Source organism: Malania oleifera, chromosome 4, assembly GCF_029873635.1.
Source record: "Malania oleifera isolate guangnan ecotype guangnan chromosome 4, ASM2987363v1, whole genome shotgun sequence".
Taxonomy (NCBI): Eukaryota; Viridiplantae; Streptophyta; class Magnoliopsida; order Santalales; family Ximeniaceae; genus Malania; species Malania oleifera.
This window is the reverse complement of record NC_080420.1, coordinates 25,160,957-25,230,453: the sequence shown is the minus strand read 5'-3', so window position 1 is coordinate 25,230,453 and position 69,497 is coordinate 25,160,957. Positions and strand designations below refer to the sequence as shown.

Below are 69,497 nucleotides of genomic sequence, written 5' to 3'. Positions count from 1 at the left end.
TTAATAAAACATTTATTTAATAGATTGTTTAAATTTGACTATTCCATCTAGGGATGGCGGCTTTGTTATCTACAGTGACGCTTTTAAAAAGGGGTTTGACTGTGTTCTAATGCAGTAGACCAAAGCAGTTGCTTACGCTTCACGTCAACTCAAAGAGTACGAACAGAATTACCCGACGCATGATATGGAATTAACAATAGTAGTATTTGCATGGAAAATTTGGAGACACTACCTATACGGTGAAAGGTGTAAGATTTTTACTGACCATAAAAGTCTTAAATACTTTTTCACCCAGAAGGAGCTGAACATGAGACAGCACAGGTGGCTTGAGTTGATTAAAGACTACGACTGTCTTATTAGCTATCACCCAGGGAAGGCTAATGTGATAGCCGATGCCCTGAGTCGGAAGTTAGTTGATGTGTCAGTCTCTGCAATAGGAGTTCAGCGTCAGATCAGTACTTGGAAAGGTTGAGCTTGGAGATAGTGGAAGGAAATCATTAGGCTATCCTTGTCGGCTTGATGGTACAACCGACTTTGTAGAAGAGGATTCGAGTAGCGCAGAAGGGGGATCCTGAGTTGGTTGAGGTTATGCATGGAGTTCAAAAGGGGTTGAAGCTAGATTTCAGTATCTCTAGCGATGGGATATTGAGATTTCGCAGCAGAGTTTGTGTACCGAATGATGCCAGGATTAAACGGGTCATTCTGGAGGAGGCACACCGTTCACTCTACACTATACATCCTGGTTGTACAAAGATGTACCAAAATTTGAGGGAATCTTTCTAGTGGTCCAACATGAAAAGGGAGATTGCCTATTTTGTAGAGCAGTGTCTAACATGTGAGCGGATCAAAGCAGAGCATCAGAGGCCCGTAGGACCACTTCAGCCACTTGCCATTCCTGAGTGGAAGTGGGAGCACGTCTCGATGGACTTTGTGACGGGATTACCTACAGCGGTGCATGGGCAAAATGCTATATGGGTTATAGTAGATCGGCTGACGAAGACTACACAATTCATTCCAATCAGAGTCAGCTATTCTCTGAATAGGCTGGTAGAGTTATATGTGCAGGAGATTGTACGACTCCATGGTGTCCCTATTTCTATTATTTCACATCGAGATCCACGTTTTACATCTCGATTTTGGAAGAGTCTACAGGATGCCTTGGGATTACAACTGACCTTTAGTACATCTTTTCACTCGCAGACGGATGGACAGTTTGAGAGGACTATTCAGACATTAGAATTCTTATAAGGAGGGGATAATGTAGAGACCCAAACCTGTAAATAAGAAAAGGGGGTTTTCTAGTAAGGTTTGTCGACGAAGGCAGAAGGTTCGTCAACGAAGTTCCTTCAGTACCTCGTCAACGAAATTCAGAGCGTCATCAACGAGGGAATACCGAGCGGGCCAAAGTATTTTCTAAGCAGGCTTGTCGACGAAGGTATGGCTTCGTCGACGAACTTCGTGGCTAGCTCATCAACGAAAGCGCCACCTCATTGATGAGTTTGACTCGGTCAAAGGCCCTATAAATATCGTTTTGAGTTGCTTAAGGACTAAGATATCCCAAAAACTCTCTCTATCTCTCTCTCTCTCTCTCTCTCTCTCTTCGATCCTTCATCGTTTGTTGTCGATTTCTACAAACGAACGTTCCTGCTTGGATCATTGGAGGAAACTCTATAGTTCTATCGGATTGGATCGTTATTTTGAAGATTTTTGGATTTTCTCAAAAATCAAGGTAAGGATCTGATTCCATTTCTGATTAGGTAGTTGTATAATAGTTAAGATTATAGAGAAGTAATGTTCTGTGGTTTTTAGGTTTCGGGGATCCAAGGTCGTTGTTTTGGACCAACCCACTCGTGTTTCTATCTCTGAGTTTAAGGTAAGGGGAATTTGTTTACAACAGTTCTTTTTGTAAAACTAAACAGCTGAAAAGTTTGTTTACGTATGTATGAATGTTTTGACTACTTTTTACCGAATTTCACCGGGTAAAAATGTCAATTTTGCGATTTTACGATTTTTGGTAAAAATGAGGATTTTGTCGTATGATCTCCAAACTTTATAAAACTTATTTATTTGCATTATTGTTTATGTAGGAGATGCTTGAATCCCTTATTTATTCGTTAAATGATGTTTATTGTATTACATACTATATAGCGGGTTTTTGATCAAACTTTGTGTGACGTATGTATTAAAATGGTATATGGGAATATTTTATACTATATATGTGAACTATGGGAACGGGAGTTCCATGTTGTTATACTGTAAATGTGGAAAACAGGTGTCGGTTATATACCGTGCTATATACGTAAAAAGGGTAAACCGACGGAGTGTGTGCCAGTTTATACCCGATGTGATTATCTGAGTTTGTGAAAATACTGGAATTGCACAGGTTATTATCTTTTGTTATAAATTGTATATATGATAAATGGAACCATAGCTTGCTACCAAAGGAGTTGAAAGATATTCCAGTAAAAGAAGTTGAAAGATACTTCAGCAAAAAAAGTTGAAAAAAAAAAAAAAAAAAATTCAATGATGGGGTTGAAAAATATTCTAAACTCTCATATGCACGGTTCCGATGCTAGCAGTACAGTGCAACCTCACATGAGGATCAGTGTGGGTACGTAGATAGTCGGCCTGTAGGAATATTAAAACTACTGGTGAAATAATAGACCAGTTGGGGGCAGTCGGACTATATATTAGATACTTGACGGTGCCTACACGAACAGGGCATTGTCATAGCGTAAATAGGCAAAATGTCATACCAAATTGATCTTTGTTCTAATATTCATATGCATGATTTAAGTACCAAAATGTGCAAATAAATTTTATATGTTACAGACTTATAGTGTTGTAAAAATGCTTTATATGTATCGGTTTTAACTGAAGTATATGTATGTGGTCACACACTGTTGTAATATCTTCTTCCTTACTGGAAAGTGTTTCACCCCATTATACAACCTTTGTTTTCAGGTCCATCTGGACATCAATCCTTGTTGCTCAAGGGACTTGGAGAATTGTTTTTGGTTATAGCATACGTAAGTGTATTATGTGTGTATTGAACTTAGTTAGAGTATCTTTTTTTGGGTTGTAATAATAGGCTATGTTCTAAGTCTGGATAAATGTATTTGAGGATACAATAGTAAACTCTGGTATATGTCTATTAGAAATCCCGATGAATATTTATGTTTTTCCACAACATTTGCATTCCAATTATGTATAAGTTACATCTGTATGTCCCTGTTTAGGGCTGGTTGTCTATATATCTTGAACAGGTACAGGTATTTTGTATGAGTAAGTGACATCTGAGTCCGTATAAAGGGATGGGTTGTTACATCGGAGCTTTTGTTTGGTGAACAAAAAAGAAAGGAGATGAATTTTTTATTATTTTTTTCTATATATTAATTAGTTAATATTGTTAAAAATAAAAAACTATAATAAATAAAATAAAGTATTTTTAAAATATATATATATTATTTTATATGAAATTTTTTAAAAATTTTAAAATAATTAAATTATATTTTTTAAAGAGGTGACATGTGACCCGCCCGTTTATTAAACAGGCAGGTTAGGGTTGGTATGTGTGTGACCCATTTAACATGAACCCATTTATGATCCAACCCATTGGCAACCCGCTCGGACCTAGCCCGCCCGCCTGTTTTGCCACCCCTAATGCCATGATGTCAAATTCAGGACTAAGTAGTGGTTATTGGGGTGAAGCCTTAGTAACTGTTTGTCATATATTAAACAGAGTTCCTTTTAAGAGGATTAAGACTTCTCCATATGAGTTATGGAAGAAAGGAAAGCCTAATTTAAAATATTTTAAGATTTGGAGTTTTATAGCAATTGTACGGCTTTCTGAACCTAAGATAAGGAAATTAGGTGAGTGAGGAATAGAATGTGTATTCCTTGGCTATGTTGAATATAGCAAAGCTTACAGATTCTTGGTAATTGAACCAAATGGTTCTATAGGAGTTAATTTAGTGATAGAATCCAGAGATGCAGAATTCTATGAAAATAAGTTCACTTCCATACAAAAGGTTAGTGATCAAAATAAATCAGTGGAGACTTTGAAACCACTTCATACTAGTGGTAAGCCTTCTGAACCTAGTGAACCTAAGAGGAGTAAAAGGAGGAGAATAATAAAGTCTTTTGGACCAGACTTCATAATCTGCCTAGTAGAAGGTACTATAGAATTACACTATAGACAAACTATAATTTTACCAAGTGTGGAATCAAATCCTCTTACTCCTAGAGAGGCAATGAAGTCTCAATATTCTGCATTTTGGATAGAAGCTATAAACGATGAAATGGATTCTATCATGGGTAATAAAACCTGGAAATTGGCTGATTTACCTCCTTGTTCAAAACCAATAGGTTGTAAATGGATTTCCAAAAAGAAAATGAAGGTAGATGGAACAATTGACAAATTCAAAGTAAGGTTAGTAGCTAAAGACTTTACACAAAAGGAAGGCATAGACTACTTTATTATGCCTGGAAATGAATCTAAAGTATGTAAGTTGGTTAAGTCTCTTTATGGACTTAAACAAGCTCCAAAACAGTAGCATTCAGATTTGACCAAGTTATACTTTCGAATGACTTTAGGATACATGAATTTGATAAATGTGTATATAGTAAGTTCAATAGAAATAAAGGTGTAATTTTTTGCTCATATGTTGATGATATGTTAATTTTTGGTACTGATATTGAAAGTTTTGGAAGTGCTAAGAAACTTTTGTCATCTAGTTTTGATATGAAAGATGTGGGTAATGCAGATGTGATTTTGGGTATTAAAATAATTAGAAACAATGATAAATTGATTCTCATCCAATCACACTATATTGAAAAGATATTGAAAAAGTTTAATCACTATGACTGCAAATCTATTAGCACACCTTTTGATGCAAATTTGAAACTATATCCTAACACTAGTAAAGTAGTAAATCAGTTAGAATGTGCTAAAGTTATTGGTTGCTTGATGTATGATATAACTTCTACTAGACCTGATATTGCATTTGTTGTAGGTAAACTTAGTAGATATATTAGTAATCCTAGTGATATTCATTGGCATGCTATATATAGAGTGTTAAAGTATTTGAAAAATATTATGGATTATGCACACATTGTGAAGGATATCGTACTATTTTAGAAGGATTCACAAATGCCAGTTGGATCACTGATCGTAGTGATCATACATCAACCAATGGGTGGATATTCACCCTTGGTGGAGGAGCTATCTCTTGGGGTTCAAAGAAGCAAAGCCTTATAACAGATTCCACTATGGCATCAGAATTTGTGGCTTTAGCTTCTTGTAGTAAAGAGACAGAATGGCTTAAGAATTTGCTATTAGAAATTCCAATTTGGCCAAAGCCTATGTCATCTATATCTTTGCATTGTGACGATGAGGCAACTTTGCCATGGGTATATAGTAATATATATAATAGTAAATCCAGACATATTGGCCTAAGACATAGTTATGTGAGGCAGGTAATTACTGATGGTGTAATTACATTAGATTTTTTTAGATCAAGCGAAAATTTGGTTGATCCATTAACAAAAAGACTTGCAAGAGACATGGTCTGGAAAACATCAAAGCAGGACCGGCTCTTCACAATATGGGGCCCTAGGCGAATGATTTAATTAGGGATCATTAATATTTTATTTATTTTTTATTTTTATTTAAAATTAATTTCACCAAACACGATGATTTAATTAGGAGTCTTTAGTATTTTATTTAATTTTTATTTTTATTTAAAATTAACTTCACCAAACAAAATTTCATAAATAATATTAACATTATTATATTTAAAAAAAAAAATTTAGGGGCCCCAAAATTTTTGGGCCTCTAGGCAAGCACCTCATTTGCCTAAATGAAGAGCCGGCCTTGTATAGAAGGTGTCATATTACTTTCTAACATTGTAGATTACCCATGAAAATAGTTAGTGGTATAAGGTTAAGCCCCTTTGCAACATCAAAATAAGAGGTTTTATTTCAACTATAGAAAAAAAAAACACATGGAGATAAGGGGTGGCATTGCCTCAACCCTCGGGATATTTAATTGAAAGTAAAGGGTCCCTATTCACTAGGACTTCTATTGAAGCTTCAAGGTGATAGTATGCACTAACCCAATTTATCTATTTTAAGTCCATTTGTCTGAGAATGCTTAGAAGGAATGGCCAATACACATGGTCAAAGCCTTCTTAATGTTTGCAAGATTCTTTTACTCCCCTTCTTTGTGGCCTCATCCACACATTCATTCACGATGAAGGCAACATCTAAAATTTGCCCTACCCTATATAAAAACACTTTGGTTGCCTAGTGTTAATGTATTGATGTCTTGTCTAACTCCACCAACAAGGACCATAGCAAGGATTTTGTACATTGAATTGAAGAAACCAATGGGGTATAAATTATTAATGGACTTGATCAAACCTTCTTAGGAATAAGTGCTTAGAAACGTTCAAATTACTTCCCATAAGCCAAGTGTGAAATTCTTTGAGACAAGCAATAAGATCTATTTTTAAGGATTTCCAACACTCCTAGTAAATCTTCCAAGTAATTAGGTGATGGAGTCTTATCACTGTTAAATAATAAATAAAGAAAATGATGCAAAGCAGAAAACACTTCAAATCACGTTACAATATCGTTTTTCTTAAAACGTTATTTGCCTCCACCAGATCGGTACTTTTTCAGGATACAATGAAGTTCAAAATATAATTTGATATCAATTAACGTTATATACAAACGAAAAACTGATCACAAACACCCTTAGAAGAATTTGAACAAATTTTTGGAATTCTATTTCTGCAGAAAACAGAACTCACGATTGAAAAAGATATAATTTGTGAAACTTTTTGAGAGAAAGAGAATGAGAGAATGATTGAATATTTCTATATGATTTTTGGAATTAATTTTGTCTTTAAATAGACAGAATTATGCCTTTTTTCGAAAACTTACATTTGTTCAAATTTAAACAATCTGTTAAACAAGTGTTTTATTAACTGCCATTTGCAAAACAAATTTTTGGGTCTAGACCTGGTCGCACCCTGGTCGAGCCCTGGTAAACACAATCTAGAATATATTCAATTCTTTCTTCGTTTCAGTTGACCTGCTCGTACTTCCAAGGTCACCTAGTCACGCCCTGGTCTAGACATTCTGGAAAATCAATTATTTTAGAAAATATTTCAACATTCCCCCGCCAATTTTTAAAATATAGATGAAAAACAATTTATTCAAATAAGAGAAAATTTATATATAAATGAAAGTGTTCTTAGAACTTGAACTTGAACTTGGTGAATACATATCAAAGTTAATCAGGATTACATAGTAGACAAACTTTGAACTAGCAATCCTTTTTTATTTAACCAGATACATATCACACATAAATTATCAGATCTTTAGGTATTACCAAAAGCCGACGCGTGGATTGGTCTTGCATCTATATCCCAGTTTGATAAGTGCTCTAGAGATAAATCCATTTCTCATAGGAAGTGGCACCACTTCCGACACTCATATAGGTAAGTTTATCAAAGGTGCACCTGTAATTAAAGTACCTCACAGAACCTATTATAATCCTATTAAGATCTTAAGCTCAACCTTCACCTTTTCCACATTACAAGTACAAAACACTATTTTCCTTGGGATGGATTATGTGACACATATACATTTTAGTGCTTCCAGTCACTACATATGATGTACTTTGCTCATTGAACTTAAGAGCTTGAAAATTTCAAGTGTAGAGTTGAGTTTCCATCATTGGTGATTATGGGTTATGGATTTAAGTCTCGTCCCCTTTGATGCAAGGCCGGCTCTTCATTTGGGCAAATGAGGTGCTTGCCTAGGGGCCCAAAAATTTTGGGGCCCCTAAATTTTTTTTTTTTAATATAATAATGTTAATCTTATTTATGGAATTTTGTTTGGTGAAATTAATTTTAAATAAAAATAAAAATAAAATAAAATACTAAAGACTCCTAATTAAATCATCGTGTTTGGTAAAATTAATTTTAAATAAAAATAAAAAATAAACAAAATATTAATGATCCCTAATTAAATCATTCGCCTAGGGCCCCGTATTGTGAAGAGCCGATCCTGTTTCTATATGCAAACAATAAATTCATTCTTTATAAGGACTCAAACAAGAAATCAAGGTAATTTTTTCAATGTAATGAGGCAAGCATCCTTCAAAAAAGTTAACCCCTGGAAAAGCAAGCTTGTTCTTAGAAGAGGTTCGAGATGTTCTAGCAAAATCACTCCAACAACACAAATTCTCTTCCCACTTCTTACCTAGGTCTACCTTTGGGAAGAAAGATTACCTTCAAAGCCATATGGGACCTAATAACTAAAGTGTTTGAAAACAGCTAGCTTTGTGGAAAGCAATATGCCTCTTTTAAGGGAGGTTGATTGACCTTGTTAAAAAGCAGCTTGGCTATTCTACCCTCCTACTTCACGTCTTTGTTCCTCATCCCTTCCTCTTTGACAAATAAATTGGAGCAATTACATCGTCAATTCTAGTGGATGGAAACATCTCAAACAACAAATATCATTTGGCAAATACAAACATAGTTGATTAGTGGTGTTGCTCAAACAAAGTTCTTTAGTTCTTTTATCATCACTTTGCATTACAAAGTTCAAATGGTGACCAAACATCCCTTCCATTTTAGATTATTCTAACAGTTCATGGTTCCACCAAGGTAAGCTTCTTCTCATAGATTGCTGCTCTTGGCAAAATCTTAACTTTTCTATAATCCCAAACAAAGAGGCTAGATTTCCCAAACCATCTTCTTCATTGCAATTATTCTCTAAAAAGGGTGACGCCTCTCACAGTCAAACTTATTGCATGAATGGAAATTGAAAGCTGTACACGCACATTGAATTGATGTAGATAGGGTTCACTTCAGCTATTGATGTCAACAATTAACCTCTCAATACTGCAATCATACATCCTATTTAAACTGTCTTTTTCAGTTCCAACACCAGCAATTCCACCATTTAAGCTAGTTTTGTCCAGCGACCTGGCAAGACATAAGACAGCTTTTATTGACAGCTTTAAATATTGGGGCAACCTTTTCTTATTGTAAAGTGTTTCAAGTGTCACGAACTTGGGGCGTTATGGGCCTACATGACAAAACAGAATGACGCCCACCTGCCTTATGAAACTGTGAGTGAGCGAGCATAGGCAATAGCATTAATCTTTCCTGCTGCAACTCTATTTGCTGGAACCAGATTACCGTGCCTTCAATGAGCTTTTGAGTCAAAACAAAAACCAATTTTCTATAAAAATAAATAAAATGAAAACTCCAATAGAAGATTAAAGAACTAAAAAAAAAAAAAGTGAATTAGTTCCTACCCCCAGAATACTCCAACACATATCAAAATACATTTATCCAGCAGAAGTTTACAGCTTTTAGCACGTCAAGAAACAAGCAAATGCAACAATTCATTAACCACCAAATTAAAAAATATAACATCAATCTCGCCAGTACTTAGGCTCAGTGAAACTATTATACTGCTTCGGCTTCAAGAATGACAGTCTCACTCTAGCCATGCCAAATTGCATCTGCTCTTCAAAATGCCAAACCAGCTTTGTTCACTGCAGAAAGCAAATAGGCAAAAGGCAAAATCAGTAAGTTCCTTTTGATACTTGAAAAACATTAAAATAGTGTTTGATAGTATGAATTTCGCGATTCAAATTTTTGAATTTATGTAGATTTCAAAAAAACACTATACAATTTTGAACTATATTTTATCTAAATCTACACAAATCCAAAAAGCTCCCCAAACATAAGGTAAGGTAAGAGAATTCACTCTTGTTCATGTTCACTTTTTTATATTTGATTGTTCTTAATGTTTAATCAAATTAGAAAAAAAAATATTTTATATTAAGAGAATGATTAAAAAAAAAAAACAGATCTCTTTATTTTACTCTCTTTTTTGTCCCCAAAATCTCTTCTAAAAAAAAATTTAACCAACATTAGAAAAAAAAAAATTGCTAGTCATTTTAGATTAATTAATGATTGAACCTAAAGGAAGACAAACACACACACACACACACACAAACATCTGCATAATAATTTTGTAGATAAAAATATAATCTTTTAAAAGTGCGACAATATATTCCTAAAGGAAACTAAGTCAATAAAAATTGCATTAAATTACTTTTAAAAATACGTTAACATTTCAATCTTAAAAAATCAATTTGATTAAAAAAATAAATAAATATAATGGCATTATAAATGTTAAGCAAAAAGTATGTCCCAAAATAAAATAGATAAATTTATCTAACATCTTCAAAGATATTGTGAAGCATCTCACATCATTTAGATAAATAATAACCAAATAGATTTTATAAATAAAATTATAAACCTAAAACTATCCTCCAAATTATGAAATTTAAATTCATTTAAATTTAAAAAGCACATTAATTGAATATTAAGTAAACAAAAATTAACAGTTACAAAGATATTATATAGCAAATTAAAATTTTGAAATCATAACAAATTTATTGATATTTCATTAAAAGAACTCATGCATGTACAAAATAAAAAAGGAACGAAAATTGTGTATGCACTACTAGATTTTTTATGTATATAATGTCATATAACTACTAGAATTTTTCATATTTTTCATAATTTAATTAGAGCATTCATGTTGTATCGTATCTTGTATTTTTAAGGTCAGTTGTGTCTCTACGCGCATTCGCCATCATAATAATTCATGTTTATATTTGATCGTAGTTTTAAACAAAAAAATAAATTTCTATAAATAACTTTGGACACATATTTTAATATTTATAGACATAATTTTAACAATATATTATTATTTATTTTAAGAGATATGTCCAAACTTCATCAAGAACTATTAAAAAATTAAAAAAATATTTTACAGTATCATATTATCATCTACTTGCAATCACACGCCATGCACGTAACATACAAGTAGAACAAAAGATACAAACAACTAGACAAGTTATTTGTGTCACCTTTTGCTGGAATATGTGGCTCATATTGAGTGGAACGCATGCACATGGAAAGCATGGTGAAGAAAACAAAGAAGTTGAGCGAAGAAATAGTCGACAGTTACATCAACGATTTAACCTCGAGAAGAAACTGTCGACGGTTTGTCTAAAACTGTCAACGGATTCAATTTCAATAGGAAACTATTTTGGCGTAGTTTTTGAATTTTGAATTGGGAAGATCAGTAGGTAGGGAATTCGGAGGCATAACCTCTGGAGATTGTTACAGGGTATTTTAGGAACTTCCTAAGTCCTTTGTACGTGTAGGGTTAGCATATAAACAATATTATAACCCTAGTTTGAAATTGATAGTGAAAATCAACCGCTTGCTCCCGTGGTCGTAGGCACATTGCCGAACCATATAAATTCTCGTGTCATGTGACTATTTGCTTTCCTTATTATCTTTGTGTGATTGTGTTTCCGTATTATTCATTGTTGGTTGCTGCATTGCACAATCCAATTCGATTTTTTCCGCTGCGCATTCAATTTGCATAACAAATTGGTATTAGAGCTATAGGTTACAATGGCTGGGATTTCTTCTGCAAAGTTCGATATTGTCAAGTTCGACAGATCGGGAAATTTCAGACTATGGCAGGGGAGGGTTAAGGACTTGTTGGTGCAGCAAGGTATGGTGAAGGCATTATACGAAAGGCAACCGGGAGGCATGGACGACATGAGTTGGAAGGAATTAGAAGTGAAAGCTGAGGCAACTATCAGGCTTTGTTTGGCTGATGACGTGATGTATCACGTCATGGATGAGAAATCGCCGGCAACAGTTTGGTTGAAATTGAGAAACCGGTATATGTCCAAGTCATTGACAAACAAGTTGTATCTTAAGCAGAAACTGTATGGGCTTAAGATGGCAAAGGGTTCGGATCTGAATCAACACATCAACGTATTCAATTAGATCATCAGTGATCTGAAGCAAGTTGATGTGAAGTTCAAGGATGAAGACAAGGCGTTGATGCTGCTGAATTATCTACCTACGTCTCTTACGTATGAAAATCTGGTTACAACTCTTACATGGAAAAGGAAACTCTGGAGTTGGAGGATATCACGAGTGCTTTGTTGGGTTTTCATCAAAGGAAGAAAGCCACCAATGAGAAATCTCAAGGTGAAGGGCTTGTGGCGAAAGGTAACCAAGATCGTAGGAGAAACAAGTTCCAGAGTGGACCGAGTAACAATAAGGCTTATTCCAATTCCAAGAAAAGGAAGGACATACAGTGTTTTAAGTGTGGGAAAAAGAGGCACATAAAATCGAACTGTCCAGATAAGAAGAAGTGGAATGCAGAAAATAAAGAAGGGTCATCTAAATCGGCAAATGTAGTGAAAGGAGACTCGGAGAACAGTGATGGTGATATGCTTTTGATTTCATCGGGTACAGATTGTCTCACGAACTCTTGGATCTTACATTTGGCGTGCTCCTATCACATGGTACCAAACAAAGAATGGTTCACCACTTACAAGTTGGTAAATTTTGGTTTTGTTATGATGGGAAATGATGTTTCAAGAAAATTTGTCGGAATAGGGAATATCAGAATCAAAATATTTGATGGTGTTGTGACGACGTTGTGTGATGTCAGGCATATACCGGAGTTAAGGAAGAATTTGATTTCATTGAGCATTTTAGAGTGTAACGAGTTTAGTTACAAGTCTGCAAGTGGGGTAATGAAGGTAAGTAAGGATGTTCTGACAATGATGAAGGGGAAGAAGTTATCAGGGAATATCCACACTGTTAAGTACCACAATTGTAGGTGGAGTTGCAGCTGCAGAGTCTGAGTCAGATAGTACTGTTTTGTGGCATTTGCGATTAGGGCATATGGGTGAGCATGGGATGATGGAGCTTCATAAGAAAAATCTTTTGAAGAGGGTCAAATAATGCAAGCGGGAAACATAATAGGGTACAGTTCATGACAGCCACACACAAGATGGAGGGAATTCTTGACTACATTCATTCAGATGTTTGGGAGCCAGTAACGGTAGCATCACGGGGAGGACATATGTACTTCGTGAGTTTCATTGATAATTACTCATGAAAGATCTGGGTGTACTTCATGTGGCACAAGTCAGAAACGTACACCAAGTTCAAATTATGGAAAATTGTAAGTGGAAAACCAGACCGGAAAAAAGATCAAATGCTCAGGTCAGATAATGGTATTGAGTACACTGATTCGAGGTTCAAGAAGTTGTGCGAGTAGCATGGCATTAAGAGACATTTCACAGTGTACAAGACACCACAACAGAATGATGTGGCGGAAAGGGTGAACCGAACTATAACTGAAAGAGTTCGATGTCTCAAGTTGAATGCAGGGTTTGCAAAGAACTTCTGAGCAGGAGCAGTAAATATGGCGTATTTCTTGATTAACAGATCACCAAGGGCAACACTAGATGGGAAAGTTGCAGAGGTGTGGACAAGCAGCACAATAGACTACTCTGGTTTGAGAGTATTTGAATGTCCAACCTATGTGCACGTTTCTAGTAAGAAGAGATCAAAACTTGATGCAAAGTCTAGACAGCGCATCTTTCTGGGGTATGAGAAAGGGGTGAAAGGATTCAAGTTGTAGGATCCAAAAGCATACAAGGTAGTGATCAGTAGAGATGTAGTTTTCGATGAGAAAATCATGTTGCAGCATACTCAGGAAAAAGAAGAAGAAGAGAAACAAGTGTCAGAAAACTGCAGCAGCAATGAGCATGTGGTGCAGGTGGAGCTAGAGACTCAAGGTGGAGATGACAATGTGCATAACGCAGGGAGTTCTAACTCAAGAGACTAACAGAAATGCAGTATAGCTATAGACAGGCCCAGACGCACTATCAGACCACCACCCAGATATGGATTTGATGATCTAGTCTCTTATGCACTCATTACTAATAGGAGGTGTGAGTATGATTGTTGCGTATATGTGAAGAGTCTTGATGATAGTTCACCTATTTTTCTCTTGCTTTATGTGGATGGCATGTTAATTGCTACGAAAAGTATAACTAATGTTAATCAGTTGAAAACTCTGTTGAGCAAAGAGTTAGACATGTATGATTTGGATGCGGCCAAGAAGATTCTTGGGATGGAGATTCGCAGGAACAGAGCTGCAAGGAGATTGTGGTTATCTCAGAGGAGCTACGTCAAGAAGGTGTTGGAGAGGTTTAGCATGGACAATGCAAAATCGGTGAATACACTGTTGGCAAATCATTTTAGGTTGTCTACCGCTCGGTACCCAAAGACAGACGATGACGTTCGTGACATGTCAAAGGTCTCATATGCTAGCGCAGTGGGGTGTTTGATGTATGCTATGGTTTGTACAAGACCGGACCTGGCACAAGCTGTCAATGTGATGAGCAAGTTTTTTTCGAATCCGGATTGAAGGCATTGGGATGCAGTCAAGTGGATCTTCAGATACTTGAGAGGTACTACTGACTATGGTATTATGTTCAGCAAACACCAGGGTGATCCTTCAATGGTAGGAAATATGGATGCAGACTATGCAGGGAACTTGAATGACAAAAGGTCTACCACAGGATATGTATTGACCCTTGTGGGAGGACCTATTTGGTGGAGGTCCATGGTGCAATCACTTGTTGCATTATCTACTAGTGAATCGAAATATATGGCAGTGGCCAAAGCTGCCAAGGATACGTTGTAGCTTACAGGATTGGTCAAGAAGCTGGGTATTCAGCAATGTGGAGTTCAGCTGCATTGTGATAGTCGGAGTTTCATCTATTCGGCGAAGAACTAGTTGAATCGTGCAAGGACCAAGCACATAGATGTGCAGTTTCATAGGATCAGGGAATTGGTTGCTTCTTGTGAACTACTTGAGAAAGTGCACACGTATGAGAATGCAGCAGATATGTTGACAAAGTATGTTACAACGGACAAGTTCAAGCATTGCTTGGACTTGATCAACGTCTCCAGTTGCAAGATGGGAGGCGTCTCAACCTACTATCCTAGGTGGAGCTGCGGGTTATGCTTTCGTATTTCTCCTAAGGGGTGAATATTAATCAAGGTGGAGATTGTTGGAGTATGTGGCTCATATTGAGTAGAACGCATGCACAGGGAAAGCATGGTGAAGAAAACAAGGAAGCTGAACTATAGGAAGAAACAGTCAATGGTTACATTGACAAATTAACCTCGAGAAGAAACCATCAAAGGTTTGTCTATAATCGTCGACGGATTCAGTTTCAGTAGGAAACCGTTGACAGTTTTGTTCAGCGCATTTTTCGAATTTTAAATTGGGAAGATCAGTAGGTTGGGGATTCGAAGGCATAACCTCCGGGGATTGATACAAGGGTATTTTAGGAACTTACTAAGTCCTTTGTACGTGTAGGGTTAGCATATAAACAATATTGTAACCCTGGTATGAAATTGATAGTGAAAATCAGTTGCTTGCTCTCGTGGACGTAGGTACATTGCCGAACCACGTAAATTCTTGTGTCATGTGATTACTTATTTCCTTATTATCTGTGTGATTGTGTTTCCTTATTATTCATTGTTGGCTACTGCATTGCATGATCTAATTCGGTTTTTTCCGCTGCGCATTCAATTTGCACAACACCTTTGAACATGCAATATACAGATGTATACACACATACATAAGGCATATATGAACTAATCAATTGAACTCTTTTATTCTCAAATAAATTTTTAATCGAATCAAACTCTAGTTTAAAATTATCAAATCTTGAAAATCTTTTTCCCTTACATAAACTTTAATTGAATGCAACCCTCTCTCACTATTATTTAATATTAGGCAATACATATACACATGTACATGTTAAATTCATATTACCAGTTCAGGTTTGAGTTGGTTCAACCAACCTAGCAGCTTTGCCAGATTGGTTGTTGTTCTTGGTTTTAAAATCATGTATGATATCCTCTCAAAAGCTATTCTTATTTATGCTCTAAATGAGTATCTGTTTGTTGTAAACTAACACGCCCATCATATAAGTATGTTCCCACCAATGTGATATGGGAAACTATTGAAGGTAAATGCTCTACCTTAGCAGGTTAGTAGCCATCATGAATCAACTGTTGAAAGAAAGGATTGAATTCCAAAAACAATGAAAAGAACTCCACCAGAGAGCGCAACCTGCATACAAATGAAAATATCACAAAAGATGACATAACCATCTTTTTTAATAACAAAGAAACTTTTGCAAAAAGCAATGTAGGTTCAGTTAGTTACTATTTTCTCAGATATCTGTGATGCAAAGCTCTTTCCTCCCACAACAGCAGCGGAAGTACACAATGCTTGTCCTCTAGCGGAAAAGAAAAAGAAATAATAATCATACTAGGAAACATAATAAATAAAGCTCAAGGCATCAGCATCATGATAACAGATAAAAGGGCAGTATCATAAAAAACAAACAATATCATGAAACCCAGTGGGGAGTCGCTAACAGACATAATTAACCACCCTCCTAACTAGTCAACTAATCATGCAGCGTTGTCGAATGGAAATAAGGAAGCACTGATAAAGATTTCTCTAATGTTCAGGGCTTCAGATACTCCATATCTTCTATTGGACACAACCTTGAGACACACCAAAAGATTTAATGTCATGAAGCACCCTATAATCATTTAGAAGCACTCACTTATACAAGAGAGGAAGGCCCAAACCAAAGTTCACTTGGATTGGCTGTTCTATCACAAAGATCAGAAAAATATGAACACGGAAAGTTAATATTGGACAACTTTGCCGACTTAGACATCGACTTCACAACAGAGTTAATTTATGAAAGGTAATAATGTAATATACACATAAAAAGAGATTAACGACTCCAAACAACCCCAATAGAATGGCATGAATATTTGGAATTACCCCTCAAGCTCCATTACCACCCAGGAAATCCCTATAATCATACAGGAGAGGAGCCTCAACCCCCTTTACATAAAACTACAGGTGTATTTTGTCATGCTAGATGCTTGAGTAGAAAAAATTAATGAAGGGTTTAAGGAATAAACTGGCTGAACCACAGGGTTGTTTAAATGCTTAAACCTATTAAAATAAACATTTACAAAGACAAGCATATTCACATTCATACATGCATTGTGTCTGCATATATGCATGTTCATTGATGTCAAACATGAATATGAATTTTCATTCATTTTTCTTCACCTTAATTGATAAAGGTAATAATACTTTTCACATTAGGTAAAGCAGCTATGGATGGGGTCAATTGTCAAAAGAAAGAACATACGAAATGTCAGCTCCAAAAATTAGGCATATGAAGCCCAAGTAAGCACATGGTTTTAAATTGCAGTAGTGGGTAGTGTAACATAACAGTAATGGGTTTAATGGGAAGTTGGAGTAGCAGATGTTAAATAATGGGAAACAGGTGTAACAGCCATGAATTTTTTTCAAGCACACAAAACCTTGTGCATATTAGTGCATTTGCACGTTCTAAGCTTTTAACATTCAAGAGTTTTAGTGTGTTTTGGACCTTTAGTTCAACTAAGTTGTTTGGAAAGGGCAAGAAATTTAAATTTGTTTTAAACCACCATTGACAAAAAAATACGCGTGTGTATATATTTATACTTTCTCATTATTCTTATGTGTGATAAATTCTTATGTATGAATAAATTAATTTATAAAACAATATACATTATACAGTCCATTAATCTATTAGACACATAAGACATACAAATAATACAAATATAAAATAACTAGAAAAGAAAAGGTTGAAGTTGACAAATATAGAGCATAAATATCAACTTGCTAATATTATCAAAATAAAATATTTTCTGAACTTTAGTATTTTTCAAATTGTTAATTAATGCATCTCTTGTGAGTATTTTAGCAAATTTTGTACCATTATCATCATCATCATAATCTTTTTCACCCCTCTCTATTGAGAATGACTTATGAAAGTGGGAAAAAAGAAAAGTGAGAAAAAACAAGTAAAAAAAAAAAAAAAATTTGGGTGCGCAACAGTCATGGTTCATAACAGCCGCTACAGCCTTGATTTTTCTTCCCACTGATCGCGCGGTGTGTAATGGTATCGGGAACCCAAAAAATCATTATGTAACGACATTACATAATGGTTGCAGCCGTTATTTAAAACCATGATTAGACAAAAACCCACATCATTCCTCCAGGAACAACACATGTAACAGATACATAGGCATAACTCACATGATTCCACCTAGAACAACACCGAATGGATTCTCATCTGCAGCTAAACCAATGGTAGCTAGCTGAAAGAACAATTATGTTTGTTATAATAAACCAAGGAAGAAAAAGCAATTATGATCATTACCCATGTGCAGCTACATAGATTTCCTATGATAATACTCACCTGGCTTTTGTCACCCCATTCACCGAAAAAGGTAATAGAAAAGGCCTGCAAAATGTGTATGATGGTCCTAGTTAGACAACCATGCCTTCCATTGCAAAGTTTTACTTAAAATAGTTTATAATATGACCTTTAAAAAGATAGGTGAGAAGAACCGTGCAAGTACTGGCTGTCTCTGCTTTTTCAATTCATCATCATCCTGGAGTAACACAAAATGATAATCTTCAAAATGGCTGCGCATGACATATCCCGAAACAAATACCCAATTATTTAATTGGATGATTGAATGCACATAATCAATCGACGGTAATGACAACATAATTAAGCCTATGCATTTTAAGTGGCTTAAAAAAAAGATTTGTCTTCGATTAATTATTTCAATGATTTTTCAGAAATACTAAAGATTCAGAAAGGAAAGCTCATAAGTCTTCAGCACCAAGGAGCCTCTCCTGCCAATATGAAAGAAATATAAAGCATATAACTTTTATGTGAACTAGAAGAAAAATCTATTGATTAATCTGACAGTTTTCTTATGCTTTATTTTGGTGTCAACCCCACAGTGTTAGCCTAGTGCCAAGACATGCCTCAATAAGTGGCTAGAGACCACAAGTTCACTGAAACCCTGCAAAAGCAATGATTCGTATGCAGCTATCCATAAGGGATCCGCTACCCCAATAGTTGCCTGACTGTAGTGGGACAGGGAAACTGCTGTAACCTGTGGAATTAATCTGGACTGGTAATAAGCTAGGATACCCACATTAGTGGGGAAATCCCTTTTATCCATTAAAAGGTTTGAATCAGAATAATGGCATATTGTACAGTAGATAGATCTCCTGAAGGACAAGGAAAAAGAAAAAGAAAAGGATAAAAATAAGTCTAAAAAAAATTCTTCTAGAAAATGTGAAGTATAACCAAAGACCAAAAATGAAGAGCATAACCTAGTTATGAACTAATAATAATAATAGAACATTCTGCTAGGTTTATGGGCATGTGAAAACAATCTGATCCTACCAGGCCAATGGAGGAACCCACAAGGTGCTGACAGACATAAGCACATCCTATACTTCATCAGGGCTAAGATGTAATCACCAAAGCTACAACCCCCACCTCACCCCACCCCACGCCACCCCACCCCACCTCACCTCACCCTCGAGGCTAAAGCAAAAAGATCAAAAACAAAAAGAAATTGTCAAATCACTTTCTACAAAAATCTCTAAGAAGCATTTTCAAAGCATCATACTCCACACAAAATTTACTATGCCACAGCTAAATCAACAGTAGCAAGCACTTGTTTATTTATTTTCAGGTTGCTACATAGCTTTGCAGTAAGCTTTGTAACTTTTTAGGAGAGATTGATATCTCCTCATGCTGTGAGTAATTGTTTGAAAGTGAAGTTGTGTTTTGGCAAGAGCACTAAAATATGTGGCAATATGCCTAATTTGCTATTCTTTGCATTTTATGGAAAGCAGCGGTAGATTCTCAAAAATAAAGTAATGATTTCCTACATGTAACTGTATGAAATGATTTTTCTTGCTTCTCTTTGGGCTTTATCTCCAGGAATGTTCTACAGTGTTTCATTGACTGGTTTGCAAAAGACTCAAGAGGACAGCTTTATAATAATTTTTTTATTCCCTATTTTCTGGAGGGTACCTAGCTATCCAGATTTTGTACTTCTTTCTTATCTCTTAATAAATTATTTTTCTATCTAGAAAAACAGATAAATGAAAAGTTTGAAACCTTAATTTTAGGGATGGTCTCAAAAAATAAAATAAAATAAAAAGCAAGTAATTATCACCAGGTATTATTCTTAAATCAGACATGCATTACACTGTTTCACTGTTTTGCGGCTATGATTTCTAATAGCTTAAGTAGATGGAAAGTAGTGCCTAAAGATATATGCCCTATGTCTCAGGAAGGGAATTGAATAATTCAAGCAAAAGCCTGTAATACTCTCACATTACCTTGCTAGCATCTTTTGTTGATCCTGTATTAGCCTTCCAATCAGCATCCTAATCATAACACAATGGTGAAGTCAAAAGAGACTGGAGAACTCATCGCATAAGGTTTGAAGTCAAAAATACTGACCAATTTAGCTTCAACTTCAGCCAATTCCTCAGCCTCCCTGTCCGATGAAACCAAATTAGACACAAATACATCAAAATATTATTTGATGGAGAGACGATAGTAGGGAGAACTAGTTTCCAAGCTACGGATATTACCCTTTTTCATTGAACCCATCCCATAGAGACCAGAACCCAAATACAAAGAATAAAATGGTTGTTATGTGATGAGCCCACTTATGAGAGATCTGCAATGTATCAGAGTGCATGTATTGAACAAACTCTCTAGCAAGCTAAAAAGGAAAGCAAAACAAACAGATGAAAGCGGTTTCTGAAACAGTTGTATTAAAATTAGATGATATTGATCACGTGCTATCCTCATTGTTTGTTTATACATTAATTCTGATAATAGGGTGCATTGACACACACAAGATCAATAGAACACATGCACACAGACACACGTTATGGTTGTAAATGGCATTCCACACATGAACAATGTTTATCATAGGCCTTCTATATTACAACACTATAATCAATTACTTCTTTAAATAAAAGAAAAAATAAAATAAAAACAAACCATAGACCCAATTTACATTCATTTGAGTGAGGAGAAATTTACTTAGGTTCATAATAACCCTAACCACCAATTCAGTTCTATCAAAATATTTGAGAAAAAAATAAAGCTTAAAAGCCTAAATAATAATTGAATGTGGAATTTGATAGACCATGCCATTTAATAGATCTTGGTTCAAAGTTGGCAAAACATTAGTCATTCATCAACTTTCACTCACAAATCTATTCACGAAGACTACTTTTCTTTTTTTGTAATAAAAGAAGATTTATTAGATAAAGAAAAGAGAAATTGCATTCTAATGACAGGAAGTCCTCCAAGAAAATAAAAAATAAAAATAAAAAGGGAAAGAAAACATAAAAAATGAAATGCAAAACTACAAAAATTAACCAAGGAAACCCCTCTTTAAGCTCTTTCCATCACAATTCACTTCCCTTGGCCCTTCATCACCTTACTTTAACAACCATTGAATTGCACTTTGTTTCCTCCAAGATTAGACAATTGTAAACCCATCTTATCCATTAATTGCTAAAAATCGATGTCCTTCCTAGAAATCTCCTGCACAAGGGTAAGCATAATTCCATCCCTACACTGTTGCTTATTAACCAATCCATCATCCTCAAAAATAGAGACCCACCCCACCCCCGCCCCCCCCAAAAAAAAACCCTTCCATCAGGAATGGAGGCACATAACATAAATCCCAAGTAAATAGAAGAGTCATAACCATATCCATATTGTCCCCAAATCTCAACCAAAAGCATTCCCCTATCACAAACAAACTACTAAGAACATCACTATCATTAGTGATCTCCCCATTTCTTCATCTGCACCCTTGTGTTAGCCCTCTCACTATTACATCCTTCTTAACATTTAACCTTCCACAATACATAAATTTCCTTCTATATCTCTCTTTAATAACTTTGGCAGTGCGCGCCAAAGGGCTATCACTTCTCTTCAAATGTTTACCCCATTTCCACACCAGTATGAACTGCCTCCCGACAAGCATAAACCCCCCCCCCCCCCCCAAACCATCATTTTTCCTATTAATCTTGTCCACACCAACTTCCAAATACTTTATAATAACCCCTTTTTCAACAACCAACCATGTAGATTGACTTGAAGTTCTCTCCTCTACACGAATTTGCTCTCCCACCAAGGGGGCAATTGGTTCACAGCATCAAATACATTCCCATGGAATGAAATCCCAGGAATCTCATTAATGGAATGGGATGGTTGCCTCGTGGAAATATTTTGGTTGATTCCCAAGTCAATGTTTAGTTCAACATGGGAATCACATTTCAGGAAGATGAATTTATACACTTGAGAGGCATATAACCAATATATAAAGAATAATTATATTTTCAACATAAAAAACCTACAAAAATATATAATTAATTAAATCCATGTCCTAAAATTTTCAACAATCAGAAATTACAAAAATTCAACACTTAATAATCAATTAACCGAATAATGGAAGGCAATATGCTGTCAAAATATTAACCATTACATTATTATAACACAATAATATTATTACTTTCATTTTACTAATAATTCTTATTTTAAATATAATATTAGAGTGCAATAATACTATATTATAAGGGCATTATTGTCCAATCCACCAAAATAGCGAGGCAATTGGGTTCAAGAAGTAGGATTCCCATGGAAATGGAATTCTCATGAAAATTACTCATGGAAGAGGGTGAGAATGGGATGCCTGTGTCTTGTGAGAATGAATGTCAAGACACCCACCATGTAAGATTCCATTGCCCAAACAAACATGGGAAGGAGTTCCCAAGAATGTTGAAAGAAGCTGCAAACCAAACACCGCTGAAAGGTGCAGCAACATCAACCATACTCCTAGAAATAATAGAATTGAGTCTAGCTTCCCCCATCTCTTGTCCTTCCAGCCTAGCTAGATTGAACTATTCTTCCATTTTTCCAATGAAGAGAAGATAACTGCCTGCTCTTTCTCCAGCTGCGAAGCAGAAGGTGGGACTTGGGCCTGTGTCGGAGAAGGAAATGACTTCATAGGCTGCCCATTTGAAATGTAACTTGAACTTTGGGCCTGAATGCTACTGGGTCCAACTTGAGGGGCCTGAGAATTACAATGGGCCTGCTGCAGATAGCCCTTACTAAAATAGGCTGGAGTACCTTGACACGGATCAGATAATGGGGTCTGAATTGGAGGCCTATTTAACTCTAAGTTATCTGGAGCACAGTGGACCTCATTAACTGCCAACTGTGCTGATATTTGAGCCCAATCCAGGCCAAATCCTGAAGAGACCAGATTACCTGATAAATGGCCCAGATCTACACATATACAATAGTCAGAGACCAAGGACCAGACACCTTATCTTCAGCCCCAGGTCGTCGCCTGTGAGAAACCCTAGTCCCCTCATCTTCATGAAGGCTCTTTAATAGGAAGTATTGTTCTTTCAGGTAAATGGCTACCTCCTACACTGACCTCTCCTTTCATTTTCCTTGGGGGAGGGGGGATGGAGGGAGGTTGGTGTAGAGGGCCTGGAGGAGGGGGAAGAAATGAGAATCTTCTAATGAGAGAAGTCTAGAGAGACAACAGGGGAAGAGAATCTTCGTGCAAAGGCATAAAGAGTGTTAGATTACCACTTTACCTAAAAGCTTAAGCTATTAGGTTGTGAGTCAACAATGTATAAGCTTTAAAACTTCCCTGCACGTGGAGAGATAAATGCATGATAAATGCACCCATTATAAAGAATACAATAATTTTTTAAACTTCACACAAATAAATGCGGGCAACAAGACTAGAACCCCAGTCCTCCTAGTAACTAGCTCAGATACCATGTTAGATTACCACTTTACCTAAAAGCATAAGCTTTAGGTTGTGGGCCAACAATGTATATCGAGTTTTAACAAAGAGAAACAATCAAGTAGAAATCATGATTCATTATACAAAATATATAATAATAAAAGACCAGCAGATCTCAAAAGTGAATAAAAATGGCATATCACACTTCATATCTATGTTATGCAAGGGTTAACTTTTGAGCCAGGACCCAATTTCTCACATGCAGTCGGGGTCAACTAAATTCAGCTAAGCCTAATTCTCTAAAACAACCAATAACCATTGAAGGGCAAATCCCTCCACAACCAGTGCATAAGATCGTTTTCCCCTCCTCCCTTTCATCAATGAGTCTTTAATGACCAAGATATCAAGTGCCTGACAACAATTCAAGAACATCAGTTGTCACACTTTTAACAATAAACCGTCTATGGTCAATATCCTTTTATTTATCATACCATCTTTTCACAATTTCTTGCATCATGTCATATTTGAAGTTCAAATGACTCTTTGTTTCAGCTCAAATGAAATGTACAAAATTCTCTCACTAGGGAATATATTTGATTTTATCTAATGACAGATCCATTTTCAAGGCAAGCACAAAGCTAAAAATAGAGCAAGGAGAACTGTATAACAAGAATTTCTATCGCCTATCAAATATTTGTTATGAGTATCATCTGCCACATTCATGGAGAAATCATGCAGGCCAGATCTGAGTTTCTTTATTACTACGACCCAAATTTGTAGATAAATCTGTCACCCAGCTACCCTCCATAAAAAGGCTACACAGCTCAAGGCAGCTGTCTCAGCCGAACATGTTCAGGGAACTAAAAGAAACTAAGACAAATAAAAGATCTAGCTCTATTATCAGTACCAAGATCCACTTCTCTTGCTATTGCTATTATGATAATTACCACAGCTAATTACAGCTAGTACACCCACTGCTACAAAAATTTCAAGCAGCAAATTGAACATACCATATTTTACTGATACAATGAAGCAGCTAAAATTGCATACAACATTTGTATACAACAGCATGCAACTCATTCACTAATTCATTAGCATCAGAAATTTTATAAGCCTACAGAGAAAATATGTGTGAGTGCATGTGCATGAGCGTGTGCATGTGCATGAGCGTGCGTGTGCGTGTGTGTGTGTGTGTAGAGAGAGAGAGAGAATACTAGATTTGGAGCAGCCCAACCAACAACTACAGAGAGAATGGTCATCACCTAGAAATAAGAAATGACTAATTAGAAGGCCTCAAAAGAGCAGAGATCAGATACAGTATAAAACCCAATAAAAATAAATCAAAAGAAGGCAATAAATGCACTTACAATCAAAGCAGCCAGGCAACCTGACAAGACAAGCCTCCTTGGATGACGCATTGCCAAGATCTTTAAAAAAATAATTATGAAATTAACACAAATAAAGTACACTTACATGATTTATGTAAAGAACATTGAGTCTGTTTCAGTTTTTTTAATCATGGAAGCAAAACAAAAGGAATCACATTAGCAAAGCTTATAAATGATCCAAATAGTGGATCTTTCTCATTTCAGAGGAAATTGCATAGCTATATAGCCACTTCCATATTTATTTTTGAAAAACTAGATGCTACTTAATATTTATAAAATTTGTAAATTAAAAACTAGGGGCATCATTAATATTATCACCAATTTAAGCAGAAAACTATTAAACATGCGTAATTATATGATGTTTAATTCTTCCATAAGAAAAATGGACTATAAGCAGATGGCACAAAGTATAGAAAAGAAGCTATGAAATAGTGTTAGCCTTTTTTAATCAGAAAAGGGTAGTCAAGTGGCACTGCTACAATGTTAAAAGAGGATGAATCTTTGCTCCTGGAATGACCTATAAAGCACTGGGACCTCTATAAAAGAACTGTACTTATATCATGCACAGATCATATGACAATAGTTCTTAGACAATCCTCAGGTAAATAACTGACATTCCTCAAACATAACCATAATTTTAAGTATTTTAATTTTGGGCACTTCTCTGACACTCCTTTAGAGTAGAGGAGGTGATATACTTGGGGGCCATTTGGTATCACTATCAAAAATTAGAGAAATGAAAACCAAAAACGAAACAAAAAATCAAAAAAAGAAACTAAAAACTAGAAACCAGCAACCTGTTTGATTAACATTTATAAAACTAATACAAATTAAAATTTTAATTAAAAAATGTTCATTTTCATCTTCAAATCAAATAAAATTATAAAAATATGATTAAAATAATAAAATTACAAATAATACACATTCAAAAAATTACTATGATAAAAATAAATTTTATTATAATTATTTTACTTAATTGTTCTACTTTCAAATTTTACTTTACATTAAAAAAATTTATTGGACATGACAATTAAAAAATAGTGAAAGTATTTTGCAATTGGCTTTATTATTATTATTATTTTTTGAAATTTGTGTATACTTTTTCTTTTAATTATATTTAAATTTATATGATCATTTAATTTTGATTTTAATTTTAAAGTGTATAAAATGAATAAGTTAATCAAAAAAACTATTTTTGGGTATTAAAATATCTAGCAGCAGGTTGCCAAAACTTGGAATATAGGGACACTTACGGGTAAAAGCATGGAAATTGTGGATACAATGATTAGAAGAAGAATTAATATAATTTGCCTTCAAGAAACTAAGTGAGTGGGGGAGAAAGCTAGAGAAATCGATAAATCAGGTTTTAAACTTTGGTACATTGGAAAAGAAAAACATAAGAATGGAGTAGGCATTATTATAGACAAAAACTTAAAAAATAGCGTTGTGGATGTAATTAGAGTAAGGGATAGAATTATAAAAATCAAAATGGTATTAGGACAAGAGATAATAAATATCATTGGTGCTTATGCTCCTCAAGTTGGTGCTTATACAAGGCATACCAGGGACTGAGAAAATATTTATAGGAGGAGATCTGAATGGACACGTTGGAAGAGATAATAAAAATTATGAAAGGATACATAGAGGATATGGATATGGAGACAAAAATGAGTTTGGGGAGATGATCTTAGACTTTGCTATGTCATATGATTTTAGTATAATGAATACTTGCTTTAAGAAGAGAGAAGAACACTTAATAACCTTTAAAAGTGGACAAAATAGAAGCCAAATAGATTTTTTTTAACTAGGAGGGTAGATCATGTATCATGCAAGGATTGTAAAGTTATTCCAAGTGAAAGTCTAACCACACAACATAGAGTCTTAGTGTTAGATATATGCATTAAAAAATGGAAGAAAAAGGATAAAATAAACCAGTGTAGGAGAACTAGATGGTGGAACCTAAAAGGAGAAAATATAATAAAATTTAAAGATAAAATGATCAAAGATGGGGATTGGACCTTAGAGGATGGGATAGATTCAAATACTCTTTGGAATCGATTAGCTAACTCTATTAAAAAGATAGCAAAAGAGATTTTAGGCGAATCAAGGGGAAGATTCTCAAATAGCAAAGAAAGTTGGTGGTGGGATAATGATATACAAAAAATCATAAAGACAAAAAGAATTTGGTATAAAACGTGGCAAAAATGTAGAAACAACGATAACTTTGAAAAATATAAGGAGGCAAGAAAAGATGCAAAAAGGGCCGTCAGTGAAGTTAAATATAGATCATTTAATAGTTTGTATGATAGATTACGTACAAAGAAGGGGAAAGAGATATTTTTAAACTTGCTAAAGCTAGAGAAAGGAAGAACATGGACTTAGGAAATGTAAAATGTATAAAAAGTGAGGATGATATTGTCTTGGTTAAGGACAAAGATATTAAAGAAAGATGGCGAAGTTACTTTAGTAAGTTGTTTAATAAAAACCAAATAGAAGGCTTAAATTTAGAATTGTCAAATGAAGAAAAGACTAAAAATATAAGATTTATTCGAAAAATTAGAGTTAACAAAGTTAAGTTTGCACTAAAAAAGATGAAAAATGGGAAAGCTATGGGACCAGATAACATCCCAATTGAAGTTTGGAAATGCTTGGGTGATAACGGAATTATATGGTTAACTAATTTATTTAATACAATTGTAAAAACTAAGAAAATGCCAGATGAATGGAGGAAAAGCACTTTAATATCTATATACAAAAATAAAGGAGATATTCAAAATTGTAATAACTATCGTGGAATTAAACTTATGAGTCATACGATGAAACTATGGGAAAGAGTAGTTGAACAAAGATTAAGGTTAGAAACGAAGATCTCAGAAAATCAATTTGGTTTTATGCCTGGGAGATCTACCACAGAAGCTATTTATCTTTTAAGAAGATTAATGGAAAAGTTTAAGGAAAAGAAGAGGGACTTGCATATGATATTTATTGACCTTGAGAAAACATATGATAGGATACCTAGGGAAGTTTTATGGTAGGTTTTAGAGAAAAAGGGTGTATGTTGTAGGTATACCGATGTCATTAAGGATATGTACGATGGAGTCATGACTAGTGTAAAGACTATAGATGGAGAAACTAGAGAATTTCCAATTACCATAGGTGTACATCAAGGATCTGCTTTGAGTCCTTATCTTTTTGCTTTAGTGATGGACCAATTGACTAAGAGTATTCAAAAGGAGGTTCCATGGTGTATGTTATTTGCAGATGATATTGTATTAATTGACGAAACTAGGGATGGAGTCGAGGCTGAGTTAGAATTATGGAGAGAAGCTTTGGAATCTAGAGGCTTTAAGATAAGTAGAAATAAAACAGAATATATGAAATGTAATTTTAGTAATGATAGGAGGAATATTGGAGACAAAGTTAAACTTGATGATGAAGAAATAAATAGTACTTGTAGATTTCGATACCTTGGATCTATTATGCAAGCTGAAGGAGAAATTGAAGATGATGTAATGCATAGGGTTAAATCAGGTTGGGTAAAATGGAGAAGTTCTTCAAGTGTTCTATGTGATCGTAGAATACCCTTAAAATTGAAAGGGAAGTTTTATAGGACAACTATAAGACCAGCTATGCTATATAATCAGAATGTTGGGCGACGAAGAAACATAATATCCAAAAAGTAAAAGTTGCCGAGATGAGGATGCTTAGATGGATGAGTGGTATAACATTAAAAGATAAATTAAGGAATAAACATATTCGTGGCAAGTTAGGTGTAACTCCTATAGAAGATAAGATAAGGGAAGGACGACTCAAATGGTATGGACACTTGCAACGTAGGCCTTATAGTGCACCTGTGAGGAAGAGTGACTTAGTTACTATGGGGGGCAGTAGAAGGGGTAGGGATAGACCTAAAATAACTTGGGAGGAGATAGTGAGTAAGGATTTAATGTCTTTGAATCTATCAAAAGAAATGGTCCATGATCGCATAAATTGGCGGAAAAGGATTCATATAGCCGACCCCACTTAGTGGGACTAAGGCTTGGTTTTGTTGTTGTTGTTGTAGGTTGCCAAAACAATTGAAAACCATAAAATCTGATTTTCAATTTTTTGACAAACAGCTGAAAACCAGCAATAGAAACAGAAAACTAACAACATAAACATATGCATTTTTATAATTTTGTTCTTCACTGTGAAGCAACAGAAGCAAAAAACTGAAAACAAAAATGATACCAAACAGACCCTTAGGATTTCCGAGGCCAATCATAGAACTTAGGTGTTAGTATGGGTCGGTTAGGTAGGTTACGGCTGGAATGCAGAACCTACCCTGTGAAGCATGGTTTTATGCAGCAGTTACTGGCAGCATACCGTAGCGATAACAAGCATGGAGTAGCAAATGTTTTATGGTGGGAAGAGGGGTAGTGGTGGTGAATTTTTTTAAATGTACTTTAAATCCTTTTGTTCAGTTTATCAACATTGTTTAGTAAGGTAATAAATTCAACATTGGTTTTAAAGTGCTATTGGCATATTGTATATAGTTTTATTTCACTTTTCAATCATAAGCATGGTAGATAAATTAGTGAAACAAAATACATTAGCTTGCAATGTGACATACTCCATTAATCTATTAGGCACATAAAACATACAACACATTAAACAACTTCAATTATTTTATTATTTAAAATAATAAAAATCTAATAAATTTAGACCAACAAGTTATATTGAATAATCTAAGCTCTAAAATTGCAACATAATAATCATAAAATTTATAATTTTTTTGCTGCAAACAGACCTACAGTGGCTGTAAGCCTGCACCAGTCCTGTAGCAATCATAGCAGCCATTACAAAACGGTAGCAAATCATAACTGCTACAGTGATGATTTTTACTCCCCCCTGCTTTAGCCATGTGAAACAGCATCAGAACCCCAAAAACCCATTACGCAATGGTGGCAACCACTATTTAAAACCATGAATCTAAAGACTGGTTCCACAAATTTGAAAGCTAGAACCTATCTATGAAAAGGCAGACCTAGAACCGGACCAACCCTGTTGGTTACCAATAGGTTCTGGCTCTACCCTAGAACATGTAAATTTAGGCCAGCGTTCCAGGTTCTATTCATACAAGAACCTATCAAGAATTAGTGTTCAAACCTGCCAAGAACTTGTAATTTTTTCATTTTTTCATTCTCTTTTCAAATTTTTTTTATTATAAAAAATTTCAATTTTCTTAGTTAAATCTAGGCTCCTGACTATTAATGTCTAGTTTAAAAAAACACATAAAATTTAGGGCGCGTTTGGCATCATTGTCAAAAATTATGAAAACAAAAACTAGAAAGTAGAAACCAAAACTGAAAATCAAAAAATAGAAACTAAAAACCAAAATTCAATAACTTGTTTGGTTAATATTTCTAGAACTAAAACAAATTTTAACTTGATTAAAAAAATACTCATTTTTATCCCTAAATCAAATAATAATTACAAAATATGATTAAAATAATAAAACTACAAAGTAGTATACATTAAAAATACTATAATAAAGAAAAATTATTTTAATTATTTTACTTAATTATTATATTTCTAATTCACTTTACAAGAACAATTTTACTGTACATGACAATTGAAATATAGTAAAAATATTTTGTACATGGTTTTTATTTTTTATTATTTTTTGAAATGTTATGGGAATTTTTTATTTAAATTATAGTTTAAATTCATATGATCATTTTATTTTAATTTCAATCAAAAAGTAAGGGCAAAATGAATGATTTAATCCAAAAAAGTTAGTTTTGGATACTAAAATATTCTGGCAATAGGTTGCCAAAACAACTGAAAAATGACAATCATAAAGTCTGGTTTTCAATTTTTTCGCAAATAGATGAAAATTGTCAATAGAAATAGATAATGGGCAACGTAAACAAGCGCATTTTCATAATCTGTTTCTATAGAAAAGAAAATGGAAAACCAAAAACAGAAACGATACCAAACAAACCCTTAGTTGCCTTTGGCGGTTTAAAATTTTTTCCTCATTTTTCATCCAGCATTTGAAATCCTTTTTAATTCTTTTTAGTAAATCAACATGCAACTTAAAACTCAAAAAGCTTTAGGTTGACTACTGTGTCGGTACTAGAGCCAACTTATCATGGACGGTTCTAAAGTTGGCCTTGGCAAGCTTGCTTATAGAGTTAGTTTGAGTCGGTTGGCCTAAGAACTTAGAACCAAACCTCCAAATCCGTTCCCAAATATTAGAACTTGAATGTAATCTAGTAAGCCTTGGAACCACTCCAAACCAATCTTTCAAGGCCAGTTCAAACCAAGTCCCATGTCCACCTAAACTAGATCCTCACCCTCATTAGAACATGCACAACTATTGAATTTTCAGCTCAAATGTGACATAGAATGCAAAATAAATTAATGTATTGTCATAAATTTTTCCATTTAATACTGCTTCATCTCCAACTTTCCCAGGATTTTCTGCTTCCATGTGTCTATGGAGTAAACCATATCCCCTCCCTATGCTAATGGTTCAACAAAAATGACAAATATCTTGTTTAATTCTCACTTTATGTAACATCTAATTGCACATGGAGATATTGTTACAGCTTGATATACATTGTTGACCCACAACCTAGCTTAAGTTTTTAGTTAAAGTGGTAATCTAATATGGTATTAGAGCAGGTTACCAAGAGATCCTAGGTTCTAGTCTCGTTGATCGAGTTTATTATGGTGTTTTAAAATTATTGTATTCCCTATAAACGGTGTTATTTATTGAGTGTTTATCTCTCCACATGCTATTGGGCTACACGTGCGGGGGAGTGTTAAATCTTGATATATAATGTTGGCCCACAACCTAACAACTTAAGATTTTAGTTAAAGTGGTATTCTAACATATATAATAATAAAAATAACAAATAACACCCATGACAAGACTATGACATTTTTTTAACAATAAAATAAAAATAATAAACATAGGCAATGAGAATTGAACCCAACACCTCCTAGCAACCATAGCCCTAATACCATGTTAAATCACCATCTGATCAAAAAGCTTAAGGTGCTTGGTTGTGGGCCAACAATGTATATAAAAGATCAAAATATCCTAACAAAAATTTTCTACGATTTACAGCTTCCACGTGTCTATTATATACCCATGTCTTCAGCCTATGTTTATGCTTCATCGAAAATGACAATTGTTGTAATGAAGAAAAAAAAAATGATAACAAAAGAAAATATATTAAGAAAGAGATTGTACAATCATAACAAGGATACTAAATCCTCAAAAAAAAAAAAAAAACAAACAAAATAACCTCAAAAACAATTAAAAGCAAAACAAAAAAAAAAAATTGCTATTATCAGCCCACAAATCCCCTCTTTAATCCCTTCCCATCATAGTTCACTTAACACTTCAAAAAAGTTAACTAGTTCCATTCGACCCTTCTTCACCTTTGATTTTCCCCCCTCAAGCCTAACTTCATTTCTTCCTTGATTAGACAACTTAACAACCAATTCATCCAACAAACACTGAGTTTCATTGTCTTTCCTAGAGATTTCTTGGACTGGAGTAGGCAGAATTCCATCCTTAACCTTATGTTCAACTTTAGTAACCTCATCATTAAACATATTAATTCCCTCTAAGCCTTCTAAAGTAGAAGGCAGCACATAGGATAAATCCCCGAGGCGATCAGTAGAAGAATAAGAGGAATATCCATACAAATCCCGAATATGATCCAAAAGTAAACCCTTCGCATTCAAAATCACTACTCCATACACTATCCTCATTCGTAACATCTCCCCATCTCTTACTACCATAGCACCATTTGGCCCTCTCACCAATTGGCTCCTCCACTATACTTAGCACATCTTTGGAATCTCTCTTCATAATTTTATGTTTTTTCTCACCTGACATATCTTGCAGATCTCCATTAAGTTTCTTCCCTTCAAAATCTAGTATAATGTATTTCTCTTCCGAAGATACTAACTTCCTCTAACCATCCATGCTTTAATAGTTTCCAAAAACAACCATATTTTGGGGTAATTACCTTTGCAAACAATGTACATTTTCTAGAGCCATATGGTTATAAGCAGGGGAAATCAAGATATATATAAAATCTTGGTTGAACGAAGATTCCAAGCTAATTTATGTGAATATTTATTTTATTAATGTCAATGACTCAATACGTTATGCAAAATAAAATGTCTAAATAGTCCCAATATAAAAGAAGCAATTATCATCCTAAACCCAATAAATGCAAAAGCCTGTCCAGGTGAGCTAATCCTCTATTAAATCTGGGTACTGAGACTTTGTTTAGTGCTAAACTTCTTCCCGTTAAAATAATTTTTTTCAGCTAAATTCTATTGCAAAAGAATTGTTTCCTACCAGATATGTTGCCCCTAATCTGCAAAGATGATTCAATCTCAATGGTTCTCTAAACATTTTGTTTTCTTCAAGGGACCATGCTGCTTAAAACAACAAGACAAGAGCAAGTCCCCTGCAAGTTTACATGTTTCAATGGGTAAAAAGAATAGGAGAGGGGGATTTGACAATTTATATAATAAGTGATAGTTAGCAGACAGCAACTTCGATAGAAAGCCAGGCAAGACAGGAATATTTAAACTATTGAAGAAGAATTTATACTTGCTCATATGGGCCCATGGAGTTCTATCAGTGAAGAGAATAAAAGAATCTAATTGGGTAGAATATTGTCTCACAAATCCATGTGATGAAAACCACTGGCATAAAACTTCATCTCACTAGTTATTCCCTTCAGGAGCAAAGATTACCATCTGAATAACCATACCATAGGCCAACTAAAGCATATGTTCACCAACATGGTGTAAAACGAACAATGACCTTTCATGCACTAAATAACAACTTTTTCATGTAAAAGAACAATGCACTAAAAAAAAAAACAGACATAAAATAAGCAAATATTTTAATCAGAAAAAAAAAATACAGTAGTTTGAAGCCAAAAGCTAAATGAAATTTTTTGAAATCCGCGCATGTTCCAAAGCCATTTTTCACTTTTCCCTTATGAAACGGATGTGGTTGTAAGCAACAAACTACATTCCAATCACCAAGAAAACAAAACGAATACAAGACTGATTGCATAATCAAAAACACCGCCTTCAACATTCAAGAAACATTACCATTGTATAACCAAAACAAAAAACACGAGCAAGATTATCTAACGAAGATCATATACTAACCGCAGCAGCGACGAACGTCTTGTCGCCGATCTCCGAAACTACAGTCATGGCGATGGACTTGGTAAAACCCTAATAAAGAAAACAAAAATGGGTCATGAACCAAACAAAATCCAAATTAGATGGGACAAGACAGGGATTCAGACGCTCAGAAAAGTGAAGCAGTAATCGAATCACCTGTGCAACTGAGAAACTCATGGTTGCTCAGTTGCAGAGAAATCCTAATTGGTGGAGTGCAGAGAGACGAGAACTGGGACGAACGAGCTCCAAGGAGAAGCTGTATTCGTTCGTTGACCGTCAGGGAAGGTGGGTCGGTATTTGTATATTATTTGCAGCGATTAGAGGCTAGAGCCTACAGGCGACATGCGGGGGAAGAAAGGAGCTTTAGTTTGGATGTCTTTTGGTCCAGGCGGAGAGTTTTGATTGGCTTTGGGCACAATGAGCTTCTCGCCAGAATAGATTTTTTTTTTTAATTTTCATAAATTTAATGCCAGAATAATTGTGCTTAATTACCGAGTCAACCCAGACTGCATTTTTGAAATAATTTTTTATTATTTGTGTTATTATTCAGAATATTGCGTTTTTTTATGAAACTGGAATTAAACTTAATAGGAGAAATCAGGTTTGAAACTTAGTTTAAACTCGATCCAACTTATATTTTTTTTTTCTTTTATAACATGAGAATTTTAACCACCAATAAGCCTTTCGAACCCCTTGGTGCGGTACCAAACCCGCGGAATAATGGATCCACTGTTCTACTTTTCTCCACTTAAATACTTGAGTCTGATCTCAAGAGCAGTAAAAATCGAACCCTCGACTTTACATAAAATATAATATGAAATTATATTGAAGTTTATCTGAATTCTTCTAAATTTAAATTTAAGATCTAAAAACCTATGCTCTCAAACATAGGCATTAACATTTCGACATTTGTTGTTTCTATACAAGTAAGTTGACTAAATATATATTATTCATGAAGCCTATACTTTGATGTTGAGTCCAAACTATAATAATAATAATAATAATAATAATAATAAAGTCGTTATATTCTTATATATATATATATAAGATAACTAAAATAATTATTGAATAATTTTTTTTTTTTTAAAGAATTAAGCACTCATATTAATTAGCCAAAACAAGGTACCAAAGAAAACTCAATACTCATAAAACTCCTTTAATGCTTCAATAAAAACAATACCATAATAAAAAATTCTTAGCTTTTATTTATTTTTTTATTTTATAGATTTTGGAATATAGTTATCTTGTATTAATATATATACATATATATATATATATGTGTGTGTGTGTGTGTGTGTGTGTGTGTGTAAATGGCCACTCAATTTGACTAGGTTTAGTCAACCAGTTAACCCGACCAATTTTATTTGTTTGTTTTATTTTATCTATTTTTAAATAAAATAAAATTTGAAAGTATGTGTTGACACCCCTATTTTGTTGGAGACTTATATAACAAAATTTATGTAAAGTTTATTAATTATATAAAATGATAAAATACACGTAAATAAAAATATAGGGAAAAATGAGTTTTTATATTGAGAAATAAAAAGTGAAAAAAAAAATGAAAAAAAGATTGCTGGATTTTCCATGCTTGCACTTGCACACACACAAAATAAAATTTCAGTTAGGAAATCAGAATTTAAAACTGATTAGTTACTTAAGATTGATTGAACAATTTAAATAGTTTAATTAACTTAATTAACAAATTAGTTTTAAGTTTGATTGATTAATTTATATTTGGTTAGTTAATCAAATTTTAGTCAGGATTCAGAAACAGACCTATAAATAGAAGATTTATGAGGGTGAGAAAGACACGTATAGAGAATGAAGGACAGACACTGAAATTCAGACACACAAACAAACATAGAGAGAAATTGCTTAAGAGTTTGTATGTTTGAAGTTAAGAACGTGAAAGAAGATAGAAAATCAAGAAACCTAAATTGCAGAAGTAGAGAAATTAGCAGTGGAGATTCAAAGTAGCAAACTTAAAGATTGAAGAAATTAAAAGACAAATGTTGGTTTTCTTTAATTTTGTTTAAGTTATGTTCTTCTTGAATAATTAAAATTGCAAAAATTTAAAATTTAAAATTTTGAGATTTGAATGTAATTAAGAATTTGTAATCCAAATTTGATTATTTACGTTTGGGTTCAATAACCCAAATGTGAGACCTGATCCACAATTCGGGTCAACTTGTCCAAGATACTCTAACTTGAATACCTATACTCATATCTAGATCCAATAACCCAGACCTTAGTCAACTTAACCAGGATCCTAATTATCAGACCCGAAGACCCAACACCCAGGTTCAACTTGGACCTAGGTCCATTGACCTTTGACCTTGACTCAAGCCTGGCTAATCCAAGCCCATTAGCCCAACACATGCACAACCCAACTACCTAAAGCCCAAATTCATTTAAAATTTAAAGCACAAAGGTCTAATTTGGCCTACTTAAGCCCAACATAAACTAAACCCTAGCTCAACCTTAGCTTAAGCCCAAAGTCAATTTTAACCTAGATTAACCTGAGTTTATTTAGCTCACAAGAAAGTGACAGAAAATTTGGAAAAATAGCCAAAAAAATTAAAGGAAAATAAAATTCTTATATGAAAGCAGAGAGCTCAAAATTATTTGCTCGTGCTTTCTTTTTAATTCTAACATGCAAAATGAAAAAGAGAAAGGGTGAGAAGAAAGAAAAACAACAAAAGAAAAAGGAAAAAAGATAGAAAACGGAAGAGGGGTAAGTGAGATCATTTGGGATCTCGAATCTATAAGGAAGAGAGAGATAGAGAGCAGAGTTGTTTCCTTTCATGGGTTTTTCATTTAACCTACAAGGAGAAAAACAAAGAGAAATTAAAGAGAAGTGAGATTATGAAAGAAAAGGAGAGAAAAAAAAAATAGAAGGCCTCTTACTTGTAGCTCGTCAAAGATGGTGGCAAACTTGCTATTGCGCAACGAGATTGAGGATCCGAGAGAGAGCGAAGCAGAGGCAGAGAGAGATAGAGAGATTTGAGAGAGAAAACACACACACACACACACACACATAAAGAGAGAGAGAGAGAGAGATAGAGAGAGAGAGAGAGAGAGAGAGAGAGAGAGAGAGAGCAATCTACATGAGAAAAAGAGACATGAGAGAGAAAATAGAGAGAGAGGAAGAGTAGAGAGAGAGAGAGAGAAGAAAGAAAAAGAGGGAGAGAGATAAAAAGCAATCTACGTGAGAAAGATAGGGAATGAGAGAGAAAATATAGAGAGAGAGAGAGAGAGAGAGAGAGAGAGAGAGATGCAGAGAAAAGAAGAGAGTGAGAAAAACGATATCTGTGTGTGTGTGTGTGTGTGTGTGTGTTAGTGGGACACAAGTTACCATCCGTACGGTAACACACAGCACAACCAGGGCTACGTATCTGGGAGGCAACGTGGTGCAATCCTGGCCGTTCAATCTGTGTTTTCTTTGAACAACCGGATTATTGTCACGTCAGCAATCCATGTCAAATCTCTACAGTTAATCAAGGCACACCACATGGCAGGTGATGTCATGATGACGTCATCCTATTGCATAAAATTTTAAAAATAAATAAATAAAATAAAATAAAGCAGTACCACGTGTCGCCAAACCCTATAGAGACCCGAACCCGTAAAAAAAGTATAAAAAGGGAATTTTGCTAGTTTCGTCGACGAAGCCAATGTTCTCGTCGACGAATTCCCTTCAGTGCTTCATCGCCAAAATTCAGAGTATCGTCGACGAAGAGATTCTGACCGACAGGAGGAGGTTCGGTGATGAACAACCTTCTATGGCTCGTCGACAATTCGTCGACGAGTTGGATCGGGTCAAAAGGCCCATAAATATCATTTTTCATTACTCAAGGGTTAAGAAACCCAAAATTCTCTCTCTCTCTCTCTCTCTCTCTCTCTCTCTCTCTCTCTCTCTAGAACCGGCGAGTTCACTCTCCCTCTTTATAGTTCTTCGTCGTTCGTTGCCTATTTCGACAATTGAAAGTTACTGCAAGGATCAGGGAGCTAAGATCTACAATTCTAGCATATTAGATTTTCAGTTTGGTGATAAAGGTCGGGATTTGGTTTTCGAGCGTTTCGATGTCTGTTTCGAAATCAAGTAAGGGGATATGTTCAATGCAGTGTTTTATCGTTTTTGACCGGTGGATATGTTTATGGTGTGAGTATGTTTATGTTTTCAATTGTTCTTCTGAAAACTAACCGTTCAAAAAGCTTGTTTCTAAACCTAGGATATACGATATGATATTTTACGTAGAAATGAACAATAGAAAGTTCAATTTGATCATACAAACCATTTATTCAGTGTTTTTCGTGGTTGCCTACGGGCTATGTTTTAAATATGGAAAATCGTGTGGCATGTGAATATGAGTTTTAGAATGATGGAAATACCAGGGTGGATATGTTTGTGTAATACTGAACTATTTGCGAAAATACTGGAATTGTTTTTGAGAAATGCAGGAACTTATGAGAGGGTTGAGGTCGAGTTTGTATTAAATGACCGAGGTCAGGTTTTATAAGTAATAGAGTTTATTTTGAGGTTGGAGTTTGTATTAAACGGCTGAGTAGTAACAGAGGGGTCGAGGCCCGAAATTGTACTTTATGAGAGGGTAGAGGCCTAAGTGGTGTTAAACGGCTAGTGGTCGGGTTTTGTGAAATGAGTTTTAAAGTACAGTTTTATCTACTTAAATTGCACAATATGCTTTATGATACATGTGAACCCAATGTTGCGAGCGTGGAACCATTGCTTGAGAAAGCTTCACAAGTTGACCGCGTGCGCCCACATCTACGAGCATGTGGTGTTGAGTGGTTCTAGCCGATTGACCGAGATGCAATCGGGCCGTAAGCGAGCTTGCGGAAGCCTGCTGATGTATATAGTAGGGAGTTGACTTGTCTTGGGTTGATCCCCTGGGTTTTTGTCCAGCCTTCGAGTTGCACAACCAAGACCACAAGAGTTTATACATGGCGAGTAGTTCCAGGGTGTATCTTTTATGCATATCTGTAGATTTACGTAGTGATGTAATTGTTTTCCAGTATTGATTTATGTTATGAGAAATAAGAAATGAGTACAGATACTATGCTTAGTAAAAGAGAGAGGTATGTGTTGACTTTTTGAGTCTGATACCTGTTTTGATGCTGACAAAGCACATGTTTCGTATGTGTATATTTAACATGTGAACAGGTCCATTAATTTAACACACACATAAGGAAACGGCGATGGAAGCTTGCGGGACTTAAAGACTATACAATCAAGCGCATTCCGTGAAGTCAGAAGAGCAAAAAAACAAAGAAAATGTTTATTTTATGTAATTGCATTTAATTTGTTATATCTCTAATCTGTAATAATGCATGTATATGTATGATGTGTTTGAATGCTTAGATAGGCCTTAAATGGACCATAGGAAACCAAAAGACCTTAGGGATTTCGGTCGACCGACGCCAAATTTTTAGGGTTATTTCTCAAAGGCCTTTGACTGACCTTAGGACCCTAAATATTGCATAAAAATGTCCCCTACAGTTTTGACAATAAACATCATAAAATTTGGGACAATTTAATAAAGGGAAAAATGTCACGCTCCGAACCTGGAAATGGGACCCAGGGGTGAAAATATAATCTAACCTGTCCCTGTATCATACAAATTATCCACAGATACAATACAATGGATGAGGGTCCGACCCCGTGGGGTTTCCAGGCACCATAAACACATCCAAACACAACAGATTATATGCAGCGGAAAAAGGTCATTCTATATATATAAGCAGTACCATACCAGAGTCTATACAAGAGCAAAACAGACTTTATCATACAACATACAATTGGGTGCTCAATACATCCCAAAATGACAACCCATCAAAACACAGTCCTAACACTTACCCAAGCATTAACCACAGTACATCAGCCACTACGCGCCCTACACTAGGACGCTAGTTCCGATTACTCCAAGGACTTGTAAAAATGTACGTACAGTAGGGGTGAGACATCTCTTAGTAAGGAAGAACACAAGTTATATCGGTGTGTGGCATTTGAGTGTTATCATGATACAATATACACACAGTTAAATGCAGTCAAGTACTAATTTCACAACAGTGCCTACAAGCACCCACACATGATCAGCAATCCTAGTGTCATCACACCCATAGTCCTGAAGCCAGCCCGCGACATACGGCGATGGCCTGTAGCCAACATGCATAACACGGCGCCACTGGCACATGGTAGGTCCCTGACTCCCATGGCATCGTACCGACGCTAACTGATGGATCCACACTCTTCGGCCTGATCTGTCGGGATAGGCTCACGCCCTCGGATATAGAGCTGGACACTCTGCCAATTTATGGCCAACTATTTCATACGTCCTCAAATATAGAGCCGGACACTCTCAGTACCTGGAACAATTCGGAACCGCGTTCCTACTAGCATTTCAACATACCACACACACACATACATACTCATATAACCAAACAAACCACACTCATTTAGTAATCTAAAATCATGGTTTTCCAAACACATACAGTTTAAAACAAGTCAAGGAATGATCATCCCAATAACACAGTATAAATCAACATATACGTTCGGTTTCAAACAAAACCAAGGATGCAGCCCGTCGCTCCTTTTTTCCCAAAACTGTAATCATGAAAAACCCATAGTTTTCCCCGTTAGATCCCCCCAAATGAGTAGCCAAAACACACACAGGACCATGAACCACAGTCTATCGAGTACGATTTAAAAAATAACCGATATAAACACAATTCCCCTTACCTTTTCCCCAAATAGCAAATCCCAAACTCTAAGGCCCCTAAATAGTTAACCAAGTTCCAAAACCTACAATCAACAGTACAAAATATACTCACAAGACTGTTTCCTACAAAACTACCGGATCAGAATTGAAAATTGAGTCTTACCTCGACTTTACGCCAAAACCCGAAAATCTCCGAAACGGGGTTCCGATCCGTAGAACTTGTAGAGAATCCTTCCACAAACCTCGTGATAACTTCAGATTTACGATTCTCGCAACGAACGACGAAGAAATCTAGAAAGATAGAGAGTAGGGAGAGTTCTAGAGAGAGAGAGAGAAGATATTTGAGTTTCTTAATGGTTAAGCAATGAAAAATGATATTTATAGTCATTTGGCTTAGGCAAACTTGTCGATGAGATGGTGTCCTCGTCGACGAGGCTCTATAGTCTTCTCGTCGACGAGACGGTGGATTCGTCGACAAATCCTAATATCACCAATTTTCGAAACTCCTCGGTTTCTCCTCGTCGAGGAGCCTTTAAACTTCGTCGACGATAGATGCATGGCCTTCGTCGACGAACTCTGGCTTCGTCGACAAATCCTGCTAAGTTCCCAATTTGCCCCTTTCTTTAATTATTTAAACCTATTTATCACGATTCGGGTCCATACAAAAATTCCGTCCTCGAAATTTGCCATCTCTCATTCACAAGCTCACACATACAACTGAATACACAGGCGTAAATCTAGGAAGAAAACTGGCGACTACTACAGCGCAGCCCCATCATACACATACATACCCTCACTTATGGCGGAGGAATACTGTGGTTCATATATAACCGTCTCAAGAGTTCACAATACACATACACACTCCTGATGACTAACCACCTATCCTAACCCAAAGTAGGATAATGTACAAGTGCTCAAAATAACTGCGGATACTTCCGACATATTTCCGTTTCCAGTTCCCAAGAAGCTTCCTTAATCTCGTGGTTTCGCCACAATACCTTCGCTAACGGTATCTCTTTGGTACGAAGTTTTTGAACTTTACGGTCTAAAACCTGAACAGGTATCTCCTCATACGCTAAAGTATCCCCAATTTCCAACTCATCATAACTAATAACATGTGATGGATCTAGCACGTACCTCCTCAACATGGATACGTGAAACACATCATGGGCCCTCAAGAGTGCTGGAGGTAATGCAATCCTATAGGCTACCAGACCCACTCGCTCAAGTACCTCGAATGCTCTGATATACCTTGGGTTAAGCTTGCCCTTCCTTTCAAATCTCATCACCCCTTTCATCGGAGCGATATGTAGAAATACCTTACCCCCCACCTTGAACTCTAAATCACGGCAGCGAACATCTGCATAACTCTTCTTCCGACTCTGAGCTGATCTAATCCTCTCCTGGATCAAACCCACCTTCTCAGACGCCTGCTGCACGAGTTCAGGTCCTAACACCTGACGTTCACCAACCTCATCCCAACACAAAGGAGATCGACACCTCCGACCATACAAAGCCTCGAATGGTGCCATCCTGATACTAGCCTGGAAGTTGTTATTTTAAGTGAACTCTACCAGTGGCATGAACTGTATCCCACTACCACCAAAGTCCAATACACAAGCTCGCAACATATCTTCCAAGATCTGTATCGTCCTCTCCGACTATCCATCAATCTGGGGGTGGAACGCTATACTGAAAGTAAGCTTCATCCCCAATGCCCCTTGCAAGCTCATCTAGAATCAAGAAGTATACCTCGGATCTCGATTTGATACAATGGACACCGATACTCTGTGCATTCTCATAATTTCAAGCACATACAACTCTGCCAACCTACTTAAAGGATAGCCAATCTTCATCGGTATGAAATTAGCATATTTCGTTAATCTATCGATGATCACCCAGATAGCATTCTGCCCATGAAGTGCTGGCGGCAATCCGGTCACAAAATCCATGGAAATATGCTCCCATTTCCACACCGGAATAGGTAAAGGCTGCAACGGCCCTGCCGACCTCTGATGTTCAGCTTTCACCTGCTGACACGTCAGACACTGCTCCACGAACTGAGCAATCTGCCTCTTCATACCAAACCACCAGAAGGTCTCGCGCAAATCATGATACATCTTTGTACTACCCAAATATACCATATACAAAGAACGATGTGCTTCCTCTAGAATCGTCCTTCTGATCTCATTATCATTCGGAACACATAGCCTGGTCCCAAACCTCAGCACACCTCCCTCAGAGATGTTAAACTCTATAACCAGTCCTTGCTGTACCTTTTCCATAACCTCTGCCAACTCTACATCACTTACCTGCGCGGCTTTTATACACTCAAACAAAGTTAGCTAGACCACCAAACTAGCAAAGAAAGACTGAAGATCACCAGACACCAACTCTATACCCGAGCTCTCCAAATCCCATCTGATGTGACACTGAGTTACAACCGCAGATACAGCCACAGGTCCCGACTTCCGACTTAACGCATCAGCTACCACATTAGCCTTTCTCGAGTGATAACTGATTGTGCAATCGTAGTCCTTAATCAACTCAAACCACCGTCTCTGCCTCATAATCAACTCGTTCTCTGTGAAGAAATACCTGAGGCTTTTATGATTAGTGAAGATCTCACACTGCACACCACACAAATAGTGTCGCCAAATCTTTAGTGCATATACAACAGCAGCCAATTCCAGATCATGCGTAGGGTAATTCTTCTCATATTCTTTTAGTTGCTAAGAAGCATAAGCTACTACCTTACCCTGCTGCATAAGCACACATCCCAAACCTTTTAGAGACGCGTTGCTATAAATCACAAACCCGTCATCCCCCGAAGGAATGGTCAATACTGGAGCGGTAACCAGCCAGTGCTTCAGCTCATGAAAATACTATTCACAATCACTGATCCACTCAAATTGTACTCCTTTCCTGGTCAATTGAGTTAGAGGCCCAGACTGTTTAGAGAACCCCTCCACGAATCGACGATAATAACTCGCCAGTCCTAGAAAACTCCGAACCTCCTACACACTCTTCGGCCTCACCCAGTTGACCACTGCTTCAATCTTGCTAGGATCAACTGATATGCCATCACCTGTCACGACATGGCCTAAGAATGCAATCTGACTCAACCAGATTTCACACTTCTTCAGTTTAGCATACAACTTCTTCTCCCGCAGAATCTGTAATACTAACCCCAGATGGTCCCCATGCTCTTCCGAACTCCTCGAATATACCAAAATATCGTCAATGAACACTACCACAAATCGATCCAGGTACTTATGGAAAACCTTGTTCATCAAATCCATGAACACTGCCGGAGCATTTGTCATTCCAAAAGGCATAACCAAAAACTCGTAATGGTCATATCTGGTTCGAAAAGTTGTCTTCACTACATTCTCAGCTCTAACCCTCACCTAATGATATCCTGACCGCAAGTCGATCTTCGAAAAGACCTGCGTCCCTTGCAACTAGTCAAAGAGATCATCTATACGAGGCAAAGGATAGTGATTCTTCACAGTCACCTTGTTAATCTTACGGTAATCAATGCACATTCGCATCGACCCGTCCTTCTTCTTCACAAACAATACTGGAGCACCCCAGGGTGAAACACTAGGTCGAATGAATCCCCTATCCAGTAATTCTTGCAACTGCTCCTTCAACTCTCGAAGTTTAGCTGGAGCCATCCAGTACGGAGCTTTAGAGATCGGTGCCTTACCAGGTAGCAACTCTATAACAAACTCCACCTCACGATCTGGAGGTAAACCAAGTAAATCATCTGGTAACACATCCGGAGACTCATTGACTACCCGAATGTCCTCGAACCTCAACTCATCTCGTGGCGGTTCCTCCACACAATCTAAGTACCCTTGATATCCGTCCAAGAGTAACCTCCTCACCGGTAGTGCCGATAGTATCTGTGGCGCTGAACGCACACATGATCCCACTTCCTCGTACTCCTACTTCCTTGGAGGTCTGAAAACTACCACCTTCCTACGACAGTCGATCACAGCATAACTGGAGAACAACCAATCCATCCCCAGAATGACATCGAACCTCGACATGTCGTATACCACAAGATTCGCCGGTAGCAGCTTTCCCTGAATTACTACTGGGTAGTCTACCAACATCTTCCCACAAAATGATACACTCCCAAATGGTGTGGTAATAGATAACACCTCGTTTATGACTTGGGTCTCAACCCCACATTGTCCCACAAAATTCACAGATATAAAGGAATGGGTTGCACTCGAATCAAACAAAACAGAAACTTTATTTGAAAACAATAATAAGGTACTTGTCACTACGTTCCCTGCATACTCAGCATCCGTTGGAGTAAGGGAATATAGTCTGGGCGGAGCTATATTCGTCTGAATGGTTCTCGAGGTATCTGATTGCTCCCTCGATTCACGCTAAATGTAGGAACATCTCGCTTAGGTGCACAACAATCACGAAACTTGTGACCTGATTTGCCACAATTGTAACAATTACCCCCAAATGACCGGCACTCACCCTCGTGCCATCTGTGGCATCTGGTACAACGTCCGTTAGTCTGGGTCATCTGAGAATCCTAGCGCTCGATATTCTAGCGATAACTCAAGTCCTTATTCTTCTTCTTCCACAATCCCTGACGAGATCCTGTCTGAGAACTAGAAGGTACTATCCTCTTCCTCGATTCCTAATCCACCTCGTCCTCTCTAATACAGGTCTCAATCACCGTGGCTTTGTCTACCAACATCGAGAACTCGCGAATCTAAAGCATACCCATAAGTCTACGGATGTCCTTCCTCAGGCCCTTCTCAAATCTCCGAGTCTTCTCACACTCACTCGAGATCAAATGCGGCGCAAACTGGGACAGCTCTATATACCAAGCCGCATACCCCTGCACCGTCAAACTCCGCTACGTCAAAGCAAAAAACTCATCCGCCTTCGCATCACGTACTAAAGTTGGGAAGTATCTATTGAAGAACACCTCCTTGAAACGACTCCGTGTCATCTCCTCAAGACCGACTCTCTACTTCTCCAGTAGACTCACCACAGTCCACCATCAACCTGCCTCCCCAGATAACTAGAAGGTAGCATAGAGGACTCGCTGCCTATCCGTGCAGTGCAGGACCTCCAAGATCCTCTTAGTCTTCTCCACCCAATCCTCTGCTATCATTGGGTCAGGTCCTCCAGAGAACGTTGGAGGATGCATGCGTATGAACCTCTTAATGGTGCATCCCGCAGCAATAGGAAAGCGCTCGCGTCTCCTCACACTCCGCCCGATCTCCCGTAAAACCTGCCTTGTCAAACCTCGAGGCACAGAGGGAGACTCATCACTCGCAGTCTCCTCGGAGCCACTTCCCAGGTCATTATCCTTAGGCTCCATTTTGCAACACAATAGGAATCTATCAATATCCCTACAACACATACAGTTAACACAATGATCTACACTAATAGTGTTAACTACTCCCTTCCAGGTCCAAGTTTGTCTTATCACACTGACACGAAAATCATCAATGATCTGCCCTACTTTTACTGGAATCGTTATCCCAGGAAAAGCACGAAATACCGTCGACAAATCCCGGTTTAGCAACCGAACAAACCCCAACCAACTCTACCCATATCCAACATCCTATACTCTGGTATGTACTCACAGCTAAGCCTAACCAAGTCTACAAGACCTAATAACCTGGTTAGCTCTGATACCAAGTTGTCATGCCCCGAACCCGCAAATGGGACCAAGGGGTGAAAATGTAATCTAACCTGTCCCTGTATCATACAAACTATCCACAGATATAGTACAATGGATGAGGATCCGACCTCGTGGGGTTTCCAGGTACCCTAAACACATCCAAACACAACATAATATACGCAGCGAAAAAAGGTCATTCTATATATATAAGCAGTACCATACCAGAGTCTATACAAGAGCAGAACAGGCTCTATCATACAACGTACAACTGGGTGCTCAATACATCCCAAAATGGCAACCCATCAAAACACAGTCCTAGCACTTACCCAAGCGCTAACTGCAATATACCGGCCACTACGCTCCCTACACCAGGATGCTAGTTCCGGTTACTCGAAGGTACTGTAAAAATGTATGTACAGTAGGGGTGAGACGCCTCTCAGTAAGGAAAAACACAGGTTACGTCGGTGTGTGGCATTTGAGTGTTATCATGATACAACATACACGCAGTTAAATGTAGTCTAGTACTAATTTCACAACAGTACCAACAAGCACACACACATGATCAGCAATCCCAGTGTCGTCACACCCATCGGCCCAAAACCGGCCCGCGATATACGGCGATGGCCCATAGACAACTTGCGTAACACATCGCCACCGGCACATGGTAAGTCCCCGACTCCCATGGCATCGTACTGGTGCTAACTGGTGGATCCACACCCTTCGGCCTGATTTGCCGGGATAGGCTTACGCCCTCGGATATAGAGCCGGACACTCTGCCAATCTATTGTTAGAGATTTCATACGCCCTCGAATATAGAGCGGGACACTCTCAGTACCTGGAACAATTCGGAATCGCGTTCCTACTAGCATTTCAACATACCACACACACACACATGCATACTCATATAACTAAACAAACCACACTCATTTGTTAATCTAAAATCATGGTTTTCCAAACACATATAGTTTAAAACAAGTCAAGGAACGATCATCCCAATAACATAGTATAAATCAACATATACGTTCGGTTTCAAACAAAACCAGGGATGCAGCCCGTCGCCTCTTTTTTCCCAAAACTGTAATCATGAAAAACCCATAGTTTTCCCCATTAGATCCCCCAAAATGAGTAGCCAAAACACACACAGGACCATGAACCACAGTTCTACTGAGTCTAATTTCAAAAATAACCGATATAAACACAATTCCCCTTACCTTTTCCCTAAATAGCAAATCCCGAACTCTAAGGCCCCTAAACAGTGAACCAAGTTCCAAAACCTACAATCAACAGTACAGAATATACTCACAAGATTATTTCCTACAAAACTACCGAATTAGAATTGAAAACCGAGCCTTACCTCGACTTTACGCCAAAACCCAAAAATCTCTTAAACGAGATTCCGATCCGTAGAACTTGTAGAGAATCATTGCACGAACCTCGTGGTAATTTAGATTTACGATTCTCACAACGAACGGTGAAAAAATATAGAGAGATAGAGAGTAGGGAGAGTTTAAGAGAGAGAGAAGATATTTGAGTTTCTTAATGGTTAAGCAATGAAAAATGATATTTATAGCCCTTTGACTCGGGTAAACTCGTCAACGAGATGGTGTCCTTGTTTACGAGGCTTTATAGTCTTCTCGTCGACAAGACGGTGGATTCATCGATGAATCCTGATATCACTAGTTTCCAAAACTCCTCGGTTTCACCTCGTCAACAAGCCTCTGAACTTCGTCGACGAGAGATGCATGGCCTTCGTTGACGAACTCTGGCTTCGTCGACGAATCCTGCTAAGTTCCCAATTTGCCCCTTTTTATTTATTTATTTAAACCTATTTATCATGGTTCGAGTTCTTACAAAAAGTCCAAAATGCCTAAGGATGGCAACTCAATTACACTGAAATTTTCGGTCAACCGAACCCCCACCATGTCAACGTGTTGACCACTCGGTCGACCAACCAGAAGTATATAGGCAAGACCTGGTCGACTGAACTTCCTTTGGTCAACAAGTTGACCTCCCGGTCGACCGACCAGAAAATAAACTTCAATGCTCTAGTCGACCGAACATCCTCGGGAGAAGCACTAACCTCCCGGTCGACCAAACCTCTGTAACGACCTACTTAATTTGATATATAATTAATTATATAAACATCTTGATACAACTAAATAGTCATAAAATCAACCCAAACCCGGTGGTAGCTGGGATATACATGTCATACACAGCGAAAACCTAAGTAGTAGTAAAAATAAAATTAAAATCTCCAAACCATAAAGAGCATAATACTAGAGTTATCTACAATACATCATAATACTGCATGTATACACATATACAATCCCCAAAAACATCAAAAGATACATCTAGGTTTCGATATCAAAACCCACTGGCCCTAGCTCAAAAGACTCACCCTCCTAGCGGGGTGATAAATATTGCTTCAACGACGACCTCAGTTTGCCGGTCTATTGGGGTTTCCTAAAAATTATTTAAGCCAAGGTGAGACATCTCTCAATAAGGGAAAATAAACTAAATACAGTTGTGTGGCAACATGAATATTTAATGTTATAGTAGATATACAGTACATTTCAAATACTAGAGAACACTGATCATAACATAGCTGAATAAGCATATAATTTCATAATTCTAATAAATCATACTGTTCATGAACTGTCTAATATAACTAGTAATACTGAAATTTACTCAGGATGTATAGCTAACTGATGTTATGTATTACCCCCCATAACGGGTTGTGTAGCCCGAAGGTGGGACCCGACAATGGCTGGCCGACCACTGTCGAGTAAAAAATGTCTGTAAGTACGATGGGCTCGCCACACCCTGGTCCGGACTTCCAGGTGGACGTCTACAACTTTACACTGAAAGCCACATCGATTATCCATCTCCCACCCCCTCTACTTGCAGGGGCGGTTATCACAAGTCTGAACTATAATAATCTAGTATGTATAGCTACGGTACCGTGCTCCTAAAACTAAACTGAACTATCATCCGGATTCTGATAACATATAATACATGATAATATATTATTTAATGTTAATAGATTGATAGCATTTTCTGTAATAACATAAATACATGCGGCCTTACGCTGTTTACTTTTATATCTATGGCCTTGTGCCATAATCATACATAATACACGGCCTTGTGCCAGCTATCAATCATGACCTTGCGCCGAACATTTCATACATATTAATCTGAATAAATAATTTGTTTATCATGTATTCTAAAATCATATAGTACTGCATTATTCCATAATTTCTGAGAATCACTAAAATATATACATTGTGTATAAATAATATTCATGCACACAATGTTGAATAAAACCATACATTCTATTCTGAAATCCTATTTTATACTAAAAACATACATTCCAATGTAACAGCGATATCTTCCCAAATATGCATTTTCTCAATAATACTCTGATATAATACATGCTTTCTGAACATATAGTTTACTAATAAATTCATAATAATTTTCATGAAAAAATTACTGCTTTAGTTTATTCCCTTGCCTGATTTCTGAAAAAGCTCCCCAAAATATAACGGTCCTGCACCCGCAGGGTTCTCCATTCAATACCCTGAAATCAACATCTCTCAGAATAAAACATCAATATTTCTTCGTGTACAACATTTCCTATAACTATGGAAAAACCAAGTTCCGAATAAAAAGTCTTACCTTGAATTTGGGATGAATTTCAAATTCGGTATTCTGACGGTAACCCGAGCCTTTATTCTTCTTCTTCCATGATCCCTGGTGAGATCCCGACTGAGACCCAGAAGAAATTGGCCTCTTCTTCGGTTCCTGATCCACCTCATCCTCCCGTATGCCAATCTCAATCACCGTGTCCTTATCCACCAAAATCGAGAACTCACGGATCTGAAGCATACCCACAAGCCTGCGTATGTCCTTCCTCAAGCCCTTCTCAAACCTCCGAGTCTTCTCGTACTTGCTCGAGATCAAATACGGCGCGAAACGAGATAGCTTTATATACTAAGCAGCATACCCCTGCACCGTCATATTTCCCTATGTCAGAGCAGAGAACTCATCTGCCTTAGCATCACGTGTGGAGGTTGGGAAGTATCTTTCAAAGAACACTTCCTTGAAACGACTCCACTTCATCTCTGTAGAACTGGCTCTCTGCTTCTCCAGCAGACTCACTACAGTCCACCAACGCCCCACCTCCTCGGACAGCTGGAAGGTAGCGTAGAGAACTCTCTACTTATCTGTATAGTGGAGGACTTCTAAAATCCTCTCGGTCTTCTCAACCCAGTCCTCCTCTATCATTGGATCGGGTCCTCCTGAAAATGTCAGAGGGTGCATACACGTGAACCTCTCGATAGTACACCCCGCAGCGGTAGAAGAACGTTCGTGTCTCCTAACACTCCGCCCGATATCTCGCATAACCTGCCTCGTCAATTCTCGAGGCACATGAGGAGACTCATCGCTCGCAGTCTCTTCGAAGCCACTTTCCAAGTTATTATCCTTGGGCTCCATTCTGAAAATACGATAGAGATCTATTAGCACTCCTACATCAAGTATGGTCAACGCAATTATTTACAACTAATCATGTTAACTACTATCTCATGCGTTCAGGTTTGTTCTATCACACCGACACGAGAGTTATCAATGGTTTACTGTGATTTTACTGAAATCGTCATTCTAGGAAAAACACAGGACACCGCCAACGAGTCCCTGTCTAGCAACACAACAACCCTCGACCTACTCTAGCCATTTCCTACCTCCTATACTCTGGTATGTACATATAGCTACGCCTAACCAAATCTACAAGACCTAACAACCTGGTTATCTCTGATACCAAACTGTCACATCCCAAACCCGGTAATGGGACCCAGGGTGTGATATAGTAACCTAACTTATCCCTATATCATACAATAATACTAATGATACAATAATGAATGAGGGTTCAATCCCGCGGGGTTCCTGTACACCCTATACACATTCACATACATAACAATTAGGCAGCGAAAAATATTATTTCTATACAAACATCATACCATACCAGAGTCTATGCAAAAGAGTCTGAACTCCATAATACAACATAAACCTGGGTGTCAACCAAAACCCCAAAAAAGACAACCCGATATAGTCCTAGTACTTATGCAAGTACTGCCCGCAGCACACCGACCACTACGCACTCGACACAAGGACGCTAGTTTCGGTTACTCGAAAGACTTGAAAAACATGTACATACAATAGGGGTGAGACACTTATCAATAAGGCAGATCTAGGTTATATCGGTGTGTGGCATATGAGTGTTATCATGACATAAAACATACACATTTCAATACAATTCCAGTATTTTCACAAAACAGTTCCAGTATAGTGCACATCACACACACACACACACACATGATCAAGTAACCCAGTGTCATCACACCCTTTGGCCCAAAGCGGCTTGCATTACACGGCGTCCCCGGCACATAGCATAGCCTCAGGCTCCCATGAAATTGTACCGGTACAATTAGTGGATCCACACCCTTTGGTGATCAGCCGATAAGGCTCACGCCCTTGGATATAGAGCCGGACACTCTTACCAATCATTGGCAGGTGATATTTCGCACCCTCGGATATAGAGCCGGACACTCTTTCACAACTTGGAACAATTTGGAACCCAGTTCCTATATCTCATTTCAGAAAATCACGACATATGCATGTTCATATAACAAATTAATCCACACTCATTTGGTAATCTCAACAATCATGATTTACAAAATACAGTTTAAAAACAAGTCAAGGCACGACCATCTCAATAACACAATATATATCACAATATATTCACGGTTTTCCAACAAAACTAGAGATGCAACCCAATGCCCCCTTTTTTCCAAAACTATAATATGCAAAATCCATAATTTTACCCGTTAGATCCCCCAAATGAGTAGCCAAAACACACACAGGACCGTGAACTACAGTTCTACCGAGTTCGACTTCGAAAATAACCGACATAAACAGAATCTCTGTACGTTTTCCCAAATATCCAAACCCGAACTCTATGGCTCCTAAACAGCGAATTGAGTTCTCAAAACCTATAAACCACAATACAAAACATACTCACAATTCCATTCCCTACCGAACTACCGAAACGAAAATGAAAGCCGAGCCTTACCTCGACTTTGAGCCAAAACCCAAAATGCTCAAAACGAAGATCCATTCAACAAATATTGAAGAGAATCCTTCCCCGATCCTCGTAGTAATGTCGAATCGTCGATTCAGGCAATAATTGGCGAAGAAATCTAGAGAGAGAGAAAGTGGATTTCGATTTCTTAGAGAGAGAGAGAGAGAGAGAGAGAGAGAGAGAGAGAGAGAGAGAGAATTTTCATTTCTTAGATAAGAAGCAACCCAAAAGGATATTCATAGCACCTTTGACTTGGCCAAACTCATCGACGAGGTGACGTCTTTGTCGACGAGTCAATGAAGGGAGTTCGTCAACAAAGCGATGGCCTCATCGACGAGCTTGAGATTTCTGGATTTCCCGAACCTCTCGGCTTCTTCTCGTTGACAAGCCCTTGCATTTCATCGCCGAACAACAGTAGGGCCTTCGTCGATGAACTCTGGCTTCATCGACGAAGCCTGCTCAATTTCCTGTTTTACCCTTTTCTTTATTTATTTATTCCATATATCATGGTTTGGGTTCTTGCAGGAGCAGCGTCTAGGGTACATATTAGTTACCTAGAGCCGGTTTAGGGAGGTATTCTTCTGCAGATACTTCCCTGTTGCCACCAGAGAGGTAAAGCTGGAAGAGTTCCTACATCTGACATAGGGATCCACGACTGTGCAGTAGTATGCGGCTAGATTTGTGGAGCTATCCTGATTTTCTCCACATATGGTCCTAGATGAGCCGAGGAAGGCTCGAATGTTCGAGATAGGACTGAGGCACGCCATACGTGTGCAGGTGGCGGCTGTTAATTCAGGTGTAATCCCAAGAGGCCATCATATGTAACTTCTAATTTTTCCCAAATCTCTTTAGCAGTGTTACAGGTCATCACCCTATTAAACTCATTTACATCTAGTGCACAGAATAACAAATTCATTGCAGTAGCATTTATTTGCATAGATTTCCAGTCTTCCTCTGTATATATTCATCTTCAGTCTTAGGAACATTTACCTTGTCAACTACTTTCATAGGAACATGGTTTCCCTTAGAAACTATTTTCCATACTTTCCAATCAGCATTCAAAAGATATATACTCATCCTACGTTTCCAATAGGTGTAATTTACACTGTAGAAAATTGGTTGTCTAGTGGACGAGTGTCCCTCACCAAATAGAGTTACACCGATGTGTGCCATGTGATCATTTTACAAAAATGACGGTTAAGTTTACGTGAACCCGCTCTGATACCAAATGTTAATTCAGGTGTAATCCCAAGAGGGGGGTGAATTGGGTATTTTAAAAATCTTTAAATTTATTTTACCACTTAATCCCTATTTCGATATTTAACAAATTAATTGCAAGGGCTTGAAATTAATTCAAATTATTATCTCAATAAATTATATTTTACCCAATTAATTATCAAGTGCGTACAATATAAATCAACATACACACATGCAAAAGCTGATAATGAAATGCAAGCGGGAATTAAAAAAATAACGGAAGAGAAAAGGCAAACACAATTTTACGAGATTCAACAAACCCGGCCTATGTCCTCACCTTGAGCCACCCACTCAAGGATTCCACTAAATCCCTGCTCCTTTAACCGGGATGGAGCTTCCCTTACAATCCGCTGCTTATAAGAGGCACAACTTCCTCCTCACCCGGTTCACAACCCGAACCGTGATCACAATATAAAATTTCAAATCTGCAAAAACTCAATACTGCTTCTAACAAAACTAGTGCGTACAATGGAAAATCTAACACATATTCATATGATAAAACGTGAAACTCAGTATGTATGTAACGATGATATCGTTATATAAATGATATGCTTTACAAATCAATCCTTTAAATCAATATCTCCCAAATATGATTTTATAAATAAATGCTTTGGAGAAACAATAAGGTTTGATTTCAGAATACTTTAAGCAAGATTAGAAAACAAGTTCCTTTCAAAAATAATCTTTGATAATGCGCAGATCTATATTCTTACTATCAATAATCTGTAACGTTGGATCTTTGAACAAATAAACAGCTTTGAATATAGCAAAGATTTAAACACTATGTTTGAAAAATAATATCCCTTAATAATATGTATTTAAAGGTTCTTAGGATTTGCAATCAAATACTTCTTACACTAATCAAATAGCTACCCTTTAAATGAAGATATATTTAAAACTTTCTTCAAGATTTTAATTTTAAACAAAAGCTTTTCTCAAGTAGTGATCTTCCACAAATATATATATATATATATATATATATAGATAATAACTCAGGATCAACTTCTCAAAATGAATATTCAATGATAAGTTTATGAGATGAAAAACTCTTTGAGAACAAGCAAACACTTAATTTGATCACCAAATCTCAATACCAAAGTTGATTGCACAATAGTTGCTGGAATACCTTTTGAAAATCAACGTAACCCAAGCTTTAATATGATGTAAACACTTTGAAATCGCAGACAAGAGGTTAGCAATAAGTTCAACAATGTTAAGAGACGTGTATATATTCAAGGCTCCCAATTCTATTGCAAAAAATTGAGGCACTAGGGTTTAGAGATTAATTATATAGGTAATCTCGGCCTTAGAATAAGTCTTAGCCGTTGGATAAATTTGATCAAGTGTATAACCCGCGTGTTCTCTTGCTAAAGATCAAAATTTTAAATTTCTCGCAGGTTCAGGCGACTAAAGATTCGGGTTCAGACATTTGATGTTCCTTAAAGCATTGAAAATTATAGTCTGGATATAGGGTCAGACAATTGAACTGAGGGTCAGTCTTTTGAAGTCCCTAGTTCAGACGACTGAACTGAAGGTTCAGACGTTTGAAGATGTTCTGCCTGTTTTGTGTTTTAGTAATTAAATCTTTAGATGTCTAAACTAATTCTTCAGTCTTCTGAGAAAATTCTTTAGACGTCTGAAGAAAAACTTCAGTTGTCTGAAGTTGAATCTTCAAACGTCTGAAGAAAAACTTCAGCCGCCTGAAGTTGAATCTTCAGACTTCTGAGGGTAATCCTCAGTCGTCTGGGCAGACCCACTTCAGATTTTTAGTTTAGTTTTTCAAAGTCATTTAAGCTCTCTTGCTTTAACCTCTTATAAAACATTTTCTAGGGTTTAAAAATAAGTTCTCTAAATCCATATTTAACCCTAGAAGGTTTTCATGAGATGCATGTGTATATATTTTGAGCTTCTAGTTATATCATATAAAATATGCACATACATCAATTCTAAATACCCATTCTCATGACGATCTTGAACTTGATGCTTGCATAAGATGCTTACATCTTTATTCTTCTACTTTTCTTAGTTCCATAGCTTATGCCAGGTTATATATGTATTCTTTAATCCTCGTGGCTTCCATGACTTTATTACTTTCCGTGCATGTTAAGTAATGTTCTTGCTCACATTCTTAATGCACAGATCAAATACCAAGTAATTTTTCATTATCAAAACAGAATTGGACTCATAGAGTCAACCGCGGCGTTGATGGTCCTGGGCTTTACAGAGCTGGTGGATAGAGCCATGGCGGTTGAAGCCAATATATGGGAAGGGGAAAGAGAGGCAAGTCAGAAGAAGAGGTATTTATCTTAGAGTTATCAGTCCAGCACCGATCAGAACTTCAGGAAGCGGCCTGGTAGTTCATCGGGCCAACAACAAGCGTCAGGACTACGAGTCACTTAGGGAAATTCTCAGCTCCTTGCATGTCCTAAATGCAATTGGATGCATACAAGTGAGTGCAGGGCTGATTTTTCAGCTTGCTAGGTGTGGTAGCATGGGACACCAGATACGGGATTGTTGCGCGGTATTGAACCACGTGCCTTCACAGCAACAATATGGAGAAAGTAGTCAAACAACTAGAGGAGGTCACTAAGGGGGCACCGTGCAGGCGAGGGCTTACTCATTGACGCCGGGTGATGCAAAGAACGTCGACAATGTGGTGACAAGTACGATTTCATTTATGTCACATAATGCTATTGTACTATTTGACTTAGGGGCTACCCACTCATTTGTATTCCAAAGATTTGTTAGAGTGTTGACCTTATAGGTCATATCTCTGTTTTGATTATGACAAATACTCATGTATTGAATGACTATCTAGTTTATGTGTAGGAATTCTAAGTGACAGATCATAATGCACAAAGAGAAGATCAAAGATTGAAGACCCAATTTCTGTTGTATTGTAATTCATATTTATTCAAAGGGTCTGTGATAGTAAATAGGTTCTTTGGTTTGTAATAATTGCATGAATCACCCGCATGATCTAATACATAAGCTTAAACCAAGAATAACTAAAAAGCATCTAGAAAGACCTTAGGGAACACCCTTCGGTTGACCTTTGGTAGACCGACACTAGATTTTTTCGGTATCCCCAAAAAGACCTAGAAATGACCCTAGGACACTCATACATGCACATATATATATATATGGTCATTTGTTTAAGGTGATTGCATAGGGAAAAAGAACTGAAATGCACTGAAATTGCATGTTCGGTCAACCATACTTGAGAGTACAAAATTGCTCGGTCGACCGAACCAGTGTCGAGTCAAGTGTTTGACCATGGCCTAGTCGACTGTACTTCTCAGTTCATTAGTTCCTGGTCGACCAAAACCAGTCTGGGCTAATGTGTTGACCGTAGTTCAGTCGACCGAGCTTCTAGAGCTTATTTGACCCCGATCGACCGAAACCCCTTGAAGTCAACAGTTTGACTATCTGGTCGACCGAGCTAAAAATGAATACCAACTACCTGGTCGATCGAGGGTCCTTGGGAGAAATCCCAACTGTCTAGTCGACCGAACTATTTAGTTCAAAATGTCCTGGTCGACCGAACCTCGGTAAAATGGGAAATCGCTCACTTTCGGTCGACCGAGTCTTCAGTTCAAAAATGCCTTGGTCGACCGAACCATATGAACTCTGGTCGACTGAAATGGTTCTGGTCAACCGGGCCTCTCGATTGCCCTGATTTTTACCGTGGTTAAACTTCTTTTAAACAGGGTTAAAATATTTGAAATGTCATTAAACTTCCCTAATAATACCCAATAGGTCCCTAACGATCATATCTTTTCCCATGTCTATATATATGAGATCATTTGTGAAAATTAAAAAAAGATTAGCAGATTTGATTAGGGTGAAATCCTCTGAAAATCCCAAAACCCATAATACTCATCTTTGAGCCTCCAACACTTATTCTTACCAGATCTTACTTCTAAAACATCTTTGTAAGTGTTTTAAAGTGTGGTTGTGCATATAGGTTTACTCTCCTTGCTCTTATTGTTTTAATTTTCTTAAGAGCTAAACCTAAGTATTCTTAGGGGACTTTGTTAATAAGTCTCTCCTAAGAAGACTTGTATAAAACTTCTGAGTATTGCATATTCTTTGCAATATCTCCAGAAGTTTGTATTTGTATTTTGGTTGCAAAAACATTTTCAAATATCTATTGTGTTTTTATCTTGAAAAATATTTGAAAGGATATTTGTCTATGTGATAAAATATTTGTTGCAATATTCGTTAACTCATATATCCTTTGATGAATACAAAGATTGAATATCCTTTTGCAAACCAAACATATACATTACAAGAGCATCATACGATTGAGAAAACCCGCTCATTGAAATATACATATATATTGTTTGGCTAGTATCTTTGTGTGAACATCTTACCTGAATATCTTGTGATACAAAGATTGCTTGATTGATACTCTCACGCACTCATTACACTGATAATAAATATATATATATATCTAAGAGTTGAAATATTGGACCACACTGAGCTTACATATTATATCATTTGTGGTGTATGAAATTGCGCGTATTCGGGTACATATCTACTTTATATGAAAGCATAATCACTATACCACTTGATTGTAATACGCATCTGTTGTATTTCTAGGCATGGGCCTGAAGAGGGAGACTAGCCCTGAAATAGTCCCGGATTGGCTTAGACTCAGTTAGGAAAGCTAGGTGCGTCATCCTGTTAAGGCGTGTAGGTTGAGGCCAACCCTGCTAATTGACCTGGTTAAGGTTGAGGTCAGCCCTATGCTAATTGACCTGGTTGAAATCGGTGTCGCTTCACCCTTAAGTGAGCTATTGGTGGAATCCTCGGGCTTGCGAGCTAGAGGCGGGGACGTAGGCACAGTGGGTCGAACCCCGATAACATATCGTGTGTTTATTTACATTTCTACACTTTACATTTACCGCACGCATATGTTATTATGTGAATGATGCGCTTGATTTAAATTTCCACATATCTTATATATCTGCGCATTTGGAATAATATAGACCGACCCTAGGTTGTTTTATATGGGTATTTTATTTAACCTAGGTGATAAATTTGAAAATTCCAATTCACCCCCCTTTTGGGAATACACCAATTCTAACATAGAGTATGTGGAGTTGAGACCCAGTTATTAGGGGTTGAGTTAGGAGTGGCTACCCCGACGGGGTCGGTTATTGTGTGTAGTAAGGTGGTTAAAGGCCATCCGATAGAGATTCAGGAGAGGAAATTGTTTGTCAGTCTCATTGTTCTAGAGATGTAGGGATTTGATATTATCTTAGGGATGGACTGGTTAGCATCCGGCTTTACAAGCATAGAGTGCCAAAAGAAGGAGGTAGTGTTTAGACCTCCGGGGGAGGAAGAGTTTAAATTTGTAGGCTTTTGTGTGCACTCTACACCACAGATCCTCTCAGTGGTGCAAGCAAGGAAGTTACTTTTGGACGGCTACCAAGGGTATCTAGCGTGTGTGAAAGTAGTACCAAAGGAAGGACTGAAGCTGGCGGATATTCCAGTGATATGGGAGTTTCCCAATGTCTTTCCCAAGGACTTACTAGGGTTGCCTCCAGATTGGGAAGTGGAGTTCGCTATTGACTTAGCACCAAGAAAGACACCAATCTCCAAGGCGCCGTACAGAATGGCTCCAACAGAGCTAAAGGAGTTAAAGGAGCAACTGCAGGAACTTTTAGATAACGACTTCATTAGATCGAGCATATCACCCTGGGGAGCGCCGGTGTCGTTCGGGAAGAAGAAGGATGGGTCGATAAGGATATGCATCGACTATAGAGAGATAAATAAGGTAACTATAAAGAACAAATACATGTTACCACATATTGATGACCTGTTTGACCAATCGAAGGGAACTTAGGTTTTTTTTAAGATCAATCTACGATCCAGGTATCACCAACTGAAGGGTGAGGTCAGATGACGTATCGAAGATGACCTTTCAAACTTGGTATGGCCATTATTAATTTTTGGTTATGTCGTTTGGTTTGATGAATGCGCCTGCAGCATTCATGGACCTGATGAACTGGGTATTCTATGAGTACTTGGATCGGTTTGTGGTTGTATTTATAGATGACATCTTGATCTATTCAAGGAGTCCCGCAGAGCACGAAACTCATTTGAGACTAGTACTTCAAGTACTTAGAGAGAAGAAGTTGTTTGCTAAATTCAGGAAATGCGAATTCTGGCTTAAGCAGGTTGCATTTTTGGGACATGTAGTGTCAAAAGAAGGAGTATCAATAGACCCAGGCAAAGTAGAGGCAGTAGTAAACTGGGCGAGACCGAAGAACATACATAAGATCAAAAGTTTCTTGGGTCTGGTAGGGTACTACTGCCGTTTTATCGAGGGTTTTTCTAGGCTGTCAGGTCTGTTGACACAACTTATGAAAAAGAGTAGTAAGTTTGACTAGACTTGTGAATTTGAGCAAAGCTTTCAGGAGTTGAAGCAACATCTGGTCATGCTCCAGTGTTGACCATTCCATCAGGGGATGGTAGTTACGTGATTTGTAGTAATGCATCCCAGAAAGGACTCGGGTGTGTCTTGATGCAGTAGGGTAAAATTATCACTTATGCTTCTCACCAGCTCAAGGAGTATAAGAAGAACTACCCTAGCATGATTTAGAATTGGCAGCAGTGGTGTTTGCACTAAAGATTTGGCGGCACTACCTTTACGGTGAAAAGTGTGAGATCTTTACTGACCATAAGAGCCTCAAATAATTTTTCACCCAGAAGGAGCTGAATATGAGGCAACGTAGATGGCTTGAGCTGATTAAGGACTATGACTACACCATTAGTTATCACTCCGGAAAAGTTAATGTGGTGGTTGACACTTTGAACTGAAATCAATGAGCGCGTCGGTTTCAGTAATTGTCCTACAGCATCAAATCATGATGGATCTAGAGAGGTTGGGGGTAGAGTTGGTGGACGAAGATCCACAGGCATTCATTACCAGTTTAGTTGTTCAGCCAACCTTGCGAGAGAGAATCAAGACAGCTTAAAAGGAAGACGCAGAGCTGGAAGAGGTCAAGGAAGGAGTGCAGAATGGATTGAAGCCGAATTTCAATGTCTCTGCTGATGGGATGTTGAGATTCCATACCCTGATTTGTATATCGAATGACGCCAATATTAAACGGGTTATTCTAGAGGAGGCTCATCGCTCTCTCTATACTGTTCATTCAGGAAGTACAAAGATGTATAGAGACTTGCGGGAATCGTTCTGGTGGAGTAATATGAAAAGAGAAATTGCTTGATTTGTGGAGCAATGTCAGACGTGTCAACAGGTTAAGGCAGAACACCAGAGTCCAGCAAGACCACTACAGCCACTTGACATTCCCAAGTGGAAATGGGAGCACATCTCGATGGATTTTGTATTAGGGTTACCTGCAGCGCTGCATAGGCAGTATGCCATCTAGGTTATAGTGGATCGACTAATAAAGACTGCACACTTCATTCCTATTAGAGTCAGCTATTCCATGAATAGGCTAGCAGAATTATATGTGCAAGAGATAGTGCGGCTTCATAGAGTCCCTATTTCTATAGTTTCAAACTAAGACCCAAGATTTACCTCTCAATTCTGGAAGTGTTTGCAAGATGCCTTGGGTTCGCAACTCACTTTTAGCACCTCGTTTCACCCGTAGATGGACGAACAATCAGAGAGGACCATTCAGACCTTAGAAGATATGTTGCGGGCGTGTGTGCTAGACTTTGGGGATTGTTGGATTCGGTATCTACCACTCGTGGAGTTTGCATATAATAACAGCTACCGGGCCAGTATAGAGATGGCACCATATGAAGCATTTTATGGTCACCGGTGTCGATCTCCATTATACTGGGATGAGGTAGGAGAGTGGCCGGTGTTAGTACTGGAATTGATCCAATAGGCCTCCGCAAAGGTCAAGCTTATCAGAGAAAGGGTTAGAGCAGCTCAGAGTCGGCATAAGAGTTATGCAGATACTAGCCGACGGCGACGGGAATTAGAGTTTGAGATCGAGGATAAGATATTCCTGAAGATTGCCTCGATGAAAGGGGTGATGAGGTTTGGGAAGAAAAGGAAGTTGACCCCTCGGTACATTGGGTCGTTTGAGATTCTAGAGAGAATAGGTCCAGTTTCTTACCGGGTGGCGTTGCCCCCAGCACTATCCAGAGTTCATGACGTGTTTCACGTATCCGTACTAAGGAAGTACATGCCTGACCCTTCACACGTGCTCAATTATGAACCTCTGGAGATTGGGGACGCATTATCATATGAGAAGGCATCGATTTAGATTCTAAACCAGAAGGTACAACAGTTGCGTACTATGGAGATACCTTTAGTGAAAGTACTGTGGCAGAACCACGCAATAGAGGAGGCTTCTTGGGAGTTAAAGGTTGAGATACGCAAGAAGTACCCATAGCTCTTCGAAAAGGGTTAGCTCCAAATAGTTAAGGTAGGTTGTATGGTTACTAGTTACTTTTATGTATTTGAGAGAGAGGTTAGTATAAGAGTGTGAGGCAATGAGACTTTATGTTGTATCCACGGTATTCCTCCACCATAAGTGAGGGTATGTAATAAACTAGGGTCGAAGCCGCTATGTGGGTGGTTGCCGACTTTTCTATAGAGCTGAGTTGTAAGTTAGAGTACATTCGATATTAGTTAGCAAATTTCAAGGACAAAATTCTTATAAGGAGGGGAGATTGTAGAGACTCAAACCCGTAAAAAAAAAAGTATAAAAAGGGGATTTTTCCTTTTCTCGTCGACGAATGCCCTTCAGTGCTTCATCGCCAAAATTCAGAGTCTCCTCGACGAAGAGATCCCGACCGATTGGAAAAATATCAGGCTTGGCTTCATCAACGAGGGAGGAGGTTCGACAACAAACAACCTTCCATGGCTCATTGATGAGGGACCAATTCATCGACGAGTTGGACCGGGTCAAAAGGCCTATAAATATCATTTTTCATTGCTTAAGGGTTAAGAAACCCAAATTCTCTCTCTCTCTCTCTCTCTCTCTCTCTCTCTACAGTTCTTCACCGTTTGTTGCCTATTTTGACGATCGAAAGTTACTATGAGGATCAGGGAGTTAGATCTACAGTTCTAGCATATTAGATTTTCAACTTGTGATAAAGGTCAGGATTTGGTTTTCAAGCGTTTCGATGTCTATTTCGAAATCAGGTAAGGGGATTATGTTTAATGCAGTGTTTTATCTTTTTTGACCAGTGGATATGTTTATGGTGTGAGTATGTTTATGTTTTCAGTCGTTCTTCTAAAAACCAACCGTTCAAAAAGCTTGTTTCTAAACCTAGGATATACGATTTGATATTTTGTGTAGAAATGAATGGTAGAAAGTTTGGTTTGATCCTACAAACCATTTATTCAGTATTTTCTGTGGTTGCCTACGGGCTATGTTTTAAATATGGAAAATCGTGTGGCATGTGAATATGAGTTTTAGAATGATGGAAATACCAGGGTGGATATGTTTGTGTAATACTGAATTGTTTGCGAAAATACTAGAATTGTTTTTAAGAAATGCAAGAACTTATGAGAGGGCCTAGGTCAAGTTTATATTAAATGACCGAGGCCGGGTTTTATAAGTAACAGAGTTTATTTTGCGGCTAGAGTTTGTATTAAACGACTGAGTTGTAACAGAGGGGTCGAGGCCTGAAATTGAGGGTAGATGCCTAAGTGGTGTTAAACGGCTAGTGGCCAGGTTTTGTGAAATGAGTTTTAAAGTACAGTTTTATTTACTTAAATTGCACGATATGCTTTAGGAAACTTGTGAACCCAGTGTTGCGAGCACGGTACTGTTGCTAGAGAGAGTTTCATCATTTGACCGCGTGCGCCCACATCTACGAGCGTGTGGTGTTGGGTGGTCCTAGCCGATTGAGCGAGATGCAATCGGACCCATAAGCGAGCTTGCGGAAGCCTACTAACGTATATAGTAGGGAGTTGACTTTGTTTGGGTTGATCCCCTAGGTTTTTGTCCAGCCTTCGGACCGCATAACCTTGACCACGGGGGTTTGTACATGGTGAGTAGTTCTAGTGTGTATCTTTTATGCATATCTGTATGTAATTGTTTTCCAGTATTGATTTATGTTATGAGAAATGAGTATGCATACTATATTTAGTAAAAGAGAGAGGTATGATTCTAGTATACACTGAAAAGTATGCTGCCACACATTGTCATTAACTTAATCTTCCTTACTGAGAGGTGTCTCACCCCATTGTACAACATATCTTTTCGGGGAATCCCAGAGATCGAGTTTAGCTGGATCCAAGGGGTGGAGACTAGTTTAATTACTTTTTGTGAGTGTCTTTAAGAACTCGGATGTGAGTAGTTATTGTAGTATGCCTTTGGGCTTGTATCGCTGGTCATGTGGATCGAGTATGTGAACCCGTTTTTGGGATGTAATATGTGTATAAACAAAACCTTGATATATATGTTGATTTAGACTCTGGTAATAGAATGTTGAGATTGTTTCATTATTCCGCTGCATATCATATGTGATATGATGGTATCAGGTACTCAGACGTTACTAAAGTAGCACCCTAGGCCCACGTGTCGGGTCAGGACGTTACAAACTCACTTTCCCAACGGGGTCAAACTTGGTTCAGACCAGTTCAATTGGTCTTACTTTTTTTGAACTACCCGTTCAATTTAATTCTAACGTTGATATTTTATTTTTTTAAAAAATTATAAAAATAGTAAAAGAATAAAAAAATTATTTGAGTTATTTTTACTTGGATAATAAAAAACTAGAAAATAAAAATATAAAAAATGAATGGAAAAGTCTTTAAAAAATCCCAAAAAAAAATGTAGAAAACTTTTAGAAAATTATAAAAAAAAAATTGAAAAAATATGAGAATATTCTATAGACTCTTTTTTATCAAATTTGACAAATTTATTTGATTATTATATATATATATATATATATATATTATTTTATATGTGCGCGTCTCAATGCTTAAATTAAGGGTAAAAAGGTATTTCAGATTTCACCTATATTAGTTCTGAGGGGAGTTTATCTAACAAGATCCCCTCATTTTAAGGTCTTATTAGATATTTCTAAATCGCACTTTATTTCATATTTTATTTTAAAATTTTAAAATTTATTTACTTTTTAAAAATAAATAATTAGAGACGATTAGATCCAATGTAGGGATAGTTTATGGTTAATTAGGTATTGTTCTTAGAACGGGCGTGTAGGGGGTGCTAGTACCTTCTCCTTGTACAACTGAACTCTCAATCCTAACTTTGGTAAATGCAAACCGAGACTATTGGCTCCTTGACTTAAGATTAATTTAAAAATCAATCAACAAGTACCAATTAGGTAAGCTAATCGCACGTAGGTAAATAATATGTTAGTGGTGACTTCATAAACTTTTAATATTATTATCCCTCACCATCGAACTCTTTTCTCTGAGACATTGTAATAGTATTAAAAATAGAAAAAATAATTTCTTTTTTTTTTCTCTAGGATTATTGTTATTCAAAACAAATAAATAAAAAAATAAAATTAGATAACTGTAGAAAACTCCAAAATTATTTAAAGAAAAAAAATTAAAAATAAAATATCTCTCTAGGCTTCTCATTAATTTATACATTTTGAGCATCATCCCTTATTCATATGCTCTAGTTATATGCCCTTTCTCTATCTCACTTTTTGCACATCTTACTAAATTAATCTAATGACAGACACCTAAAGAAGTTGCACGTATTCTCATGATTTCTTGAGATGAGAGGATTCTTCTATATACAAAGTGAACAACCATAAGGGAATAGAAGGGCCTCAATATTAAAGAAAAATATTTAATTATAAAATATATATTGACTAAAATATAATAAGCAATTAAAGGTTATCATGGGCTAAACTTAAACCTTCTATTGTTAATTAGGCACCTTTGTTGAATAAGTGCATAGGGGGTGTAAATAACTTTTTATTATATGAATAATGTAGTGTTGGGCACCCCACTTGTGCCAAACACCAATACTACAACTATTGCTATTGAATATATAAGAAATTAAAGCAATGGAGAAACTAATAATAAAACAATAAAAAGAACAAGACAAGAAATTTACGAGGTTTGGTATAGAATTACTTATATCCTCGGGCGCCGATGATTAATCCACTACTTCTTGACAAAGTACAACTTTTGAGGTGTGTTTTACAAATGAAGAGTTGAGCTCTTTATATAGTTTCAACCTCAAGTCTAAAAAAAATTTCTCTACAATGTGGGACAAATAATATAAAAAATTCAAAACAACCTTTTATACTATTGTGGAACTATTCTACCAATGTGGGACAAAAAACAACAAATCTCCACCTTGACGATAAATTCAACAAAATTTTCAATTATCAACTTTTTCTGGAGTTCCACATCATCGACGCCTTCCAAAAATATTCAGACTTACAGGATATTGATCAAGTCCAAACAATGTTTGAACTTGATTGTTGTCACAATTTTGGTCAACATATCTACAGGATTTTCAGTTGTAGCAATCTCCTGAAGAAGTATCTTGCCTCCATCAATAATATCCCGCATAAAATGAAATCGAACGTCGATGTGCTTCGTTCGTGCATGGTAGACTTGGTTCTTTGCCAAATGAATAGGACTCTGGCTATCACTAAACACAACAATGTGCTTCTAAACAACTCCCAAATTTTTAAGTAAACCCTACAACCAAATAACTTCCTTAATAGCCTCTGAAGCTGCCATGTACTCTGCTTCTGTTGTAGACAAGGCAATGGTAGACTGTAAGGTTGACCTCCAACTCACTGGACCATTAGCAAATGTAAAAACATATCCAGTAGTTGATTGACGTTTATCTAAATCACCTGCAAAATTAGAATCCACATATCCAACAACACGTTGATCAATAATGTTATTTTTCTCAAATACTATACCAACCTTAATCGTATTCATAATATATCTCAAAATCCATTTCACATCTTGCCAATGCCCTCTACCCGGATCACGCATATACCTGCTCACCATACTAACAGCTTGTGAAATATCAAGTTTAGTACAAACCATTGCATACATTAGACTACTAATAGCACTTGCATAAGGAACCTATGACATATACTTACGTTCCTCATCTGATTTAGGAGATAAAGCAGCACTAAGTTTAAATGAGGAGCAAGAGGAGTGCTTACTGGTTTTGACTGCTCAGACATACCAAAACTCTGTACTACCTTCTTCAAATACTGTTTCTAAGACAAACTAGCTCTTCCACTCATTTTGTCTCTGTGAATCTCCATGCCAAGTATCTTCTTTGCTTCACCAAGATCTTTCATCTCAAACTCTTGATTTAACTGACTTTTCAACTTGTTTATTTCTTCCCTATTCTTTGAAGCTATCAACATATCATCAAAATACAAGAGTAAATATATAAAAGATCTATTTTGTAGTCTGCGAAAATAAACACAATGATCATGTTTATTTCTGATGTACTTCTGACCCATCATAAACTGATGAAATCATTTGTACCATTGTCTTGGAGATTGTTTTAAACCATACAACGATTTACCCAGTTTACATACCCAATTTTCTTTTCCAGCAACCTGAAATCCATCTGGCTGAGTCATATAGATTTCCTTTTCCAAATCACTATGTAAAAATGCAGTTTTTACATCGAGTTGAACTAGTTCAAGATCAAATTGTGCTACCAAAGCCAACAAAATTCGAATGAAAAAATGTTTAACAACTGGAGAAAATACCTCATTATAATCAATGCCTTCCTTCTGTGCATAGCCCTTAGCTACCAATCTAGCTTTGAAGCAAACATTATTTGCATCTGCAAATCCTTCTTTCTTTACATAAACCCATTTACAACCAATTGCTTTCTTACCCTTGGGCAGCTGGGCTAGCTTCCAAGTCTGATTCTGATGAAGAGACTGCATTTCTTCATCCATTGATTTTTTCCACTTGTCTGATTCAGAGTTCCTCATTGCTTCTTTGAAAGTGTAAGGAACATTATCGTCCACAACTGGAAGTGCATAGGCCACCATATCAGTATACCGAGCAGGTTTTCAAATTTCTCGCCTTGGCCTTTGAGAAACAATTGATTCTTGTTGCTGTGAAGATTTTCAAATTGAAATCTCCTCTTCTTGTACACTATTCCCCACTATAATTGGAGAGTTATCTTGTGTAGTCTCATTTCTAAGAACCCGAACCGTGATAAATGGGTTTAATTCTAAAGAGAGGGACATTTTGGCAAAAGAGCAAGATTCATTGACAAAGCAGAATTTTGTCGACGAAGCTTGTGTTCTCCTCATCGATGAGATTCAGAGACTCATTGACAAGGAGAAGCCGAGGAGTCTCGAAAAAATCGGAGATCCCAGATTCGTCGAAGAGGCCACCGATTCGTCGATGAAGGTAGTGGAAGATTCGTCGACGAAGGCACCATTTCGTCGACGAGTTGGGCCAGGTCAAAGGGCTATAAATAGAATATTCTTTACTTCCAAGCTAAGAAACTTCAATCTTATCTCTTTCTCTCTCTCTCTTTCTAGAACTCTCCCTACTCTCTCTCTCTCAAGATTTCTTCGCCGATCGTTGCTAGAATCGAAAATCTGAAGTTACCACGAGGATCGTGGAAGGATTCTCTACAAATTCTACGAATTAGAATCTCGTTTCGGAGACTTTTGGGTTTTGGTGAAAAATCGAGGTAAGGCTCGATTTTCATTTTTGATCCGGTAATTTTGTAGGTAACTGTCATGTGAGCATATTCTGTACTGTGATTTGTAGGTTTTGGAACTCGGTTCACTGTTTAGGGACCTTGGAGTTCGGGATTTGCTATTCAGGGAAAAGGTAAGGGGAACTATGTTTATATTGGTTATTTTTGAAATCAGACTCGGTGGAACTGTGGTCCATGGTCCTGTGTGTGTTTTGGCTACTCATTTGGTGGGATCTAACGGGGAAAACTATGGGTTTTTCATTATTACAGTTTTTGGAAAAAGGAGCGACAAGCTGCATCCCTAGTTTTGTTGAAAACCGAGTATATGTTTGATTTATACTGTGATATTGGGATGGTCATGTCTTGACTTGTTTAAACTGTATTTGTTTGGAAAACCATGATTTAGATTACCAAATGGGTGTGGTTTGTTTGGTTATATGAGCATGCATGTGTGTGTGATATGTTGAAATGCTAGTAGGAACTGGGTTCCGAAATTGTTCCAGGTACTGAGAGTGTCCGACTCTATATCCGAGGGCATGTGTTTATCACCTGCCACGTAGGCAAGAGTGTCCGGCTCTACATTCGAGGGCATGAGCCTATACCGGTAGATCAAGCCAAAGGGTGTGGATCCACCAGTTAGCGCCGGTACGATGCTATGGGAGTCAAGGACTAGCCATGTGTCGGTGGCGCCGTGCTTCGTGGGTTTGGCGGGCCAATGCCGAATTGTCATGGACCGGCTTTGGGC

The 69,497-nt window shown here is 37.2% G+C and overlaps 2 protein-coding genes across 2 annotated transcripts; one reads left to right on the top strand and one right to left on the bottom strand.

Annotated features, from left to right (window-relative positions):
* Positions 1 to 9,345: 9,345 nt before the first annotated feature.
* On the bottom strand, positions 9,346 to 34,745 carry LOC131153222 (GDT1-like protein 4). Its single transcript, XM_058105389.1, has 13 exons — positions 34,466 to 34,745; positions 34,292 to 34,360; positions 25,070 to 25,129; positions 24,917 to 24,964; positions 20,506 to 20,594; positions 20,372 to 20,408; positions 20,248 to 20,295; positions 18,417 to 18,485; positions 18,290 to 18,334; positions 18,127 to 18,188; positions 16,177 to 16,249; positions 15,990 to 16,080; positions 9,346 to 9,580 (listed from the first exon to the last, which is right to left on the bottom strand). Exons 1-12 carry the CDS (start codon positions 34,484 to 34,486, stop codon positions 16,009 to 16,011), a joined length of 693 nt encoding a protein of 230 aa, XP_057961372.1. The 5' UTR covers positions 34,487 to 34,745; the 3' UTR covers positions 9,346 to 9,580; positions 15,990 to 16,008.
* Positions 34,746 to 61,879: 27,134 nt separating this feature from the next.
* On the top strand, positions 61,880 to 62,365 carry LOC131153730 (uncharacterized). The gene is made up of 2 exons (XM_058106176.1): positions 61,880 to 61,939; positions 61,982 to 62,365. Exons 1-2 carry the CDS (start codon positions 61,880 to 61,882, stop codon positions 62,363 to 62,365), a joined length of 444 nt encoding a protein of 147 aa, XP_057962159.1.
* Positions 62,366 to 69,497: the final 7,132 nt, after the last annotated feature.

Bases quoted from the DNA above. Each gene is read 5' to 3' on its own strand.
- LOC131153222 (XM_058105389.1), bottom strand. From the start codon at position 34,486: ATGAGTTTCTCAGTTGCACAG. The intron at 25,130-34,291 runs GTTAGTATATGA...ATTTTTTTAAAG, and splicing joins AGACGTTCGTCGCTGCTGCG to ATCTTGGCAATGCGTCATCC. The intron at 24,965-25,069 runs GTAAGTGCATTT...TCTTATTTCTAG, and splicing joins GTTGCCTGGCTGCTTTGATT to GTGATGACCATTCTCTCTGT.
- LOC131153730 (XM_058106176.1), top strand. From the start codon at position 61,880: ATGGCACCATATGAAGCATTTTATGGTCACCGGTGTCGATCTCCATTA. The intron at 61,940-61,981 runs GTAGGAGAGTGG...TTGATCCAATAG, and splicing joins CTCCATTATACTGGGATGAG to GCCTCCGCAAAGGTCAAGCT.